This window comes from Struthio camelus, chromosome 1, assembly GCF_040807025.1.
Source record: "Struthio camelus isolate bStrCam1 chromosome 1, bStrCam1.hap1, whole genome shotgun sequence".
Lineage (NCBI taxonomy): Eukaryota > Metazoa > Chordata > Aves > Struthioniformes > Struthionidae > Struthio > Struthio camelus.
Window position 1 is genome coordinate 152,720,147 of NC_090942.1, and position 71,423 is coordinate 152,791,569.

General features: G+C 40.4%; 2 protein-coding genes across 15 annotated transcripts in view; both read left to right on the forward strand.

Moving 5' to 3' along the window:
* The first annotated feature begins 10,853 nt into the window (after positions 1–10,853).
* On the forward strand, positions 10,854–30,858 carry LOC104138634 (interleukin-1 receptor type 1). 9 transcript variants are annotated; one of them, XM_068924835.1, is made up of 13 exons: positions 11,043–11,175; positions 12,654–12,716; positions 15,801–15,870; positions 18,370–18,619; positions 19,096–19,282; positions 20,080–20,242; positions 22,251–22,316; positions 22,939–23,059; positions 25,282–25,430; positions 25,729–25,872; positions 27,233–27,394; positions 27,844–28,264; positions 30,161–30,858. In XM_068924835.1, exons 3-12 carry the CDS (start codon positions 15,807–15,809, stop codon positions 28,224–28,226), a joined length of 1,689 nt encoding a protein of 562 aa, XP_068780936.1. In that variant the 5' UTR covers positions 11,043–11,175; positions 12,654–12,716; positions 15,801–15,806; the 3' UTR covers positions 28,227–28,264; positions 30,161–30,858. The 9 variants fall into 9 exon arrangements, with proteins under 9 accessions (XP_068780892.1, XP_068780903.1, XP_068780943.1 ...); XM_068924819.1 differs by lacking the exon at positions 30,161–30,858 and adding an exon at positions 11,651–11,739 and having other exon boundaries at positions 11,161–11,175; positions 27,844–28,569; XM_068924815.1 differs by lacking the exons at positions 11,043–11,175; positions 30,161–30,858 and adding exons at positions 11,651–11,768; positions 11,873–11,992 and having other exon boundaries at positions 27,844–28,569.
* A 21,325-nt stretch (positions 30,859–52,183) lies between these two features.
* IL1RL1 (interleukin 1 receptor like 1) overlaps positions 52,184–71,423 on the forward strand; it is a 31,849-nt gene continuing 12,609 nt past the window's right edge. For 4 of the 6 annotated variants that reach the window (XM_068924867.1, XM_009666301.2, XM_068924883.1 and 1 more), the window contains exons 1-9: positions 52,184–52,298; positions 56,487–56,582; positions 57,498–57,568; positions 59,354–59,555; positions 59,854–60,022; positions 60,109–60,271; positions 62,841–62,909; positions 64,023–64,155; positions 64,247–64,404. In XM_068924867.1, coding sequence (XP_068780968.1) covers positions 57,505–57,568; positions 59,354–59,555; positions 59,854–60,022; positions 60,109–60,271; positions 62,841–62,909; positions 64,023–64,155; positions 64,247–64,404 — 958 coding nt within the window. In that variant the 5' untranslated portion in view covers positions 52,184–52,298; positions 56,487–56,582; positions 57,498–57,504. The remainder of the gene's footprint in view (positions 52,299–56,486; positions 56,583–57,497; positions 57,569–59,353; positions 59,556–59,853; positions 60,023–60,108; positions 60,272–62,840; positions 62,910–64,022; positions 64,156–64,246; positions 64,405–71,423) is intronic. The other 2 variants (XM_068924871.1, XM_009666302.2) reach the window with 1 other exon arrangement.

Below are 71,423 nucleotides of genomic sequence, written 5' to 3' on the forward strand. Positions count from 1 at the left end.
CAGCAGCTGAGCAACCTTCTCCTGTCGCAGCTTCTCAAGGGCTGGCGGAAATGAGGGGGGACCCAAAGGGAGATGTGAAGGGTTTCTTGGCTGAAGGGGAGATGCAGCCTTTTCTGCTTGACCCCTTGGGGAAGCGTTTGGCTCCCTGATCAGTTCCAGGAAAGCCAGAGCTTTGGCACTGGCGATGTTGGGGCTGGTCTAGCAGTCCGTGATCCACACAGACCAGTTCCCTGGCAGAGGCATCCAGTCCCTTAGAAGAAAGGCTCCAACCTTGCGTCACCCTGCTAAGACCGGCTGGGAAGGCAGTGCTGCAGCAGGGGTTTGCCCATGTGTGACTGCTGCCTTGCTCCCTGATCTGCCACATGCCTTGGAGAAACGTTTGTGAGGTGCTACGCTGCCATGATACTTCTCTTTGTGTTGTTTCACTAAATAGAGCTAATTTTGTATGGCTCTCCTTGTATCTCTTTGTTAACCTTCCATAGAAGTTTGATGGTAGTTTGCAGTATTCAGTCTTTTTGAAATGAATTGTCCCTCTGTGAAATGCAGAAGTACCCTGCAGTAGATTATTCATAATATTTAGTAGTGACTCAGCCACTGAATGTGATTGTTTTGCAATTAAAACTTGCAGGGGGAGTTTTCATGAGAACTTTGCTGCATAGGCAAGTATCGTGCACATAAAGTATTTTCTGCCATAGAAAAGCAAAGTGATGTTGAACTGGCTGTTCAAGTCACTCTTCTCATTCCTGTGCGGTTTCTGGAAAGTGCCCTGACAATGCCCGGTATCTGAATATCAGATCAGCCTTAGATACTCTGAAGCGTAGAAACTGGTTGCTGGGAATCGTAACAGGACTGTGGAGCTTTATGCTGGAAGGGCTATTGCTGGGATCAGCAAGGGAGAGCAGGAACTATCCTCTGCGGGTTTTGTGGCCAGCTCTGTTGGCAGTGGTGCCATTGCCTGTTCAGGAGATGCTCTGGTGCTTGGCTAGGATGTGCTGAAGGATGGGTGCCAAGGCTCCAGTGAATTTTTATGTTTTGCTGTTTCTGCTGCAGAGTTTTGCTCTGCAATGACTGAAGCCATGAGAAAGTGATGACTGCTATGTTTGGACAGGAAGGAGAAGCAGCTACAAAAAGATATTGAATTTTTAAGGGCTTGTGCTGTCAGCTGCGCTGTCTGAAGCTGGTAAAGTAAAGAAAGTCGCAGAAGTAGCCTGCCGTGGTAGCGTTAGTGAGATTTTTTTTCTGGTAAAAGCTCACTGTATAAGCAGTTCTGCAGTTCTGACTCTTGCATATCCTTACTATTTTGTCCTAACAACTTAGATCAACCTTACTCTGCTAGCAAAACAAATTTTTGTATTATCAACTCAAAAATCTCAGCTCGGACGGCAACCTAGAGACACTAATAAAGTGGGAGAAACTAATAATACAATTGGAGGCACTAATAAAGACTTATTCTGACGGTGCTTATTTTGGGAGTTTTTACTGGCCATTGGGAGGTTTCTTGCCTAGAAGAAAGGTAGTATCGTCAGATGCACTTTAACTTGGCTTGGTAGGAAAGTGGAAGCCAAACGCTCATCACTACAGGGAAACACTCCAGTGTGCATCAGCGCGAGAACTTGCTTTCGTTTGTTCTCACAGCTGCATGTTTGGGAACAGAGGCAAGTGTCATACAATAAGGAATTTCTCTCTCCTTTTGTTTTGAATTGTGTTCCTAAATGTAGAAAGAAAAAGAAACTCTTGAAAAAAGAATTCTGTGCAAATAAAACAGATAGCGTTTGCAGGCATACTTTTGTGTTTCTGGTCCCAAACACTAGCGTGAAATACATGCAAAGCAGAGCTTTCCACTTTGACTTTTAACAGAGTTAATTTTGTTGAGGCTGTCACCTCTCAGAGATGAGCATCTCTGAGTAACTTAAGAAGTAACCTAGCTGTGTGATGGGAGATGTTTGTTCCAGGAAACTTATGGTTCCAGCTTTTTAAATGAAAGGAGAACGTCTGGCTTTAATTTCCAAATTTTCATTTAGACATTACAGTGGTCTCAGTTCTGTTGTTGGTGCTTGCTCTGATAAACGGATCCAAATTGCTTGGAAAGCAATTCCCCCCCCCCCCCCCCCCCCCTTCATCATGAGCCATTTGCTTGGACGCTCTTTGAAAGCCAGGAAGAAAGTGATGGCTCTCAGTTATGAGCTTTTAATTGCCTGCAGGATATGCATATCCCATTTGTAAGAATGCAGTTTCCTGGAGGTTCCTTGTGAGCTGGAAGAATTGCAATGAAATAAAAACTACTGGCAAGCTCTCTTACCTCCGTATCTGCCACTTGATAGACTGAAATAGCAACATTGAAATGAGTATGATGGATGACTAGCAGACTTATCCAAAATATCTTCCAGGTGTAAGCAGCGCAGAGGAAGATGAAATGGGCACCCTCCTGCTGATGCAGCGGGTAGCATGTTCTGGCTCTCAGGCTAGCAAGGGAAAGCTGTTATCCTTGTCACCCAGCAGCTGCAGTCCTGCACAGGTGAGCACAGCCTGCATGGCCACCTCTCTCACACAGGTCTGGAGCAAAGGGTCCATTTGCAGAACATAAGCTCCAGATCAGTGTAAAGGCAAGTGCTGTGCCACCTCTGCACCTGCCTTCTCTGCAGAGCGTGTTCACTGTAGGATCCAATTTTTCAGTGGGTACAAGCAGTATTTTTTTCCAGGTTATGCCTGATCCTGTCTGTCTCTTTCACCTGAAGTTTCCTACACGATGAAAAACAGTTATGCAGTGAAATCAGAGAAATGAAGATGAAAGAGAAGCAGAGGGAGGGGAGGATGGCAGGGATAAGAAATACTCTTCTCTAACACCGCTTGTGCTGTGTTGGTACATCGGGCAGCAGAGAGTTTCCTTTTCTGAATGCAGCTACTGCCCTGACCATCTAGTCAGATTTTACTGGAGGTTCCTGAAGAGAGAGAACTTAGGAAACGAGGATAAAAGGAAGTAGATGTGAAATCTATCAGAATTCAGATGTTTTATTTTATTTTAACTCAGATGTTTTATTTTCATTATGTGATGAGTTATAACAATATTTTAAAAATGTATTAATTTTTAAAAAATATTGCTGACTTTTGTTATAATAAGCAATTTTATTATCCAAATCCACAGTTGAGGAGGCCAGCCCATTACCCAGTTGCTCTTTATTCGGTGCACTTGTCAGCAGCTACTGTTTCCTAGTCAAAGGAGAGTTGTTATGGGGAAAAATTCAGGTGAAAATCACTGAGACCTGGAAGTTACGTTAATATGTGGAAGTTCCTGGAACAGGAGTATGCTGAGGAAGGGAGAGGGGATTTGCTTAGGAACAGGGATGTCGCAGTATGCGGCAGTTCATCATGATGGGGAGCTCAAACGTGGGCAGTTTGGACACTTTCATAGCATGACCGGCGATGCATCGCTTTGGGAATGGCCAAGAAGAAATGCACATACAGTCAGGTAAGTCTTCTGGGGATATGCAGAAGGGCAAATACATCATTCGAGCGCTCTCCGTGGCTATGTCTGTGCTACAGAACATGTTAGTTCTTGCGTGCTCTTGAGTCTAAGTGTCTAAGTCTACAGTGGTATTCTCACCCCGTGTTGGGATATAATGTGGACTCACACTAGCCTTTTGGCTTTCCCTGGAAGGAAACACAATATGCAAAGGGACACGCTCTGTCTGGGTCTCCGACAGAGCTGAAGCACGCATCCTGTCAGTGCAGAGAGACATTCTTTATCCAAAAAATAATATGGCTGAAGCTAAACTTGGTAACTAATTAACTTCTCCCTTCCATTTCCAGGTTATAAGTTAAATTCGTCTATGTCAATGATGTGTCTGATATATTTATTGTGATTTTTTTCAGACTTCTTAATATTAGAAAACTTGTTCCGTACTGTCCCCAAGTTCTTAGTTCTCCATTTTAATTCATAACTAAAACCAGATGTCTTTCAATATGTGTCTTGGGCTACAAAGACAAGGGTTTTGTATAAGCCTCTTGCATAGCAGAAGTAATTGAAAAGTTTTACCTCGGTGGAATACTGGGAAACTCACCACGAAGAACATAAGGATTAAGTGCTAAAGAGGCATGTCTGATTAGAGACATACAAAAAGATTTGTGCAGATGAAAACTAAAACTAGGACAGGTTGGGGTCCTACAGAAAGGAAATTAATGGAAGTTCTAAAACATCCTATCCATTACTTTCTCTCAACCCACTCTCTTCTAAACAGAGATTTGCCAACCGCTGCATGAAATTTGTTAGAGAATTTGCTACAGCTCAAATGGGAGGCGCATGATGGTACAGTGATGACTAAGAAGCTATGATTCTAGGAGAGATAAAAGTAAATGCAGTAGTGAATAGTACAGAAGACCTAAACTGGGAGCTTATTTGAATAGTAATACGGTGACCTTGCTGTCACATTTTTAGAAGATAAATGAAACTTTCTGTATTTCATATTTCGCCAGTACCTCATCATTAAATACCAGAGTGAGGTCTAATGCTAGTGCTCAGTTGTCCTAAATGAACTTCCCCCATTTAACAGAATTCTCTCACAGTCTCAGTCTTTCATATGAGCTACTGTTTTGCTTTTTTATATACCGTTTGGTTAAAAGCATCAAGGCCAGTTTTGACCCAGATTCAAAAGATTCTGTTGTGCTGGTTAGGGCACTGGTCTATGACCCAAGAGATCCAGATTTACCCACTCCCTTGTTACACGCAAAAAAGGAACACCTGCAATTTTACAGCTTTTAAAAAGGCATTTAAAATATGTATGTGAACTCACATTGTTATAGCCATCTCAAAGACCTCTTTCCCTTTGCAAATCCTCTTTAAAGGCAAGATTTAATACTCACACATGGTAAATGGGCTCATTTGTGCATTGTGAATTTTCTTGGCTCTTAACTTCAAGAACCAGAGAACGTCTAGCTGTACAGATAGTAACAGAAGCAAAGGCAGCAGTTTTAAACAGCCCAAATGTATTAGATGCCAAGCCTATGAGAATTTACTCATGTGAAGAATTCAGGTTGTGCGTGTTAGATATGAATTAGACCAACGTTCAGTAGGAGCTACTTCCACACGGGTGCTCCTATTTGTGTGCAGAAACCCTAGGCCGCTCATGTGGGATCAGAGAATTGCATTTCAAAATGGAGGCACAAATTGAGTTTAGAGAGTGCTTAAACTACATAACTGCTGTTGGTTCTGGTTTAGGTGCCCAAAGAAGAGCTGTGAATCTCATGTTCAGTCAGAGAGAAATTTGCACAGCTGGGGTCTCATAAAGCAAACAACCCATAATCTGATAATGGGGCTAGAAAAACCTCATATTTCTAAAAGTTGGTTCCTTTGTTCTGTCAAATTGCTGTTCAGCTTGTTGCTGTTTCCTGTAACTTGAACGATTCAGACTATACAGAATTGAATAACTTTTAAGGCCACTGTCTAATGGTGTCTTTCACGGTCAAGTGTCATCATAGACTGCTGTGTATCAAGCTTGAATGGATACTTACCTGCCATACCGTAATAAGTCAACTACATTAGTCAACTTTTTATATGAAAAGAGAGTCAGAGAGGAAGATCAGTAAGTGTATTTGTGTGTGGTTATCAGCTGTTTCTAGCGAAAAAATATTTTGGTTTTTCATGTTTGACTTTGCTTTAGCATGTATAATTGGAGAAATATCACGTCACTAATTTTACTATAGACTCCAGCAGAAAATTAACGTCATACTTTAGAAGGCACAGCTTTGTAAAGGGGCATTTTGTCAAAAAGAGGGGTGTGACCTCTGCGCATTATCTTTCTTCTTTGCCTTTCCCCTTCTGGGTCTACTTTCTCTCCAGAACATACCCTGTTAGGCTTTAGCAGGATGATGATCCTCTTCATTTAAGGCTTAGGTGTGACATCTGCAGGTGGAACTCTCATATGCCATGGAGAAAGAAGACCAGCATAGGTATTACCAGTTCTGATGGGAGTATTTACCAGTATGGTGGTGGTAGCAGCAGCAGGTATACAAATTGTTTTGGAATTGAGTTTAAAAAAAAAAACAATGTTTATTGTAGATGTGGATTCTTTTATTTGTCTTCTGGTTAGCAAACATCTGTTGTGTACTCAGCTTATGTTTTTAATTTTTTTTCTCTCTTTTAAAGAGAGGTCTAGAAACATTTGGTTCTCTTTAAAAGAGAGATGAACCAGCTATTTCCTCTCTTTAGTCTGTGATTCGGGATGGTAAGCCCTTAGTTTTATATAAGGAATTACTGGTGTAATTTCGGAGTGCGTGATGAACCCATTAGTAAACATTACTAATGAGCCACGCCTCAGACTCATGTAATTCTCTACCAGCTGTTGTGTCATTGGTAAGTTACGCAGAAAACTTAATTTTTTTGTGCTGAGAGCGCTAATGAAAATATCAATATGAAAGCAATGGCTCCTGCATGACAGTAACTACTGTCATGCTTTGGCTGTTCCCATTTCAAGAATCTGCTTGTCATCTTACCACTAGCTGGCTCCTTGGTCAGCCTTACCGTTCTGGTTTTGCAGCATAACTCAGCTTTCTCCAGTCTACCATAATAATTGGTTTTCAAGATGAAGGAGATTAGTCCATTATTTTACTCTGATATCCTTATGTGATGTAACTGAACACTGCTATGTTCCTTTTGTATTTTGTTCAATTTTCCATTCCTATTTTAAGCTATTCTCACTGGGAAAAAAAAAAGCCTCACATACTTTATAGCTTGTTTAAGAAATTTGCAATGGTATAGTTTCTTCCTAGATAGCACATTTTCTCTTCTCCAATTGTAATATGCTTTTTTTTTTTTTAATACTGTAAAAAACTTGTAAGTTTGCTTTCATCTTAGTTTTGGTCATTTCTATGATTATATCTTCATTTCTATCAGCCTTACTGCCTTCTTCACCTGTGTTCACTACCACTTTTCTCAAAGCAAGTTGAAGATTTCATATGGTTTTGTGACCACACTAAAATTCTTTTCCTCATCCTGATTGTATTGAAGTCCTATTTCATTGGTCATGTTTATGGCTAAAGAATCTTTTAATGAATGGTTTACTTTACCTGGTGAAACTAAACTCCATTTGACCTTTGCCAGTGCTCACACTTACAAACTTGAAAACAGATCTTTGTTTACCAGTCAATTCCACGTCCCACTTCTCTAATATTTTTTGCCGAGACATCTATTCCCCCCAGACAAGTTTGAAGCCTTCCAAACTTGCATATAAAGTGGTGGAAAGTTAACTGGTTAGAAGGATGAAAACTGGTGAATCATTTTGGGGGGGGGGGGGCAGCAGATTTTGTCACAAAAAGGGGTCTTTTTTTTTTTTTTTTAATAATAATAAAAAGGTATGTACCTACTAGAAGAACAAACCACTTCCTATGCTCTGCTGGGGAATTATTTGTACCTGCAGGATGTTTAATTATCCTACTTACAGCTCTGGAGAAATTCTTGTAAGATGGATATCTACAAGATGTAAATGCTGAGGTAGTTGCTCAGTGTTAAAACTGAAAGTGGGATTGCTCAGTTAAATGGAATCGTACTTTAGATCTGCGCTTGCAAGTTCTTTTAGATAGCCTTAACATTCTTAATATTTTTCATTTTGGATGATAGATATTAAAACAGCCTGTTTCATGGCAGTTTTAAATATGTCTAAATAGTTAACTGCTATTACATTTATTGACTTTCTTTTTCCTGTAGATTTAACAAAGATAGTTTTGTAGGTACAATGATATTCTTTATGTCGTAACCAAAAAGTTATCTTGTACAACAAAACTTTAGATAGATGTGGCAGAAAAATACACATAAAGGGCTTTAAAATTGTTAGTTCTTTTATTTATCCCGCTCAATTTCAGGTAAGAGTCCTTCACATGTGGCACGCGTATTGCAGCCCAAAACCGAAAAATAGGATTATGACTACAAATCCAATAGCTTTGCCCTAGATATGCTTCCCCATGACGTAGACACACTGTGTGAGTGTAGTCTCTTTTTATGCAGAGGGGAAGATTTACCAGGAGCAGATAAAATGGAAGATCACAGCATTTTACAATTTGCTTTAAAAATTATCAATTACATTTGTTTGTCATTGTCACTTGTCCCAAAACAGGGCAAGAGTTCTTCACATTAGTACCCAAGGCTGTCTGTATGAGCAAGTAGCGCCCTCAGTTTTGGGGGGCAAATCAGCTGGTGCAAAGGACCTGATGTCCACACAATACATACATGTTTCAGGAGGTTTTCTTTCAGACCAGGTGTTTTCAGGTACTGTGGCCAGTATGCCCCTATAGTTGGAGCTTATCTTCAAATTTGGCCTCGTCTGAAAGGAATCTATTTCATAAGGTCCAGAGATGCTTGGTGATACAAAGTTCAGGGACTGAGGATAAGAGGCAGGTGAGCTTTAAAGGTGCTCTCCTGATCCAAACTAAAATGCTAATGCAAGCCACATGCATACACCTAACGGGGATGAATAGAGAAGGGAAAGCTGTCAACATTATAAATCGGAGAAAACAGCCAAAAAGCTGAACAGAACCACTGGTGGAAGTGGAAAAAGGAAGAAGTTTGTGGTAATGAAAGGCCACAGTATGAATTCATCCTGGCCAAGTTCCGTCCGTCCTTATCTAAGTGCACGTTCCCACTCTAATTTCCTTCTATGCAGAGCTTAAAAGACTGTAGGTACCCTTCCTTCTTCATTGGTTGTATAAAGCTTAACAAATACATTAAGCAGAAGCATGGGGCCACCCAATGTCAAGAGGACTTCACAGAGAAATCTTATTCAGCAAATACAGCATTTTGGAAAAATGCCATGTATCAACTGCTATTTGCAAGTCCGGTCTCTTCATTACCACAGTAGTTGCCTTCTTTGAACACTTCCTCAGTCACAGAAAGTTAAGCTACATCATGACCATTGGTCTTCTGCAATTCACTTTCAAAGATGGCTCTAATTAGTTGTTAGAGCCCTCCCAGAGCAAATTACAAACAGATCATTCCACCGTAGAGCTTTATGAGATGACATGCTTCCGAATGTTTGTGTATTTATAGATTTTTTTTTAAAGTGAATTCCATTGTACAGATCTATCAGGAGAATGTTTGGAAAGCTCCTTGCTCAGCATCATCTTCATTGCTGGAGCTGCTGGTTCTTAATCAGTTTTGAGGTATTCCTGGTGACTACATCGAATTTTCACCCAAACTGATGTCAATGCCTGCTTTTATTTCTTCAGATGACCCATTTCTCTGGTCTTTCATGTAGTCTTTGTCTTGCGACAGCTACATTCTGTATTCTGGGAGTGACATACCCCATGTTTTGCTGTGTCATGAATCCCAGCCATTGATAATCCTTTAGCTTTATTATAATGTAGTTTATCTGAATTCTGATTCATATCATTCGTTGAACAGCTCTTGTTTTACCCAGGATCTATTCATTTTGGTAGTGCTTTAAGCGCATCTTTTATACCAGAAACTTTTTTTTTTTTTTTTAAACCAGAAATAGCTTTTCACTGTTAGTGGTATTATAATGAAGATATGATAAAAGGAATTCATACCGCAGACCCTCCAGTGTACAAGTACGTTTCAGAAAGAATCTTTCAAAAAAAACCCAACAGTATTTTTAGAAAAATGAGTTAGGACAGATTAAAGAACCCTTGACTTGACTTTGTGATAGTCAGTTCTGAACTCAGAGATTTTCTTTGCCGGTGCCAGTAGTGTCTAAGGCAAAATAACAATATAGAAGCTAGAAATCATTCATAAAAATCACTTGACCTAATACAGTGAATTTGTAAGAAGCCTTTTTCCAAAGTGTAATATAACTACTGACCAAAGACAGACTAGGTGACTGCATAAATCCGATTGTCTTTGCTAGGGCCAGGAATTAATTCATTCTCTGTATTCATCCAAATAGGATTAATTTCCAGAGCTGTTACAACATGCCTGTTGCCCGCACTACCTACCTTGCATTCATGGAGGGGAATATATGCAGGTGTAGCAGGGCAAAATGTCTTTATCTTCTCTTATCTGTGGCTATAGCATGCTGGACAGGATGGTAGACTGTTTGGAAACAACCACTTGGAAATAGTACCAGAAAATGGAATAAAAAAAATCAGGGTGGAAGGAGCAGGGTTCACCAGGACAAATAAGGATTATGCTTTACAGCTTTTTGCAGAGTACTTGTAACTGGCTTAGCTAATGTTTTTATGATATAGTTTTAACTATAATGAGAACTTCCGTTTAACAATTCTAAAAGGGCCATGATTTCTGCTTACTTTGGGAGGAACCTAGAAAAGAGCCTTCCTCAACTTTATTATATATTTTCAGGAAAGTTAGTCAATAAGTGATAACGCAGCATTAAAAATATTCCTCTCTGATTCCATTTCCATCACACTAATTTCAGCTGTGGCAAGTGAAACGGAGAGCTAAGAAACACCAGAACAAAGTGAGCAGAATATCCCCGGAACAACCAAGCAAAGTAACCTCTAAGAAATACCAGGGCTGCTTAGAAGGTGTTAAATTTGCAGGTAAAAACTTCAGAGAGCACATAGTGCTAAACCTCTCTGTTCAAGCTGCAGAGCCAAGGTGGTTCACTGTAACGCGTGGCAGCCCTCAGGGACTTTAGGCCACGCTGCCCAAACAGCCTCTTTAAAAAAAAAAAAAAAAAAACACTCATGAAACAGTCGATGTCACTTAGACATTTTTTCCAGCCACCTGTGTAGTCTTGAAGTGATTGCTCTCTTCCAGCGACACGGTCTCTTCAACTAGGGCTGTTTGCTCCTTTTGTAGGGATGAGAAACTGCCCATGGGCGGGGGGGAACCAACAACAAATAATCAAAAGTGCCGCTCTAACTCACACCGAGTGTGCGTGCGTGGGAGGGAGGGGGGTGGGGAGTGGCTTTGCTCCAAATTCCTTACTTTTCGCAGCCAGGCTTCAAACCGACGCCGCTCGTGCGAACCAGGACACCATCCTGCCTGCGGCGGCCGCGTCGTGCCCTCGCCTCGCCACGCCGCCGCCGCCTCGGTCCCCTTCCCTCAGCGCGGCGGCAGCAGGGGGTCTGCGGGGCGGCGCAGCCTCCCCTCAGCGGCAGGACCGTTGGCGGCGGCGGTTGGCGCGCTGCTCGCTCTTTCTAGGACCCGGCAGCGGGGCCCCTCCCGCTTCCCTCCGCCCCCGCACAGCCGGGAGCGGTGCCGGGCGGCAGGTAGGCAGCGGTGCTTCCCCTCGGAGCGAGCTGGTTGTGAGGGAGAGCGAGCGGGCGGGGGAGCCTCCCTGCGGAGGGTGAACGGCCATGGCGGCGCGGCCGGGGGTGAGGGGGGGACGACGACGAGGGTGCCGCCGCGCGTCCCGGCCGGGCGCGGGCCGGGAGCTGCGCGGGGCGCCCGCCCCCCTTTGCCGGGTACGCGGCGTCGCTTCTTAGCGGCGGGAAACGTTAAACGGCTGCCTGGCCCTGACGGGGGCAGCGCTGGCCGCCGTCCCGGAGCGAGCGGCTGGGATCGAGGGCTGAAATACTCTGAAAGGAAGAAAAATCAAGGCATACGCGGAGCGGGGGCCGTTTTGGCCAGCCATGTAACCAGCCAGTTGGTCTCGGCCGGTTTGGGATAGACGAGCTTTCCCCCCTGCGGAAATCCGTGGAGATGCACTAATAATCCTAATTTTGTTTCGGCGTCCTGTTTTAGGAGGCCACAGGGTGAGGAAAGGGGGTCAGACCAGCGTGTTGTCTCCTGGGTAAACCGGGTGCTGAAAACAGCTTACAGGTTTGAGCGAGGTGTTTTCAAAAGGTCACCATTTTCCTTGGCAAGTAACGCGTGTTTTGATATGACTCAATTTCTGAGAGAATTTATGCAAGTACTTTTTAAATGAATTTAAGTTTTGACGCCTGCGTCTCACGAATCTTCCAGGAACATAACCACTTTTGGCACGTGTCTCAGGGCTGTGATTTTAGTTAACGTGCGCAGGTATGGGACTGGGAGCTCGGGCAGGCTGTTCCTGTGCCGTTGAGAAGTTGTAGTCGTATTCACGTGAGTGTTTCAAGGAATGGGTAAGAGCTTAAAATGAAGGGTTTTGAGAAATGTTTTGCACCCACATGTGATGAGGGATGTCAGTGATTCACAGAAAAAGTATATCAACATGTAAGGTCTGTATATTCGTTACAAACGTTTTTCCTGTATCAGAAGTGAGAGCCTTGGTTAAATTCTCGTGATGCATCATAGTATTACCTTACAATTCATGAAACTAGTTAAGGTAATGTATATTTCTTTTTTTTCCTAAATCTAAATATTTATGGGCTGATTTAAAAGGAATAGTCTCCTACTCTCACTTTCTGTTAGTTCTTTTTGATTTTTGAGAACGGGGCTTGTTCCTGTTTTAATCAGTCCATATGTTTAATCATGAGAAATTCAAGAAAAGCACTGTAAATATGCAGAAATTACTGAACGTCATGATTCTTCAGAGTTCTGATGCGACTTGTGTTTTTTTATTGAGTAGATCTACTTTGAAAGGATTAAAGAGCAGAGGAAGTGTTGGCAGTGTAAATTCAATCGCAGATTTGGATGTAAATTATGTTTTACTGTGTGCTATCTTGGATCCTGTAATTCAGGTGTCTGTATTGGTGAAGACCTTCTATTTCAGATACTTAAATCTTTTTTTTTTTTTTTAATTGATGAGAAAATTTCTTTTCAGGGTGAAACTTTATGGACATGGACTCAGGAACAAAGAATTTTTTTGTCCCTCTGGAAAATTTGGGTAAAGATAACTCCAGATGAATTTTGCTGTCCTAAGTGGTAAAAGTATACAGCTCTATTGCAGGCTGAAGAAGAGGTGGATAAAATGGCTAGGAAAAGGGAGAAATTTAGCTGTTCATCGTGACAGAATGGAGACACATTTACACTTGACTATGCAGTCACAGCTTTGTCTTCATCATGAATTACGTGATCACATCCATCGTGCAGAGCCTAATTTTGCTGCAGGGTATACCTTCCACATAAAAGGAAGTCTTTTCTTCGTAAAAGGTCAGAGGCAGGAGGAGTCTCCTCAGAGCAGTTCATGCATATAGCTTTGCGTAGGGCTATATATTTGCAGCCCTTTCATGTTGGCAACAGGGTAAGCAAAAAAATTTAAATAGTTAGAACATTGAATTTCTAGAGCAGCAAGGTTCTGGAAGGCTGTTTTATTGTAACATGGCAAGATACCGCTGTTCCATTTCTTTTGGATCTACTGGTAGGGGCACAAAAACTGCCTGAGAAAGCACGTATGAGACAGAGTAGTAGAATAAGATAACACTATAATGAAAGAGAACTAGGCAAGAAAAGACTTGCCTGGTAATTGGAACGGAAATTTGCAATGAGGGAGGAGGGAAGAGGAGGGGAAGAAGGAAGCAAGCAGGCATTGCAAGAAGCAGTGCTGATGACTCAATGTATGGCACGCTTCTGAGTCGGTCTGGTGAAGTAAGATACGGCAGCCGGAAGTGCCATCCTTGACTGTGGTATAAATTGATGATCAGCTAAAGATCCTTCACAAAAGGATAGGGTTGTCCTGTTTGTCCTTTAGTTTAAGGAATTGCATTTTTCCTTTCATAGTCCTGTATGAACTGTGGTAGGCTAAAGTTTAAAAAAACAAACAAACAAACAGTAAGGCACATATACAACTACTAATAGATCCTTCTTCAAACACGCTAAGGATAAGAAGCCTATCAAAGAGTCCTGAGGGCCAATAGACCACTGAAGTATAAAAAAAAATCGTTTATCTTCCCATAGCGAGAGCTGAGGGAACATAAGAACATAGCAGGAAAAAAATGCAAACAATTTTTTTTGCATTTGTGTTCGTCTTGGAGGACAGTGAATTTCAGTGCCCAAATGCTTTCTTGTGAACATTTTAATGGGGGGGGATCTATCCCAGATAGAAATGTAATTAACAGATGATTATAGAACAAAATGTTTGTACTCAGTCTGGTGTTCTAAAGGAGCTCAAGACTGAAATGGCTGAACTAGTAATGAGGGTGTAAATGTCTCCCTTGGAGCAGCTTTGGGACCAAAGGATCAGAAGGTGATAAACGGGAAGCCTATTTTTTGTTTTTGTTTTTTCTTTTTTAGCTTGCTTACTTTTTTTTTTTTTTTTCTTCCTTTGCTGCTAACAATCTGGAGAGAACCAGGAAAGTACAGATCAATGATCCTGCTATCTGCAACCAACAGGCTGATAGGTAGAAACTGATTTAAAGAGTAGAACTAGCAGAAGTGTGGATTAATTACATATGGAAGGAGTCAACATGACTTTTATAAATGGGAGGTGTATGTGAACGCACTGGTTCCGGGAGAGATGGTGCCTTAACACCCGAAAGGCATGCAGCAGGGGCTATTAGGAAGACCAGACTGCCATGAGAGGTTTAGTCTCAGATGTATAGATAAGTAGCTAAAAGCTAAATGCTCAGTTTTTGAGATGGAGGAAGGTCACTGGGAAGATTCCCAAAGGAACCTCTTCTATTCAGCATATTTCTTAATGATTTAGAAAGGTGGGGGGTGAGTGTTGCAGTGGCAAAATTTGTCGATAGTACTAAGTTATTCGGAATGGAACAGAGAGGTGGTACTTGCAAAGAGTGACAGAAGGATCTCATGACAGTGAATGACTGGGTAATGACTGCAGAATAAATTTGGTGCAAATAAATATAAAGAAATTTTAAAATGAAAGCATATGGGCAAAATCCTAAGTTCATGTGCACAGTGACTGACTGGGTTTACCCAATTTTTAACACGCAGTCATAAGATCTTGAGGTTTTACTATACAGGCCCATGAAATATCAGCTCAATAATCAGTAGTGCTCCAAGAGAAAATAGAATGTTAGAAATTTTTACAAAATTATTAAAAAATAAACCAGAAAGCATCGTTGTTCCAGTTTATAAAATTGTAGTGCACTAACATTTCGATCAGCGTGTGCAAGCTCTGGTCTCCCCTCCCCATCTCAGAAAGTTGTAGTGTAACTGGAGAGGGTACATAAGAGGGTGGCAAAGTGATCAGAAGTATGAAATCGGGTTCCATGGATAGGACAGTTAAAGAGTCTAAGACTCTTGCAGCTTGGAAAAGCAAAAACTGAGGAAGAGTGTCCTGGAGACCTATAAAAGATTGAGTACTAGACAAGATAAAGAGGAAGTGTTAGTTCATTTTCTTTCCCGGTTGTAGCAGGTAGCAGGCTCAAAACAAGCCAAAGACAATTGCTTTATTTTCTATGGCAATATTTAAACTTTGGGTCTCTTTGCTACAGGATGTTTCCATGGATTCAAAGAATGTTGGACCAATTTGTGGGAAAAAATCCGCTAGAGGCTATCAAATATTAAGAGACTAATTCTAACACAGAAAGACCTTAAAACATAAATTGGTAGAGTCCAGGAGACTATTTTTGGGAGAATGTCACTATTCTTACTCTCTGGCACTTTTTTTCCAAAGTCCTCTGCTATGAGCCACTTTTTGAGACAGGAAATTGATTCAGAGAGGCCTCTGATCTCGCTAGTATAGATGTTCTTATGTGTAGTCCTGTGTTGTGTTCAAAAGTCTTCACTTCCACTCATACTAAAAACCAAATGTTTTGTAGTGAGATTGCAACATAGCTATTGCTTTTTAATCCTGGAGATGATTGTATTTTTCCAGGAGGTAGATAGTTCCTTTTAATAGGCTACAAACACATGTAGTGTGTCGAAAGCTTTCTATAAGAAACATACGGTTGTTACAAAGACACTGGTTTGTTAACAGAAACTGTGTAATGCAAAGCTGACTTTCAGTTGTGAAAGTTTTTACTGGAAACTGATGAGTGAAGATTTTTTTTTTTTCCCTTTTCTGCAGTGAAACATGACAGCAAAAACATTGTTTTCATGCAATATCACAACAGCATTTCTGTCTTTAATCATAGCAGGTAAGTTTATTGGTGGCTGTGAAGGCTCTTGTTCTGAAACTTAATTTTTTGCACAAGTAATACTAATTTTTTTTTTGTGAAAAATCAGTGTAAAAGTCAGATTCGTGTGCACACCAGTGAGGATTTTTTTAACAATCTTAAAAGCGGGAACCTGTGAAACATGTAATATGCAGTATTTGGTATTCTGAGTACCTTATGAACTGATTTATAATTTTAACTTTACAGAATGTGTCCTTATGATTTTTTTCATATTGGAAAATTCACCCATTTGATGATAATAACATTGCAAGCTAATTTATTGAGATTTTTGTAAAATTACTAGGCAACTCAGTTGCACCTGCTTGTTTCTGCCCTTTAGTTTAGCTGTCAACCAACAATCCTGGTGATTCACGTGTTTAAAACATTTAAAATGGTCTGGATGAGATACTGTCATAATCTTGTCATTCTACCTAGAGTCTTGCAACAGTGCCAGAGTGTTAAAAGCAAAACTCCATGAATGCCCGTCCATTCCCTGGGTTTCTAGCAAGACATTCTGTTGGATTTTTTTTTTTTTTTTTTTTGATGCCTGTGAATGGGCAAACTTGAAGGCTTACCAACCTGTTGGGTAGTCTGTTTCCTGGCAAATGGAGTAATCACACAGAAGGATAGTTACGTTTTTTTGGCTGTCCAAATAACAGTAGACCATTCTCTTGTCTGCTTAGTTAGCATGTGTCTTATAATTCTTGCCTGCTCCATGAAGAAAATGGAGGACATGGGCAAGGGAGGAGGAATTTCAAATAAACTGAAGCAAGAAGTTCATAAAACATGGTGCTATTTTAGAGCAGTAGGATGTAGCAGCAGCGAAGAGTTATATCTGTTCCTGTGGCCACAGAAGATAAGTATTGGTCTTCATTTCATAACTGTCAAAGTTATGGGGCAATCAACACTGACATCTGAACAGTTCAGTGTTTTGATAAGTAATTTGGAGGTTTATAGGGAGGTGATGAGATCTGCGGATAATATAAAGTTAGCCTTAGCGGTCAGAACTAATACTGACTGTAAAGGGGATTTCTGGGTATTGAATGATTTGGTGATAGAATGTCAATGATTAAAATAATGTGGAGGGGCATGGAAGGAACATACATATGTATAGCACAAACATGCATACTTTATGTAAGTAGTGTGAGCATTAAGTTAGTCAGAGCCACTTAGGTAAAATGCTCTTTTGGCATCTCTGGATGCTCTCTGGAAGCATTAGCTCTATCCTTGGTGGGCAAAAAGACAAACAGGAATTATTGGGAAAGGAACAGAGTAGAAAATGGAAAGCTTCGTTATGTTGCTACATAAGCTCGTGGTGAATGTGCAACTTGAACTCTGCGATTCTGGTCAATCTCAGAAAAACTATATTAGAAAAGATAAAGAGATGAGTGACTGTTGGCTGATACGCGATAGCTTCCATATGAGAAGTCATTAAATGAATAAGGACTGGGGTGAAGAAAAGAGATAACTGAGGCAACATGTGATGGAGGTCTGAAACTGTGAACGTCATTGAGCAGGCAGATAAGGGAAAGTTTGCCATTTCTTTCTTAACAAGGAATATGCGGTAGCCAGAGAAATGAGAAAAGGCAATGAATAGCTTTTTCATGCAGAATGTGAGAGGGAAGGAAGGTACCAAAATCAAAGCATTATTCTTACTTGCTCTGTCTTTATTTTCTTTTCTTACGCATCTGCCACTGGTTGTTATCAGAGACAGGATTTTGGGCTACACAGACATGTGTATGACTCCGTGTGGCTGTTCTTATAGTTTAATGAAAGGGGGAATTTTAGATAAATAGAATACTGGCTCTGGAATGTGACCATGGTAGCCAGAGTTGGTGCCCTTTTAAGTGCTCGTGGTGTTGCAAACTCTCTTTCTCTATGAGTCTCCTTGGATCCAGTGTGAAGAAAACGAGCTCGCTGGTAAGTGCTTGTTAAATGCTCACAAAATGAGGAGTTAGTTGAAATTTCCTTATCAACCTTAATATTTGTGCAACTACAACTTTAACTTCAGTGTCCTCTTTGAACCTTTTGGCATTGAAAGAATAGCGTGTCTTGAAGACATATTTTGACTACAGTTAAGAAGAAAAATTAAGGAATAAAGGCACTCAAAGTAACATTTGTGTGTGCGTATGTGTATTTGTGTGCATGCAGAGGAAACGGACTGGAGAAATACAAATATTCTAATAATTAGCATCTGAACTGAAACGTACAAATGACAGTCTACTGCAAACCAAGAGATTTTGCTACAGGGTAAAGTTTGCATTCAAAAAGCAGCATTTCATACCAGTGACGTAACTATAAATGTAACTGAGTAGTACTGTCAAGTCTTAAGACAAGGAATTGTCATTATCTTTTTAGTAGCTGATTTAAAAATAAAGGTGGAAACTCCGAGGAACTTTGTAAACATAGTCAAGGAATGAGTTAAATATATTCTTTCACAGTATTTGAGGCTTTCTTTAATGTTTGTCTGTTTTCCTTTAGAGAAATGTGAAGCCTGTGATATAACATTGAGGCAAAGTCTGGTGCCCGTTGGGCAGCCTCTTGCTATTAAATGTTCACTGGAAAACAGCTTGAATTTTAAAAGCGGAGACTACGATTTAACATGGTATAAAGTTGGAAACCAGACGTCTGTGCCTAGAGACAAACTTTCCAGAATTCATCAGCAGAAGAGTTTAATTTGGTTTCTCCCTGCAATGTTAGAAGATTCTGGAGATTATGAATGTGTCATAAGGTGAAAGTTTAAAAAAAAATTACATTACTACAGAATTGAGTTGCAAAGGGAATAACTTTTAGAAAGCAAGTACAATTTTGGGGGTAAGGCGTATACTAATTAAAAGAGAGAGCGCGTTCACAAAAACTGTAGGTTAGGGAACGTAGGAGTGTAGTTTTCCCTAGGAGTTCTCTGAAGTCACGGTAGAGAGAGGATTCTGGGAGAATAAGGAGGGGGTGGGATGCAGAGCAGGAGACCAATGGCTGTCAAGGGAGATGAACCTTTGTAGGCTAAGGGAGCTGTAAAAGAAACTTAATATTGCAGAAGCAATGATCGGAATACTTTTAGCTCCCATGTTTAGAATGCTCAGGGAAAAGCAAATCTATTAGGGAAACGGCAGAGTTCTGATCCTTCTCTTCTCCAAAGAGAGTACTATATATTTTCTAGTTGGAAAATATGGCAAGTAGTTTAATTCAGTTATGTTATATTAATTGCAGGAATTTGACAAGCTGCAGCAAAATGCGTACAAAAGTAACAGTTTTTGAGAGGGTTGATGGTTTATGCTTAAATGAAAAATTTGCTGTAGAGGAGGTGATATTCACGTTATCATCTGCAAGAGTTGTGTGTCCACACTTGGATTATTTCAGGGATGAGAAGAATACCATGCCTGTTCGTTGGTATAAGGTGAGAATGATGCATTTCGTACTGTCATAAATATCTGTTACGTAAAATACAGATCACTGATGTTTATGAATTGTAGAAAAACTGTGAATTTATTTTAAATGTGAGAAGAATGTTTTTAAAACAAATTGGGGGGGGCGGGGCAGACAAATTAAGACTTTTTATCTTCTGAAGGCATATCCTGGTTTTTGAACAACGGAGTAGAAGTTCATCTTAAATATAGGAGATGTTGAACCATGCATCCAGCAGGTGGCACATTTTTACCTTCCACCTTGTGCAGAAATTGATTTAATATGTCATTTCATATCCATTATGTGTACAATATTGTCCCATTAAATAAATGCCATTTAATACTATTCCTGCTTGTTTAAAGGCTCTTTCTGTTGTAAGAATGTAGTGCCTTCAGCAGCATTTCTGCTTCTTGCCCTTGTAGTCTGTATACTACCATGAGTGTTTAAGTACTTTGAAACATGAAGTCCAATTATTGAAGGATTTTTCAGTAATACATACTCTTACGAATCCTGACCCTTGCATTTCACTTTCTCATTTCTGTCTTTAACATTGTAAGTAGTTTTCTGTAGGAAATGATTTGGAGTATCTTTGAATCAAAAATTCAAGCCCAAAATGAAATATGTTTTGCTGTTAGTGCCATTTCTCTTTCATGCTCCCCCTGCCCCCAACCTCCGCAAGACCTCCGTCGTTATATTGTGATCTCTTGAAAATTCAGATTGCCTTCAAGAGAGACAAGCCATGGAAAGAGATGGTCGTGTGAATTAACAGAGTTCTCTACACATATCTAGGATTGTCAGCTACTGGAAGGGAAAAGGTTTTCCTCCTTAAACAGTGATCTTCTCATTTTCAATGTGACTTTACATGATAAAGGAAACTATACGTGCAAAACATCATATAGCTACAATGGAAAACAATATAACATTTCACGAGACATCAGTCTATCTGTAGAAGGTAAGTAAGTACCTTCACTGTTGTTTTGCTCATAACAATGACTTTCCAAAATGTTGTCTGGATTTGTAGTGACAGCTAAAAAAGCAAATTTGTGGATAGGAGCGCTTAGAGCTATTTGTTTGTACCCAACTATAAGGGAAAGAAATGCTGGCTGAGTACTTGCATGTTTTTGTTTGTTGCTGCCACTGTGTTGAAGACTGGTTCTCCTGTTGTGTGCTGGAGCATATCAGAGCTGTGCTGCCTGGTCTAGCTGCAGAGGTCCCTAAACAGGTGCCCTACCAGGCTTGGTAGGCATAGTCCTTTCTGCTGCAGCTGCACCCTCTCTGCCCTGCCTGTCTTGCTTCTCTCTCTTTTGCATCGTCCCCTTGCTACAAGAATACACAAAAAAACCAGCCTGAACTGTAGCACTGTCATGGCTGTGTATGTCCTATCCATTTCCTTAAAACGAAAAACAGAACGGACAAAGGTTTGAAACTCTTCAGCACAAGAGCTGTTGATCTCTGGTATTGAGTATCTGGCTCAGTAGACCTTAATTTCTGTTGGGGGTCCACAAGCACAACTGCAAAACAAAAAAATAAAAGAAGGCCTCACTGTAAAAACGTGAACTCCTTTGCTAGCACAGCATTAGGAGATTGATATTGGAGCACTGAAAAGGCTGTGTTGTATCAAGGTATGAGATGCCTGTACTGTTTCTACATTCCAGCTGATGAAAGACTCTCTCAGGTCTACTTATAGATTGTATTCCATTTAATTGTCTGTGTGTGTGTGTGTGTGTATATCTTGAGTGAGTTTATGTATGTGTGTGTGTATATATATGCATATGTATATTTACATGTGCATTTACATACATATCATGTATAAATACACCTGCACATAAAAATGTGTATTATATATATATGATGTTGATACACAAAGTATGAGTTACAAGGTCAGACTAGATGAATTGATCATTCGGGTCTTAAAATCTGTCTCTAGGACGTCATCCTTAGTGTAAAGTCAGCCCTCACTCCTTAGTAAAACCAAAATCATGTCGCTCTTGTGCCGTAAACGAGTGAAAGCTTTGGCATCGAGTAAGTCTGCACTAAAATGATTGATTTTTTTGGAGGCAAACAATAGTGTAGGCACACTTTTTGGAAGGGAGAAGGAAAGATGCATCTGGGGCAATCCTGTGTGCTTCACTAGGGAATTCAAACAAGATAGTTATAATTTCTATTTGTTAATTTGTGCTCATGGAGGAACTTCCCTGAACTTTGAATACCTATCTGATCAGGAAATGTTCTGTAATGTTCTACAACTGCCCGATTGGTGTGTTGAGTGAGGGATCCTCCAAGTCAGAATTCACTTAGCCATACTGAGACATTTGCAATTTAGATGTCTAGATCTCCACCTGTTGATTAGTCTCCTTTTGCAGCCTACAGAGAAAGAAAAGCATTTCTAGGGTGTGATATATCTAGTCCTGGTGGAAACATCCAAAATAGATGATTGGTGTTGTACTCCTTTATACGTAGTGCTGTGGGCAGGCAGAAGCGTAAGGCCTTTAACTAGAGTATAGAAATTAAATTTCCCCTGGATAGTAATAAAAAATCTGAAATAGATCAATTGCATGATAAAAGTATTTCTCTCCGGTTTGTATCTATAGGGTGCTGGGTGGCAGGCTAGCCAGACTGTGGAGAGGTGGGAAATACTGTAGATGTTTACCCATGCCTGACCCAGTACCTGTGCATACGCTATTACATGATTTTTATCCCATGGGACAGGCAGCTCACCATTGCTGTGTAGAGATTAGTAACACTACATTTTAGAAGAGGTGGAGCGACCAATATTTATCATCAGAAGTAACAAAATTATCTGAAACATGATATTTTGAGGATTGAGTGATGTCTGTTGTAAAATTGCTGACAATCATGTCTGTAGGACAGGTCTTTTTAGGTTACTGTTGAGTTATAGAACTTAGGACAAGCTGCAGCTGCCTCAGGTTTCTGAAAAGGACTTTCTTTCTTTTGGTTAGTGAGCCCACCAGAAATGCCCCCAGAAATATCTTATCCAAGAAACAACTCCATTGAAGTGGAACTTGGTAAGTAATTTTATTTGTAATAAAATATGATTACGTATCCTAGCGGAAAATTTATGCCCAAGCGGAGTGCCCCTTCTGCATTTTTTGACCTAAATTGGTCAGTGACCAGCTCTGTGTCTCCTATATATTGACCTCCTAAAGGAGGAGTGTTTGGGGGAAGAGAGAAAAGAGACAAGGGATGCGGCTTCCAAAATCCTGGGAAACCTGCAGGGAAATTTCGCAGATGCGAAGGAAATTACAGGGAAACCATGTGATTCTCTGTCGAATCTGTTGGTTTCCATTGCCGCTGCTGTACAACCCCTGGAAGAGGTTCTGAGAATACACGTCTTTGAATCTGCGGGGAAAGTGATGCCACAGAAGGGGACATCTTCTTCCTGGATTTAGCTTCTTCTCGTCCTACTAGTCTCTTTTTTGAACCTGCACATCACTGAATGCTTAGACCTCTGTCAGAGGCCCTTTTCTGAAAGGGAGTGGGAGAAAAAGACATCATACGCGAAGCAGCTGATGCTGTCCCATCCACCTCCATCCTTAGCTGCTCAGTGTGAGATCCTTTGAACAGGGTTGTATGAGCTTTAATTAGAGTATAGAAATTAACTTTTCGCTTTGTAATACGATTTTATAGGCTCACAGGTTACAGTGGATTGCAATGCAACAGGTGCTGCTGGGTATGAGGTGCTTTGGACAGGCAACGATGGGTATGCTGATGTATTTAATATGAGCAGAATTTTTACGAAGCCCTATGAGTAAGTATATCTTCAGATTAGAAAATACTGGGTTGGCAACCAAAGTGGAACTTTCTGCTTCTGACGGGAAAGTACTTAGCAACATTTTTTACTTGCTTAAATAGCTTTCTTTTTAAGAACTCTAGTGCTTACCTCCTCCAATTCACTTTCTGCTTTGCAGTAGGAGCTTGACACATAGTGGGCACATGGACTTTGCATGGGGATGTGCGCTTTATGATCATTATAAAAATCCATCTTAATTTTCAAGCTTGGGAAAAGGGTGTTCTGTAGAGACTTAAGAGTCTTGTAGTTGCAATGGTTTCTACTAAGCAAGCTCTGGCCTGGCAAAAGCCACTTTCAGTTGGGTCAAGCATGTCCTGGCGCATGAAGTTCAAACTCTTTTCTGTATTCTCCAGTTTCCTCTCACATCTGCCCCTCTAAAAGGTTGCAAGAGGTGGAACCAGTGCTTTACAGGAGTAATTGAAACTTATGGGTTAAAGAGCCTTGAGTTGGGGAAGGAAAACTGAGATCAGATGAAGAGCTAATGGAAGATTTTGCTGATGACATTTGGTCTGAAACTCAGTGGGATGAGAGAAGACAAGGGAAATGAATTTCCAATGATGAGTTGGGGTTTGGGGGGGAAAATTGAGGCTGGCACTGAGTAAAGCAGGAGAAGGGTAACCGGGAGGCAAGGTGAGACTGAAAGGCACATTAAATGGAGTTAGGGGGCAAGAAAATAGACCTGACCTGCAAAAGGTAACTGAAACTGGGACAGAAGATAATCTGAAAAAGTTCCCTACGTGTGAGTTTGGGAACTAAAAATTGTAGGTGCTGTGAGGAAAAAAATCATATTTATAAACTCTCAGGCACTGTATATGAGGGAGAAACTGATGAAGAAATGAAAATGATATCTTCAAAGCAAGGTTATGGTTGTGAGAAATAAGTAAGCCAAGGTTCTCATCATAAAAAAAGAGGGAAACAAATGCTGAGTATTGTTAGTGCTCGTCGAGAGAAAACCCTATAGGAGAGTAATCGTTATAATGTTATTAAAGGTTGGGCCATAACGCAGAGACACGCAATCTCTGAATTGGTGTCATAAAGGTGGTGTCAATTTTGAGATCTCTTAGCACTTAAATAGTTGTCTTTGAAAGATAATATTTTCTGGTTCCAGTCATTTGTATTAATGATATTGATTCATTCATTCCTTAGTGTTTTAACTACTGTAACCTTTTTCTCAGAAACTGATTTGTGTGGGCCTATATATGACCTTTATGAATATATTTCAAATATTTGTTTTATATTTTAAATTGTGAGTAGAATATGTTTTCGGGAAAGAGAGTGCATGGCTGAGTAGACAAGTTAGGTATTATATTTAAGATATTAATAAGGTAGTGGTATCCCTCACTTTGCCAATGATTAAAACGTTACTTATTCAGTTATTTTAGAGTAACGTTCATCTAGTCACACACCATTCAGTTAGTCGTGCATACCATGTGCAGCGTAACTGGCATTTGTGTGCCCTTGGACAAGGTATGGGGAATAAGTTGTCTCTCTTCAAAGTGCAGCCCAACCCTTACAACCCATTTTGCTCTTCTGAGTATGTTTTGATCCATGAGGTGAAACAGAGGTTTAGACACCATTGCTGATAGCTGGAATCTCTTGGAGAATTATTGTTGTGTGCTGTGGGTCACCTTTGGTGTACTTCCTGTCCCAGAATTGCTTACCACAGGACGGAGCCCTTGTACTGAGGCCTCCTATTATGTCATTTCCCATTGCAGATCTTTTTTTCCACCAAACGCTAGAGCTCTCCACATACTGTTCCAGAGGACGAGCAGCTAAATACAGCTGTTTTTCTTCTAAGCTTTTTTTTTTTTTTTTGTGAAGTTATGTCCTCCTGTAAGTTTAGTTCATATTAGAAATATATCTTAAAAAAAAAAAAACAGCAGGGTTTTGCTTAGGTTTGTACTATCTTTTTTTTGCACTGTAGCCTACAGAAACCTTGAATGCCTTTGGGGAAACACAGCTTCAGTAAGTTTACATCATGATGTTTCCTGATGTCTCTGCTAAATGTCAGTAAGAAGCCCAACTGTTGTTTGGGTTTCCCTTACATAATGTGGCTACTCATCTATTCTGAAATGTAGTAGTCATGTTCATGATAAAAATGACCCTTGTCAAGTGGCTGTGCAGAAACCGTGTCAGAGAAGTCAGTGGTTTTATTGCTGTATTTGTCACTTTTTGGATAGGGAAGAAACTTCCCGTGATGGACGCCCCGTGCATACTGTGAAGCTAATAATATCAGAAGTGTATGATGAAGATTATGAACAACCGTTTGTCTGTCATGCTTCAAATGCCTTTGGGGAGGTGGCATCCTATATCAAATTAAAGCACAGAGGTAAGGAATTCTGTTATTTTTGAGGACTATGTTTAACTTGACTTCCCTAGAAGGGTTTTGATACCAAATACTCCTATGTCATGCTGATGACACAAAGACGATAATTTGCTGTGTGTATGCACGTGCACATGCAAAGCGGAGGAGTCACTGCAGTAATGTATTTATAATTAAACACTATTAAAATAATAGGAGGAAGTGAAAAATATGATACTTAAATTTTTGTTACATTTGTTTGAAAGATCGAATTTGGACAAATTCAGCATTGTCTTTTTAATTTTATTCTTATGTTTTTGTGCAGTTCCTGATTTACGGAGATGGCTGATTGGAGGCCTTATCTCTTTATTGCTTATAACAATCATTACTTTAATAATCTACAAGATTTTCAAGATTGACTTTATACTTTGGTATCGTAATTCAGGTTGTGCTTTCGTAAGTAAGGAAGGTATGTAAGTATGACAAGGTATGCCCATCTTTTTTTTGATTACCATTGCTTGCCAAAAATAATGTGTGTGGTTATTTAATAGAATGTATTTGAAATTTTCTAGAGAAATTTTCAGATAAGCACTAAAAGATCTTTTTTCAGTCATATGTGTGAAATACATGTCATAATTCAAATAGTAAACACTGTACAGTACCATAGCAGTCATGGTGAGGATAAGTCAAAAGGAAATTAGTGTGATGCTCTTTGCTTTTCTGTGAAGTAGTTTCTTTGCATGTAGATTTATGGTCACTCTGATAGTGATCAATAGGTGTCAGCAGAGCTACATCCTGTAGACCAGCTGGTTATAAATCTACGTTAAATATTTTTGTTGAAGATCAGACTCTCATTTTCTCAGAGATGATTTTTTTTTCCCCCTGTAACTTCTCTCTTTTACCCATCACTTTCCTTCTAATTCTTGCAAGCTATGATAGTTACATGCCAAAGAGAAAAACTGTTACCAGTTCTCTATTTTGTGATTTCTATTTTGTGTTTTTATTACTGTAGTGTAGATATATTCATTGGACAGGGGTGAAAACATGGGAATAAGTGTAACATTGTTGCATCATTATTATGAGTGCTGTGGCAGCATCTCAGACCTAGACCAGCTGAAGTTCCCTAGAGCTTGAAAGGAGATGGATTACTTGCATAGAGATAGCTAACATTTATTCATAGGTGTTTGAAATGTTTTCACAGAAAAATAATTTCAAAGTAGATTTTTTTTGTGGTTAAAAGTTCAGTTTCCCAGAAAATATTAATGGAGTACTAATGAAAAAATCAACGATAATATGTTTTGTAACTTGTTGAGCTAAAATTAGCCTGAGTTAAATTTTATTTTGCTTTGGTTTCTTTGCTTCATTCCTGTTTATTATGCAATTTTAACTCTCGAAACCTCAGGCTTCTACTGAGGCCTCTTCCTCTCTCTGCCTACCTAACCCCCACCCAAAACGAAAAAGAGTTTCCATTTTCCACCTGCTCTGGATAGGCAAAAGTGGAGAGAAGTGTTGAGGGAGCTTCAGAAGAGGTTGTGAAGATAGTCCTGCCACAAGGCACATGCTGGCCCTTTTGGGGCTGGGGGATTTTTCCTGCATTTTTCATGGTCCTGCATCCATTTGCTTGCCGGCAAATTTCCCCCCCGTGGTGGGAAAAGAGATCAGATTCTGTGGCTGTACAAATCTTTTGATTTGTACAGTGTTTTAGTGCCTTGCTGTTATTCTGCCAGATAGCTGAATCTGCCCCCTATAGCTATTTCAAACAGTCCAAAATTAAACCTTGTACTAAAGGCATGTTCTATTTTCTAATAGAACATTTTTGTTTGTTTTAGATGGGAAAATCTATGATGCGTATGTCTTGTATCCAAAAGGCAATGGAGGCGGCAGCTGCTATCCGCTGGAAAGCTTTGTTCTTAAAATACTACCTGATGTTTTGGAACGACAGTGTGGATACAATCTCTTTATATTAGGAAGAGATGATTTAGCAGGGGAAGGTATGATTTAACTAGCAGAATTAATATATTGTCTTTTGACATGTTCTTCTGGGGTTAGGAAAAGATTATACTTACAGCTAAAACCCAATTATTTTTGGAAACTAAATTTAAAGCTATAAATGTTTATTTTTCTAATGGACAAGAGAATGTTTCCTTACCAAACATTCTGCACAGATATCAGGAAGGTTGTTACTTTCTTTTTAAAGATAGATAAATGAGGATTCAGTAGTATTAGTTACATTATTGCTCCTGAGGACTGAGGAAATCAGTTTTTATCAGTAATATCATGCAATAGATTTGAATCATGAATGACTATTGGGAGGTCTTAGATTTGCCAATCCTCTGAGCTAGCGACTCCTCCATACATTTGTAGTTTTAGAATTAGGAAATATTTTGCATCGCTTGTAATGTTTCTATGCCAACTTTGATTGTTATTTCGTTACTTCCAGCTGTGGTCAGTGTTGCTGATGAAATCCTTAAGCAAAGCAGAAGACTGATGATTATTCTGGGATCAGAAACATCTAGTTGCTGCCTATTAGAAGACACCTCTGAACAACAGTTAACTATGTATAATGCTCTCATCCGTGATGGAATTAAAGTAATTCTTATAGAAATGGGCAAAATACAGGACTACACAAGCATACCAGAATCAATCAGATACATTAAGCAAAAACATGGGGCTATCCAATGGAAAGGGGACTTCTCAGAGAAATCTCGTTCATCACGTACAAGATTCTGGAAGAATGTACGCTATCAAATGCCACCCAGAAAAAATATATCTTATTCTGAAGTATATTTGTTGCCTAAGACTTTGACCAGTTCTCTAGCGTAAGGAAATTAAGATGTTCTTGGCTTAATGCTACTGAGAAGGTAATTTTGAAATGTGTGTTTTCTGCACAAATTCTGTATATTACAGACTGGACTTTTTCCTAGAGGAGTAAAAACTATCCACCCGTCCCATAAATTACACCTTAAAACTAAAACTCTGTGCAACTTTATTTCTGCTTAGGCTATGGATAGCAACAAAATTTGTTGTGTTAGTCTTACACAGATATGTGAAATACATGTTGTTGATGATGGTAGACTGTTGTTCATATAAAAGTAATATCCACTAAATCTATTTGTTTTTTAATCGAAACTGCGGTTGATAAATGAAATTCTGATTGCAAAATCTGCATTTTCCTAGTCATTCTGTTACACTTCTTGTTGCCCCTCTGCGACAAGTTTGACTTCCTCGTTATCACAAGAATGAGGTAATGCCTTGTGCAAGCTTTGAGGTCCCCCTCTGAGCAACAGGCTTCATCCTTGCTCTTTGAAGTGGTGGAGAAATGCATGATACAGCAGGTATACTTAATACTCCTCAAAGCACTAAATGTGTTTCAGCTGAACAGTTGGATACCAACTCTTTTAAGCAAATGCATTGCAATCTGTGACCTTTCACACAATTGTTAAATAATGCTGTGGTATCTAGTCAAGGGGGTGTTTCTAAACTTTGTCCCTTGAAGTGGTCAGGAAACTGAAAATATTTGAGATTTCTTGCAAACTGGAAACTTTCCAGACTCTGTTGCTACTCAGGAAAACAAGTGTTCTCATTCTGTGTCTCAGCTGTGCTAACTACAAACAGGAAATTCACTGAGGATCTGTCAAAGGATTTTCTTTGGGCTGGGCATCCTGAAAGCCCAAAATCTACAGCAGGAAAAGCAGGAAAGTCTGGCTGCAGTGCCCTGCGAATTGTGGACTCGGGAAGCACTAGATATTCCCTATCTGCCTATCATAAGGCAGCCTGCTCAGGAACCAGGCATGCTTCCGTTAAATGAAATGAGTGGCTTGTTGAATGGAATGTTGAATCACTGAATTCCTTTAGAAACCATGGACATACATCACTGGGTTAAAACAAACATCCCCCCTACCCCAGCCTGCAACTGGGAAAATCCATATATTTGCACAGCTATGCTGTGTGGAACACATGGTGAAGAAAGCTTGCAGGCTTCGGTATGAGTAAGAGCTTCCCAAGGTGTGAAGACCCCTGGGCTATCATAATGGTGGGAGAATTCCCAGGGCAGAGGGGTCGGCGAGGGGCTCCTGGAGATGTTGGAAGACCCAACTTCTCCACGTGCATTGGTGATATGCTCAGACAATCCACAGTGTGAAGAGGTTTGATACATCTGGCTTTCTCAATAGGCCAGTTCTGAAACCTGACCAGGAGCTGAGGACAAGACATAATATCTTATCTACCTGTGGGAGGGGAAAAAATAGAGGTGTGTGGATATTACGCATCAACCTGATTGGAAGTAGCTTGGTATTTCTGAAACATGGTCCATTGTTTTGTGTGCCTTATGCTAAAAAAAAAAAAAAAAAAAGGACATGCTGCTTCCTTGTTAAGATAGTCTGAAATGGCGGGAGTTCTCGCTCTCTATTCTTGAAGAGCATTATGTGACCATAAACATGAATTCTATTTGCTTTTTGTGTTCTTTTCTAATGTGAGTAGGTTCTTACATTGTCTTTATTGCCAGGTTAGCATCTGTCACTTAAGTCTGTTCAGCTGGTTCTCAGAAGTGTGTATGCCGTGGAATATATTCTTAGGCTGTATTTATATTGATAAGAGAGAAAGTAAGGTCCAGGCAGTGTAACACATTTGAAGTGAAAGATTTGCAATAAAATTTCATAGGAGATTTTTGTTTACAGGAGTGTAAAGATCTATGTCCTTATGGGTAGTGTCCCACTTGCCTGGTTGTGTGGCTCACAGCTGTTTGATTTTTTCCACAGCCTCCACCGACTAGAGGCTTCTTTGAAGATGTTGCCATGAAAACTGTGATCAAGATAGATTCATCGGATGAGGTACTATAGTTCTAGTAGATTTTGGACCAGTTTTCTTTGGAAATGCGTAATGTTTAGGCTGGAACTTTTAAAAAAAAAAAACAATTTAGAAATCTGGATAGTTCAGATATTCCCAATGCAAAAAATTGATAATAATGACTAAACTCAATGCTCAGAAAAACACTGAAAAACTGCAGTTTACTTTAAAGTCAGTATAAACATGGAGTTCTTTTGTTTCTTCTGTGAAAGTACTGTGATGATTTCGGGTGACTTTTTTGGAGTTCTTTTCACAGGTTTGGTACAACAGCACTGGAGACAAGCATTCTCCCATTAAACCGGACTCCCAGACTTTAAATGAAGAAAGATAATTATGAATTAGTATTGATCTAGCTGGTACTTTCTTTTAAGACAGCCAAATTTTGTATGATTATTTAGTTTAGTTTTCTTGGGTGAAAATGGGTGTGGGAAAGAGGTATCAGTTACCATGTTGAATTTTTAGCTAATTATTTGAATGTAGCTTGAAGGTGCTTACCGTTTTGTTATGGAAGTTTATTTTGAAGTTGAATTTTGTCTCTGTTTTCTTCTCTTTTGCAAGTCATATAGGAAAATCATTCTGTTTTTTTGCAATCCAATAAAAGAATCCCCATAATCAGAGGTGTGCTGATTGCTCTCTATAAAAATGAATTAATTGGCCAGAAATTTGCTTCTGGAAACTTGGTAGCTTCAGAAGGAAAAGGAAATATAATACATGAAGAAGTATTTTTTAACCACAATGTGGCAGATTTGTTTCAGTTTATAGTCTTATGCTGAGGGAGAAAACAGTTTGAATGTTATATGGAAGTGGCATTGAAAGCATTCTCTGCAACATCTTTTGCTTTTGAACTGTCTAGTGATTCTAGTTCTTTCTGGGAGACTTTCCTCCTTTCTCAATTTCCCTTTCAGAGCCCACTTTCTTTCTTCATGTCAGCTAATTCCAAGGATATGACCTACTTCCTATTTTAATGTGCATATTTGTGACTATATTAAACCATGGATTACGTGATAGGGAAGAGAACGCTTTCTGAGCCCAAACCCAGGCCGACTTAGCACAACCTGGTGGAATCTACATGGTGGCCCTAGACAGAACATTCCTGAGTGGCTTTTTTCCCTCTAAATTATCTGTGTATTGCATTCTGCAAGGAGGAAATGCGATTTCACATTTCCCTCTTTTCTTACTCTCTTCAGGTTCTACCCATTCTGTCTTGTAGATATGTCCTGTATTTTGTTCAGAGGCCATGGTGGTTTAAGTACTGTATCTCCTTCTGTAGCTGCAGTTAGCTTGAAGATAAAGCAGTCTGGGAATATACTTAACTTTTATATACGTCTAGGCTAAGAAAAGACATTTATCCCTAGAAATACTTAAGATATATTACATCGTTTAACTTCAGAAGAGATGTAAATAAAATCCGTGGCTGGTAGCTTTATTCCAGAGTACTGCTGTGTCTCTCATTTAGCCATACATGCTAAAATACATGAACACAGGACCAATAAAATTTTCTCCTTCTCCTACGCTCTTTATTCCCCTTCCACCAATGTAGGCAGCAGGAGAATAAAGGCAAGGCATGCCACTTGATGTGCATGCTTGTTCTCTTTCAAGATGTGCTAATAATAATCAGGGCTTGATGCATTTGTTGAGACAAACTGAATGTTAATCACTAGAAGTAAGCTAGAAAGTAGTACAGTCCTCCTGCGTCCTTGATCTGCTCTAGGATTGCTTCCCTTATTGAAATGGTTTTGAAAAAGGAGTCTGATCAGATGTGTTTACTAGGGAACAGGTAAAAGTGCACAGTTAAAAAGTGCAGCTAACGTGTAACCTCTTCTGAGAGAGCATCAAGGTTACTGTGGAATTAAATTAGAATTAGAGCTCTATTTGGCTAATACTCTGATTATCAGGAGTCAGCATTTCAGCCTGAAGAAAGTTAGAAAGCTCATAAAATGATTTAGGTGGTGTTGGGTTCAATGTCTGAATTTTCTCCTCCAGAAAGGATGATTTTAAATTGCTGCTCCAGATCAGGTGACTTAGATATGTAAATTATTTTTCTTTTTCTTTTTCTTTTTTTTTTTTTTGGTCCCTAGCCACTCCTTTGATCTTACCATTACATTTCTGGAACACAACAGTAGCTGTCGTAGCAGGGGAATTTTGAAAACTGTCTCACTGGATTTTCTGAACTAAGGGATGTATGTTAGGGGAGTGCTTCCTCTTCCTTCATTATCTGTGGTAACACACCCTTGTGCTGCCTCATTTCTTCTCCAGTCAGTAGTGGTGGTTTTTGATCTTTTATACTTTCTTGCTCAGTTTATAACGTGAATGTATGCCAGTTCTCTAAGAGATGGGAAGGGCTGCTCTGAGGTCCTTAAAAGGCATTTTTCTTCCATTCAAGCACATTATTCCTAATACCCCTACCTCTTGAGCATGTTTTCCCTCTTTCACATGTGCATAGTTAATTCTTCCTCCTGCACCGTAAAGTGAATGTCTTGGACAAGTAGTTGTATTTAGAAAGAAATTTGGCCTGTTTGCTCTTACCCTGCTTCTGACCCAGAGGGAAAGATAAGCACACTGTATTAATTAGGTCTGTACCTAATTAATGTGTGTGCCACAACCACCTTATATCAAATGGAGCATAGGAGAAGTGACAGGAAAAATGCATCTTTGTTGGAGTAAAGAATTTACAGATAGATAAAGGAGGTTAGAAATTCCCCCTTTTCTGAAAGGATGAATAAACAGGATGATTGGGAGCAATAAGAAATAGGATTCCTTTGCCCCTTTAAAACAGGAAAAAAATTTGGCAGCTAACTCCCCTACATATTGCATACAGGAAAAAAATAGTGAAAAAAGCTAAAGAGCCGTCTTGACAGGGATACGCGCAGTGGGAAAGAACTGGTGTGCCGTATGTCCCCATACCATCTGTGTACTCTCTCTTTTGGGTCGTGACATCTGGTTCCGATAGATACCTGGCTCTGATGCCTGTGTTTTCAGAGTAGATAGGACTTACTTCTCCTTAGGGATTAAGGAGGACAGAACACATGTTGACTTTTGCAGGAAAAGCCAAATTTTTTCAAAAAAATGCATCTCCTTAGCCTAAATCTGAATGAATTGATATGTATGTATGTATTTAAATGAGCCGAGGATGTGCCGGCACCGACTGCTGTCACTTTTTAAAAACTGATAACTTTGGCATGTTTTACGTTTTTGGCATGTTGGGTCATATAGTTGGATGCCTAAATTAGGAGATGAGCTAGTTTATTTCTGAGGAGGGGATATGTCCAAAATGATGAAAACTGAGGATGGGAAAAGGTGGGTGCCATGGTGAGGGCGGATGAGAAAATAATAAAATTATACTATATAAAATAGCTGTGGAATTAAGTGACAAAGTTCTTCCTAATTCTGAAAATAACGCCACTGAGGGGCATTAACGTTGTGTTGTGCAATACCTCCACCTAGTGATGCTTAAGAATGAAGCAGAGCAGAAACTCTAAAATTTTGGAAAAGACACTCTGTTTACTGAAGTTTATAACAACATTCTACGACTGATAATGACAAGCCACAAAATTAAAAAAAACAAAGGAGAGTCAAAAAAAAAAAAAAAGATACTCTGGCAGATGCTGTTCTGAATTATACTGTAATAATTATTTGTAATACTTCTCCCATCCTTTGTAGGAGCTAGCAAGGCATTTAGTGGAAAATAAGATTTTTGGCCTTTGGGTCTGTACCTCTGTTAATTCTGTGCCTTAGAATTATGTGGGAATTGGGGAAGGACTGTCCTCTCTAGAGCTGTGTCTCTCTACAAGCCTCCAGCATGTGTTGGTTAGTTCTAATTGCTTTATGTTGAGCAGTGCTTCCCATTGATTTTTCCAAGGCAAAGACTATGAATGGAAACTATTTCATAGAGGATCTCCATTGCAGCAGACGAGCAAAGCGTGCTGGCTGGATCTCAAGAGGGTGTTTGCTAGCTGTGTGCTCCTCAAGCAATGGGGAGTCCCCACAGATTATATGGCATGCTGAACTGTGCCTAATTTGATTTGTGCCCAATTTAACTTCCTAAACCACTGAGCTAGAAACAAATGGATCCAATGGACACGTGAGTAAATCTCTGAGTCTGGGGTGCTGACTCGGGGTGCTGACCCAGTCTGCAGATGGGCACTGGGCAAAATTCAGTAGTCTCTGGAGGTGTTGAAGAAGGATCCTCTCGAGGGCACAGCGAGAGAGGAGCGCTGAAGTGAAACTCTAAGACTGAAATTGAGTGTCACAACGTTCCTGGGAGTAGAAAGCACTGGCCAGTTCTCCCTGGCTTTGAAAATCTGGGGATCTATATTAATGGGCAGTATCTCTGTCACCTGAAATGATCCCTTGCCAATCCTTTCCTAGGAGGATTTGCCTGGGCACCAAGGGGCCTAGCATACCCTCTTCCTTACTGTAATATAGATGTTACTTTTTTTTTTTTTTTAATCTACAAGCGTGTGATTTGTAAGTTAAAGACAGTTTGTGAAATAGAAATGATTGGGTGGTTACAAATTCTACAAATTCTATACAAATTTCAGAGCCATTGCCAGAATCTCAGTGGAGCAAAATTTTGTGCTTGGATTAATGCCTTTCATATGGAAATTAATAAAGAAATGCAGTCAAATCAAAAAATCCTGCTCTGGCTCAGGCAAAAAGTAAATTCTGAGTACCAGAAGACAAGACTTTACAGAAGTTTAGCACAGGGTGGCTGTGGCAGAGTAGTTCCTAACACTATCAGCAATTCAAAGAGCTCTCAGTAGTAGTTGGAGTTTGTAGGCAGCGCTCAAATGGCAGTTCTTAAAGCGTTGCAGAAATGTATGTATTAGGATATAGAAAGGTCATTTCATGACTGAAGGGTCTAAGAATAGCCCCAGGTATGCTTTATGCTGCCCTCCGTTGTACAGTGCTGCCGAAACTGTTTTTTTTTTTTTCTTCCTGCAATGGTAGGGAAGCTAATGAGATATCACTGGTATTCTGGGGGAGGTTGGTAGTTACGGGGGAGAGAGTCAAGGGCTTTGGCTTCAGCGGGGCTTCAGGATTTTGGGAGTTAAGTCACACACTTCTTTCCTTCTCCAGTACCACCCCCCCCCACCCGGTCCTCTCTCTCTCTCTCTCTCTCTCTCTCTCTCTGTCTCTCTCTGTCTCTGTCTCTCTTCCCTGAAACCCACCAAAAGAGGCCTCTTCTTGGTCATCTTTTGTGCTCAGTGGCCTACACCTGCTTCTCACAACAACTTGCTGTTCACAACAACTTGTTGTGTGGAACAGCTGGAATCAAGCTATAGCCCTTGAGGAGGGAGTCACTGCATACCTTTCTCTTGGGGGTGGGAAGGATATAAGATGGTGGATATTTCCACTTACGCAGTAAGGTTGCTAGTGGATGGGATAGGATGGTCTTTCCTAGAGAAAGTGTAATGGAGGCAATAGTGTAATAGAGGGTAAATCAAAGTACACATTTTGCAAAAGAAAACATTTTTGAAAATAACCATATAATTTCCTCTTTGGCAGCTAAATACCTTCTCAACTGAGTAAGCAAATGTCATGGTTAAGCCCTATGGCCCCTAGAACATTCTAGCAAGTGCTGCCTGTCAGTCAGGCTGCCCTCCCCATGACCCCAGGTACAACAGCTTTACACTGATTGGCTGAATAAGAGCACGTGGTATGAGGCTGCTGCCAGGACTTAACACCTTACGTCTTCAATCTGGTGCACGTGCCAGTAGATGCAAATGAAGGATCGAGAAATAACCAATTGACATAGGCTACATCATTGTAAAGTATGCCTATGGCAACTATCCGGCTGTTTATAAAAGAACCACTGTTGAGCGCGTGCATGTGACGACGACAACGTGTGTGCGACGGTGGAGGAGCGAAGGAAGAAGAGGACATCGGAGCTGAAATTGCTCCCCGCGCCCAAGAGGGCTTGGTAGTCCTTATCAGGGCTCGAAGAAGCAGCCTTGCTCAAGGTCTCGCTGAGAAGCCGTGGGGCAGTGGAAGAAAGAGGACCTCGAGCGACGCATATGCTCCTACCCCCCCTCCCCCCGCCCCGTTTGGGACGCTGGACTGAGAGTTGCCATGCAAGAAGATGTCCATACGTAAGACCATACAATTCTAGAGTAGGGAAAAAGGTGCACCATCATGTGCGGTCTGCATACCGGCATCTGACATGCCTTCGGCGTGTGGCCAGCTACTGCTTACGGTCTCAGCACCAAGGGTTGGCACACCCGTCAGGTGCGGCCACCTGAATTCACGGTAGCAATACCAGGGAGAAGCGCGTCCACCTAGAGCGGCCTTTCAGGCATCTTTCCTTTTAATTCTATATACATATATATATTTTGTATTTCTGTTCATTTCCAGAAGGTTTACTACTGTATGTACGTACATATGATCCATCTATTTCATTCCTTGTAAATATTGGTGTATATATACATACAATAGTTACACTGTTCATGAGTTATATGTGTTATTGCGATTGTTATTTGACATTAAACGCTATAGCTAATTTTACTAGTAGCGTTTTAAAATCCATTCATCACTGCTCAAACACCTATACTGCCATCCGTAATCCACTTAAGTTGCGGCTGCCTGTTCACTTCGGTGTCCCTATTAATACACCTTTCAGTTGGTGCATCCACCCCTCAGGCGCGTACCGTAGCACCAGTCGTGCAGGCCCATCAAACTGTGACAGCAAAGAAGTGAAAAATCAATCTAATTTTTAAAAAGTGTTTAGCCAAATAGACCTGGGGCTGACATTTCATGGCCTGGCCTAGACTGGGGTGGAAGGGGAGAGGAGGAATAAACCCAGCAGCACCCTACATACTCACTGATTAAGACACGTGTATTGTGTTTCAAGCTGCCTGTGGGACATGCAAAGCAACAAACTGCAGTTTCATTTTTATATGTGCCTCTCTCTAGCCACAGACATGTGCTTACTCAGAGACATTGCACTGCTTTTGGCTTTTCACTCTGAAGATAACTCCAATCAAGTTGGTGATCTTTTGATTTCCTGAATGAGGCTGCCTCCTGGATCACAATGCTCCTCACATAAGACCTTGTTCTGTGGAACTTCCCTTGACTCAGATGTAGAGCAGATTTTCTCCTCCCCTAACCACTCCTGTTTTAGTGTCAGCAAAGTATTTTCAATAAGCAAGTATTTTGAGGGGGAGGGGAGCAGAGATTGTACAAACTGTGTAGGAATTTAGCTGTGGAAGCAGCTATTTTTGACTGGCGCTGAAAATCTTCACCTGTATTTCCTAACAGGGTGTGAGACGTATCTACCTGCAGGTGGTCCTAACTGCCTGAGGGAGGAAAAAAGAGGCTTCTGACAGACTCTGAAGAGTTTGGTTACAGATGCCGCAGTTCTGCATGCTCCTCAGGCCAGTATTCATGTAGAGGCTGAAGGGAGAAGCGCTTGCTGCAGCAGCTCCAGCTGACCTACTCCTCTGGCCAACAGCTGTCTAGCAGCCAAAGGTCCCACTTTACTTACGACGGTTACTGGCGAAAAAGGAAAATAAATGCTGGGCAAGAGTATAAGAAATACTCTGCAGAGTCAGGCTAGCAGCCTAATGAGCCAGCAGTGGCAAAAGGAGCTGCTGAAAATCTGATGGATATTTCAACAGCAGCCAAGACGGCTGCCCCAGGGCCGCTGGGCTAGTCCTCTGACTGCCAAGGCAGCCGGGGTAGGTTGCTGATATCTTCTCCCCTCACTGTCCAGGATTAGTGGGCTCTAGCTTTCAGCAGAATGCTCTTGTCATCACAGGGAGCTGTGACATTTTCTGAGGGCTCATGTGGGCAACCAGGTTGAAGCCCCGCTTGCTCTGGTGCTGCGCTGCCCATCCTGTAGGCTACTCATGCAGTGTCTCAGGTCTGATCGCTGGGCCTGCCATCCTTAGGGCTTGCTCATGCATGGCCTCAAAGCCAAAGCGTGGAGCCGACAGCATGCAGGCCTCTTTAGTGAGCCCTTTATATAGACTGGAGATGCTCCCACCTGGAGTCTCTTTTCTCTTGCTTGACCTGGCCCTCCCTACCAAGCTGCAGCACTGGTTGTAGAGACACCTTGTGCTGGTGGACTAAGGGGTTTTGTGCCTTCTAACTACTAGCTAGCAGGAACTGGTGTTTCATTCTTGCTGGCTTCAGAAGGTAGTGGTGGTTGAACAAAAATGAGCAAAATTGTTATAGTAATGCAAGCAAAGTTTTGCCCCATCCTGCCTCTTCGCTTGGGGTGCTGACCTGTGGTGGCAGAGAGGTTTCTTTCCTCCAGGGAGACCCCCATCCCCGTGGAGCTCTTGGGGGTGCTGTGGGCTCTCAGAGTGCTTTAGGCTCCCATCTGCCTGTTTGCCTACAGATGTCAGCAGGGAGCTGTACATACTCTTCAGTTCTTGGGCTAGGGTTATTTCAGGCTGCATGGATTTTGTCTTCAGCCCTCAAGATGTGGAATCTCAACCCCTTTGAAATGAATGGATGCATTGGACTGATTTCCCTGAGATCAGGATAGCATTCAGGTGTCCCAAGTCCTAAAGTTTCATTGGTATGTTGTTGCCTTCTGTAGCAACAAGCAAAAGCCCATGTGAAACCCGCAAGGTTTGTGTAGTTTCTTTGGCCTGTACAGCTTTGGTGTTTCATGGCTTTTTGGTGCTGCCTGTAGCAATAGGTGTCAAATGAAGTTGTGTATTTACAGTGAGATGCCTTAACTGTGCTTACTCTCCAAATGTTTAGACTCAGGCAGTCTGCTGACTTTCTTTTTCAAGAGTAAAAGAGATTTTGTCTCCTGCAAAGTCTGTTGCTGTTGGTAGGAAAGAAAGTCTCTGGGTTGAAGTCTCAGAACCTAAACACTGTTTTGCAAACCTTGAAAACCACACAGGGCAAAAGCTTATTTCCGTTCAGCTATAATAATACTGAGTTGATCTGTTATTTTTGCATAACACAGTTAACCACATCCTCTTCAAGAAAGAAATGGAGCTGTCCTTCCTTATTAAAAGTGACTTTGAACCCGGAGAGGTGTTAAAGCAACGCGACCTTTTCTCTTGAAGGAAACACATAGCCTTCTTCATTGGTTCTTGGTTAACAGTCATGCAACATGAAGTTACCAGGGATATGTCTGAATGCATCATGTCTGGCAGACATCCAGCGCAGCTGGATATCAGGAGCAGTGTGACACTTTTCCCCTGTTCTTTCTTCTGGCACGGTCTGACGCATGTTTATTCTCTGGCATCAGTAGTTTCGACCATCCTGCCCCCTCTAGCTACCCACACCTGCTCCAAGGCTGCCCTTCTCTATTGTACCAGCACAGGTGCTTTATGCTAAACTGGCCCAAGAACCAAACCAGCTGAAAAATAACAGTGCTTTTCTTTGTTCTTCTTAGCCTTTTTTTTTTTTTTTAAAGGAGAGCCATTTTCTGAACTGTCTGCCATCCAGGAACACAAAATGCTTTTTCTGACACAAGAGAGGCAGGAACGGCAGGTGTGGCTGGTTAAGATGATGTGAGAAGTACTGCTCCTAAAGCATGGCCTTGGCAGGGTTAAGCAGCTGGGTGATGATTTGTGTTCAAGTGGCTGTACCATTTCCAGCACTCCAGTGGGGTCCTTTGAAGTCAGCTCTGCACATCATAGTTCTGCGTCAAGAATACATTGTCTCGGATAATGTCTATCTTACATGGCCATGTGTTTGGTTTGGGGGTTTTTTGGTTGTTTTTTTCTCAGTTGTTTTATTTTTTTGTTTTTGTTTTTCTATGTTTTGCAGATAACAGTGGACTTTTGGTGCTGATGGTGAAGGAGTAGAACAAAAGAGATTATGTCCCATGGTGGGCAGCTGAGGTCATGCACTGAGACACCAGCAGCTCTGATGAGGGGTATTTTCTGCAACCAGTGCAACTTTTCTCATTTAATTATCCATTCTCTTATCAGACTTCAGTACAATTTCAGTGCTGGCCATCCAGTCCATTAACAGAAAAAGGTGGTGGATAGCAGACCTGTGGAATTCTTTACCAAAGGATATTACAGAAGTATGGTGTTTATGTGGGTTCCAGGGGAGTCCAGATTGGAAGAGAGATCCAATAGGAAGTGAATAAGCAGACAAACCATAGTAGGCTCGGGAAATCTCCTGTGCTGAGTGTTGGAGGCTAGCAGTGTTCTGAGGAGGAGTTATTGTGTATGTTGGTCGTGATCTTACTCTTCACTTCTCCTTATAGTCTATACTGGAGAAAAAGTACTGGGCCAGATGGTCTGAACCAGTACAGCTCTTACGACTTGAACTAAAAAAACATGACAATGATGGAGCTACATTGACCAAGCAGCTTGCTTGTGCCTTCCATCAAAGTTTGCTAACATTACTGCTGACAAACTTCCTTTTACTGCTGTCCTTATGGTTGCTTTAAATCCATGAATGACAGATCTTGGATGGAATTGTCTTTTCTGCATTGTAGACTTTTCAGAATTAATCATCGTCTCTTTCTTTTGCCAGTCACTGCCAGTAACTTCCAGCCAACAAAGTTTGCAGTCGTTACCCATTACATAGTCAAGAGGCTCCACAGTTGCTTTAAATCCTTCAAATTTGTCATTTTGCCATGATTTCAGTCACCCCAATCACCTATTTGTTGGTTCAGGATCTGAGATTTCCACTGATTGTAGCAATAAGTGTATCTTTTGTCTTTTCAACCTTTAATGGACCATCTGAAGGGACACTGCTTACGAAAACCATCTGGAACTATTTTGCTAGAGCAGCTTCTAGTTCTTTTTTGATCACTAGTTTATTATCTTGGTCTTTGGAAAAATCAATATTTATTTTCTCTTGAAGCAGATGATGTGCTTGCCACTTTTCCTTGGAGATTACGTTTTGACTAAAACTTCTGGTTGCTCTCATTAACTTAATAGAATTTCAGTCATAAGATGTTAGCTCCTTCTTTCCGGGCGCTATTTGATTCAAATGATCAAAAGGGAAGAATAGCATGTGGTAATATTCAAGTACAAACGAGCACATTAACCTGCAGTGAGTTCAGTTGTCTCTAACATATATAATCAAGGAAACAAATTGTACCTGGAAGCTCAGAGAATTTTCTGCTGGCATGTGGTAGAGAGGAGGGGGAGATGCCTGGCATAAATGTAGTTATTGCTAGGCATAAATGTAGTTATAACATTGTATTTGGAATGAAGATTCTCCTGAAATTAAAATGAACCTGTGAATATTTACAACAAATACTAGTTAGAACCTGCTTTCTAAATTCCATCTTTTCAGCTATGATGGTAGGTGGAATTGACCATAATAATGATGTATAGTTGCTATATAATGTTAGAGTTTCCATTCCAGGGTTTCCATTGTCCAGCTTGAGAGAGCCTCCCTTCTCTCCCTTCCCCCCCCCCCCCCAAAAAAAAAAAAAAACAGAAAAAAAAAGAACTAGAATTTCCATTTGAGCTGGAACATAGCAAATATTTGCTGACATATGGATTTTTTAGTATTTCCTGTAGATAACTAGTAGAAAGAGGTGAAGTTAATGGAAGAAATTATGGTTACACATGGGCAGCTAGCTGATTGATTGACTGATTGAAAGGAAACATAACTGAAAGTTATGCCTACTAAAGTGTACCACCCTGTTTTTATTTCTGCCCATAATTTAATTCCCCTTCATGTTCAAGAGCTGGTCAGAAGAGGTTAAGAGCATTTGTTAAACTTAGCAGTGCATTTGGAAGTTTCTTCTTCTGAAATCTGCAGATGAGATGTGCCCCCACTTCCTTCATGACTGTTTCATAAAAAACTCTAGGTATGATTAGTATATGGAACATGTTAGATGGGCTGATGTGTTAATCTTCTGTTGTGCTGAATATGCTGCAAAACATGCCACAGTCTTGTCTGTTTACTACTTATTTTGCTGTGTGTATGTAGTTTTCATCCGCAACTAAAGTGTCCACAGGGAATTATTTTTGCTTTTAGATTTTCTCATCAGACACCTTCTTGCTGCTTAATGAGCATTTTCTGAAGCTTCATAATATTCTTCCCAGAAAGATAATACAAATTGAACAGAATATTTTTAATGAGAAGATTTACTTAAGGATTTTGACATCTCCCAGCTCTTTTTAAAGAGCGTATAATGGAGCAATTGCTTTTCAGACGTGTTTCCTTCGTTGTTTTATCAACTATAGAACTGCTGTTCTACATATGACTACTTTTAAACTGTGTCTTTTCATCCTTTGGCCTATGAATTCATAGGAAAAAGACCACTTTGCTAGGGATGTGAAGAGAGATTAGACCAATTTTCTAGTTGTATTTTGTATGATAGACTATCATTTCTGCTGATCTCTTAGAACTCAAACTTTGCAGCTATCCAAAGGTCAGATCTAACAGCCAAAGTTTTGCTGGGGCAGAGAACAAATCTGATAGAAACTTTTTGCTGACTTTGCTGTGTAGATAAGATTTGAGATGATAGAGGGAGGAAAGGCTGTGGAGAGAGCTCTCCACACAATCTCTCTCATTCAGAAGACTTCTGATTGTCTGAGCAAATTAGGATAAATTAATTTGTATGAATGTAGAACTAGTTCTGTGATATCCATTTCTCTGATAACTTACCGATTGGAAGCAGTTATAGTCCTACCTGGTCATTATTTTTAAAATACAGACTGAAGTAGACACTAAGAGCCAGATCCAAATGTGGGCATCTGCAAGTTACCTGCAGCACTTTAAGGCCTGCGGACCCTATTGTGGGGTATTGTATTTTGCTGGCATGAATTAGGAGCCTCCAAAAGCTGAGCGGAGGCACCAGTAGGAGACACTACAGGGTTAGAAATGAGTGTACCCATGGACAGTAGCTTTACCTGAACTTAAGACACACACTAAAGGGAAAGCGATGGAGCAGAGTTCCAGCCTTAAAGTAGGAGTCTAATATTCATATCTCACAAGGTGGCACATGGTGAGGACCTCTATGACCTTCAGAGGAAGCTCTAAATTGGCCACTGTTGACCCTTGCTATTGGCTGTATAGGGAACTGAAAGAAATGCTAACTCCCACGCCCAACTCAGGATGTAAGCTAATGGATGCTAATGGAGCAGAAATAGCTCTGGTACAAAAAATATGAATGCCCAGTTGTCATGTCCTTCTCCTCCCAGTTCTTCGTTTTCTTACTAGCTTTGAGGTTAGAACAGTCAGCAGCAAATTGATGCCCTCTCTTGCCCTGAAGGGGAACATACTGTCTCAACTCCTTTCAGGATGCTTTACACCTTGCTTATGGTGGGTAGTTTTGTACCTGGTAGTGCAGGTCTGCTAGTTGAAAGTAAATATGAGGAAGCCTGACCCACTGAAGAGGAATCAGAGCCTCAGAATACACACTTCCTTATAAACATTCACTCCTGTATTGGCTAGAAACAAACTCACCCTTGACTGTCTTCCCCATGGTTTATAATCCTCAAAGCGCAACATCCCAGTTTCGGTGGGCAGGGTGGAGAGTCCTTCTGATGACAGAGGAGGCTCTGGAGACCTTGGAAGTTGAGTATCAGGGCTGAAACCTCTGGTTCAGCAACTATCTTCAATGAACAGCAGTTCAGTTTAGCCTGAGTTATCAACTCTGTCCTCATGTTGGAGGTGTCAAAAAAGACTGGGAAACGAATCTTCTTTTCTCTGCAGGTTTTCTGCTCTGAAGTGAGAACAAAGGAAAAGAAAGAAATGAGCGTTTTCAAGAAGCACAGCATGAGACCTTATAGGAACAGATCTCAAGGCTTTGCAGGAATCACAGAATGGTTGAGGTTGGAAGGGACCTCTGGAGATCATCTAGTCCAACTCCCCTGCTCAAGCAGGGTCACCTAGAGCATGTTGCCAGGATTGTGTCCAGACAGCTTTTGAATATCTCCAAGGAAGGAGACTCCACAACCTCTCTAGGCAACCTGTGCCAGTGCTCAGTCACCAGGTCTCAGTGAGGAAAAAATGTTCTTTTGGCTCTTAGGAGAATGACTATGAATCACAGTATGCTTGAGCTGAAACAAAAATACTGACAAAAAACATCTGAATTTAAATTCAAATAAGAGATACCTCCACTTTCCTCTTTCTATTTCCCTATTAATGTTGGAAAATAAGAACTATCATACCATTTCAGTAGAAAAAATCCATCTAGGCCTTTGGCCTGTTGCTAACTGTAGCAGACACTGGAAGTGGAGCTCCCCAGTAGTGGAAGCTCATCACTCTGTCTGTTTAGGTAAGATTATTTCTCTGAGGACTATGTTTTGCACAGATGACTAAAAATACTAAGCCAAGTAATGGTAGAGGATTCCTCATTTCATGCTGTTTTAGAAGGTTTATTGATTGTGCAGAAGCAATCATGCTGCTACAGACCTGACTGACAGACTGGATTTTTGTCTTTCAATTAGTTTCACAGGATTTGTGTAACTTCCAGTATTTGGGTCTTGTCAGATTGGCAGGTCTGGGAGCCAGGGTTAATTAGCATGGCTCTCAGGCTCCCAAGTGGGATGAGGCTGTGACATCATGAGGAGAGGATAGGGAGATATCACAGAATCACAGAATCACAGAATCGTTTAGGTTGGAAGGGACCTCTGGAGATCATCTAGTCCAACCTCCCTGTTCAAGCAGGGTCACCTAGAGCATATTGCCCATGATCACATCCAGACGGCTTTTGAATATCTCCAGGGAAGGAGACTCCACCACCTCTCTGGGCAACCTGTTCCAATGCTCTGTCAACCTCACAGTGAAGAAGTTTTTTCTCAGGTTCAGATGGAACTTCCTGTGGTTCAGTTTCTGCCCATTGCCTCTTGTCCTGTTGCTGGGCACCACGGAGAAGAGGCTGGCCTCATCCTCTTGACACTCCCCCTTCAGATACTTGTACACGTTGATGAGATCCCCTCTCAATCTTCTCTTCTCCAGGCTGAACAGGCCCAGCTCTTGCAATCTTTCTTCATAGGAGAGATGCTCCAGCCCTCTAATCATCTTGGTAGCCCTCCGCTGGACTCTCTCCAGTAGTGCCATGTCTCTCTTGTACTGGGGAGCCCAGAACTGGACACAGTACTCCAGGTGAGGCCTCCCCAGGGCTGAGCAGAGGGGCAGGATCACCTCCCTCGTCCTGCTGGCAACACTCTGCCTCATGCACCCCAGGAGACCATTGGCCTTCTTGGCCACAAGGGCACACTGCTGGCTCATGTTTAACTTGTTGTCCACCAGCACTCCCAGGTCCTTCTCGGCAGAGCTACTTTCCAACAGGTCAACCCCCAGCCTGTACTGGTGCATGGGATTATTCCTGCCTAGGTGCAGGACCTTGCACTTGCCTTTGTTGAACTTCATGAGGTTCCTCTCCGCCCACCTCTCCAGCCTGTCCAGGTCCCTCTGAATGGCAGCACAGTCTTCTGGTGTGTCAGCCACTCCCCCCAGTTTCGTATCATCAGCAAACTTGCTGCTGATATGCCTGCTCATGTCGCACAACACAGAACATGCACAGCGTACTGCTAACGTAGGAAGCTTAGGTAAATTTGCCTTTGTAGGCTACTAGCTTTAGAGCAAAAAAGTCTAGGAATAGTTGTGCGGTTGGCTGGCATGTGGGTCATAGACTCTGAAAGCAATCAGACCCCTGGGATTGGGCATCCAATCCTAGACCAGGGTGCCTGAAACTTGGAGCTCTTGCAGGCACTGAGGTCCTCAGAAGCCTGCCAGGAGATCATGCAGGCTCTGCTGTTGGCTATGGAAATGGGCTGAACCAGAGATATTTCTGACTGACTGTTTTGGGATAAACAGACATTGACTGACTTCCATTTCTGGCTGAGTCCATGCTGAGGACTCAGGCTTCTAGTGTAGGCATTGATTAACTGCAGGTTAACCACCACAGAGAGGGTCTGAGGAACCGTGTGCCCAGCCTCTGCTGTCCCTGAGAGCTGCCTCCCAGATCAGGTCCGTGGACCCAAAATCTTCTTGGGGTAAAAAAAGAGGAAAAAGTATTTTTGAAAAAACTTTTGAAAAAATACATGGTTTTGAAAAGTGTTTGTCCGGTGTAAGAAGACTCCATCATTCGGTACTGAATTGCCAGACTTTGTGCATTGTAGTGGGTTTCTTGTATTGTACAGCCTACAGAGTGAAAGCAGACTGGATATAGCTTCTCTTGTATCTTAGAAGCTACTGCCACTGCTTATAGGTACCTGACAGGTCAAACTGTCATACACAGAGACCTCCCAAATCTGTAAAGTAGCCTTGGTGAAGACCTACTGTGGATAGTTAGAGGCCACAGTTGCATATAGGTTGTTTTCTGTGGTAGAATGCTACAGAAATGAGGAGTTTGGTGAAGAAAATGGTAAACAATTGATATACTGAGACTGTGCTAGGCAGGAGGAGTTGGCATAATGACCATGAAAGAGAGCAAATAGCTCATTTTAGGTTGACAGATGGGTGAAGAAGTTTGGTTCCTGGAGTGGCATGTCTCCTGAGAGGACCTGGGAAAGCTGGAAGGAAAGCTGTAAGAACGTACTTACAGAGAGGTATTGCTTAGTAAGGGGAAAGAGAAAAAGAAGCGTTGAGTTCACATTTTCATGGTGAAAGAAGTAAGCCTGAAGTTCTCAGATGATGAGTGCTGAAAGGGAGTCTGCATGCCACTTGGTCTTTTTACAGCCTGCAGAGATAGGCAACAGCCTACATTCCCAATATTTCTTGTAGTGACTAAATTGGGAGCGTACATTACAATAAACAGACAAATTCCTGACATACTCTATTCTAGTTTCCACATAATTAACTGCTGGGAGCCCAGGGCCAGAAAATGTTTTCGTTTTGATAGCCCTCCCTGTCCTGACAGGTCTCTAGGGGCTGTTAGATTTCTGAACCATAGCAGGGGACCGCTTGGGATCTGGGCGTTTGGCTGCTTCGATTACAGAAAATGAACAAATGTTCTATTTTTTCTTCTAGAAAAAATAAGTTGGCTGATGTTTACAGGAAAAGTTCTAGTTTTCATGACAAAGCCTTGCTTTTCTTTTCAAAATATCTAAAACTTTCAGAGCATGCAGATTCCAAGCTGCAAACAGTTCTGATGGTAAATATGGTGAGCTAATTCTCATGAAAAATATTATTCTAAAAACCCATTTAGTAACTTATAGAGAAAATATGACATTTTATTGAATAGTAATATTACCAAAAATATAAATAATTTTTACAACTAAAGTTCTGTTCCTGCGTTCTGCCAGTATGTCATGACACTCTTATCAGTATGATATTCACTTCCAGTAATTCTTGCACATTAAGGAACAAACAAGACTATTTAGTAAGATGTTATTATAAACAACATACTTCATCAGCAAGTTAGCTTCAATGACTTTCCAGAAAATGACAATTTGTTTTAGTCCTGCAGTTAGTAAGAACGATATCTTTAATATTTAAGTTATGACTTCCAGAATATCATGTATTTGTAGAAGTTTCTTTCTAAGAAATAGTGTAGGAAAACTCCTTGTTCTTACGGAAAAGGTCAGATGTGAACAGCAACCTTGTACTAAATACTTTTCCTTTCCCAAAGTAACGGGAAATAGAGTAAATACTGCAAAGAAGAGTTAGCTTCCTATGCAGTCTGAGACGAAGGTTTGCTGTAAGACTCTAGGATTTCAGAAAAATAGTAGATGCTGTTGCACAAAGCAATGACCTCTTGGGCCTTTGGTTTAAAATTCATGAGAGTTCAATTAGGCATATTCTTTCTGTGCTCTGAATCTGTTCTCTGAAGTTATTTGGACGCAGAAGGGCAGGTAGTTTGGGCTGATGAGTTAGCTTCTCTTTTTGTTGAGCTTTGGATAGGTTTCCTTGCCTGCTCAGACTCACTTTCACCTCTGTACTGTAAGGCAATCTGTCATCCAAGACAGCTTGACGGGGCTGCCTGTGGAAGCATAGGATCCTGCAGGCCCAGAGGAGTATCTTTATTTCCATAAGAGCAACAGATGTACTGTACCGATCCTCTCTCCAGTTTGCTTTGTGGTCTCTCCATGGGGATCCTGCAGGCAGCCCAGTGACATTCAGAACAGCTGCTGTTGTTTTCATTTTGGCTAGGCTGTATCCAGTCCTTGTGGGACAGCAGCTCAACTGCTTTCCTTTTGGGACAAGGCATGGAGCAGAGAAATCATGGACTTCTTTAGAAAGGGAATCTGATTTTAAGATACGAAGACTTTGGTGATGGTGTTAGGATCTTTATTTGAACCATATTGTACTAGGCCTGACAAGCATAACTGCCATTGTTAAGATTGTTTATTAACTGCTGGTGATTGATTGATTAATTTCCCCAACTATGAATGTGCAACTCAAAGGCAAATACATGCCAGTCACATTAAAAAGAGCAGATATAATTATTTCCACACTGGCTAATTGCTTCCTCCAAGATAATCTCATCTCCATTTTATATCCTCTGAACTTTGATTCATCAGCTGGCAATTATATCGAAGTCACAGCTGAACACCTGATGAGGAACTTAATAGCTGTGACTTAGTGGGATGAAAGAGAGAGACAGGTATGATGAAAATACTGATGGCTTTGTAGCACTTAATATCTCATTAATAATTTCTGTCCATGTGCGTGTCCTCGCCTACTGTTGTGCAGGACCCTGGCACGCTGTAGTGCTGTGATCTGTCTCTCATCCAGACCAACCTTTGATTGGGCATGGCAGGATTCTCCTCTGGGTCCTGTAACCAGTTTTCCTTTTGAAAGATGCTGGGATGCGGGAACGGGGGTGGTGTGCACTGATATCTTACCTCAGTGCTTGGATAAATGCCTCTGGTAGACACAAACCCTCCTCCCCCAGCAGTGTCTTCTTGGGATAACAAGCAACTATCTTAAACTCCCCAATGAAAGGAACCAGCAGAGCTGTTTGGCGACAAGCCCATTCATATTTATCACAGTGCCTGTGATAATAGGACTGCATGATTAATGTACAGATTGGCAGTAACTCTCACCTTGGAGAAGGAGGGGTCCATCTCCACCGGAATATTACAACCTTTGAAAAATTTCTCTGAGTTTTATTTCCCTTTTGCACAAAGCATGGAGTGAATATGCTAGCCCCAAGGCAGGCACCGCAACACACAGGAACAGGAAGGACAATGCACCTCCACAGCAGTTCTCAGCAGGGTGGGACCCCACCAGCAAAAAAAGCATTAGACTCACCACTGGTGTGGACACACCTAACATCAGCTTCCCTTGCCATCTGATCATTTGCTAACTCCACCCATGCTACCTAGGTTGGCCTTGTGAAGTGTTTATACTGTAACCTTCCCTTCCAGGTTCGCTTCTGTCCGGGCGTCTTCTACTGTGCGTGTCTTCTACTGTCTGCAAGCAGGACATACACAAGCCTGAAAGTACCCAGAAATTATTTGCTGGCTAACAGAGGTATTAGATAACCACAACTAACATGCTGCTAGGCTAAGCATTCACAAGGTTACCACCCTGAGGAGGCATCTGACAGGTCTCTATTGGCCAGACAGTTGTCAGTCTGGTGGGGATAGGTTGGTTTTCACTGCTTCTTGGAGAGAGCCGAACCTTGGTATTGCTGAGGTGAGGTCTTCCGATTTTTGTCTTTTATCCCAGTATTTTATCTCCATGGCAGCATTTTTTCTCTTGAATGCTTGGGCTCCTGACTATTACTTTCTCAATAACTTCAATCTGCCTGTGTTTTCACTTTTCTTGTCTAGCATGCTTTTAGCTTACATACTTCTCACAGCTCAGGAACAATTTTGTCAGCACAACTGGACCAAGTTCATAGAACTGTGCTGCCCCAAAACTAGCCATTGGATCAAAGACTGCTGAATCTCTGGGCCATTGAATCCCAGTGCTGGCAGGGTTCTGGAGCCACCTACAGCATCTTGATACCTTGGCTAAATATTTTTTAAGACCTTCCAACCATGGCAGCTCCACTAGATTCCTAGCAAGTTATTCCAGTGCTCCACTATCTTTTCTGTTAAAAGTTTTTTCCTGCTGTCTAGCCTAAATCTTTCCTACTTCTGATTAAGGCCATTACTTCTTGACCTGTTTGCTTGCAGAAGAGATGATTCTTTTGCTTGTTGTAGTGCTCTATATACAGACTACCAATAGGCAAGAAAGTATGATGCATCTGACTTCTCAGAGAAGTTTCTTGCCATTTCTCTGTAAACACATTTTTCCGTATACTTTTCAAATAGGAAATATGTAGAAGCTAGACAATAATTAACAAAACATTCAACCCAGATTGTAGTTTTTCGTGAAGGCTACAGGATGGCTTTTGCTCAGGATAAGCTGACAATTATATATCCTAGCCAGGAGCTTAGTTTGCTGCTGGTGTCATAAGCTGGGAACAACATGGGCATGGGGAACAGACTCAGGAGGGCTCTCCTGAGGTCTGGAGTACCACAGAGAGCATTTCTGGCCTAACTTTTTGAAAGAATTTTGTGGTGAAAGATTTCATTCTATATCCAGCCATTGGAAGATAGCTTGATGTGGATGTATTCAGCTTTTCCCTAGAGTAACCTGGCATGTTGTGACTGAAGGAAGCTGAATCTACCACTGAATGAAGATGGTTTAGTCCAGACTTTCTGCTTGAGTCTCTAGGAAATTGTGTGAGGAGATAAGGCCTTTATGCTGATGAAAACCGCATGAACCTGGGCAGGGAGTGATTTGTGGGTTTTCAAGCTGGTAATCTGAGATGACCCTGGATGGCTGACCAAACTATGGTGGGATTTCATTGTTGCAGGTTTTTTCTTTTTTTTTTTTTTTTTTTAGCTCTTTCGCATTTTCTGTGTCGTTTGGCAATTGCGACTTCTAGGCACTTCAAAGGAAGTGCCATACCAAGAGTTGGGAAATGCATGGATGTGACATTGGTAAGATTTTTGTGTATAGTTTTAACTGTATGCAGAATTGCTACATTTGTGCATATTGATATGAAGTTGATGAATGCTGACAATGTTAACGGCTGCAGTTCACAGCAGATCCCCAGGCACACTGGAAGTGATAAATAGCTTTATTAATTCTGCTGGGAAAAAAAATAAAGTTTTTGAATGATGATGGAGTGAATTCTTATTGCTTAGATAAAGAAAAAGTGGAACATGGATTTTCAGAAACTCATTGGGGTTATTCTGCAAAGATGCTCAAAGATGATTTGTTCCCTGCATTTTACCTGATTTGGTACTGACATTGCCCTTTAGATTTGCTACTGTACAAGAAAGGGACAGTTTGGGACCTTTGGTCTGATGTGCCCGTGTTTAGTAGTAGCGCTTACAAGGCTGCTCAGCTGTCATGCACGGTGCTCCCTAAAACTGTCTTTCTGATGTTCAGTGGTACGGCAGCCAATCCTTGTCTCGCAAGTACTTGCTCATGTGAGCACAGTACACTTGGCCTTTTCCGTAGCTGTGGCAATTTTTCCCACTCCCACTTGTTCTTCCACATTTGCTCCTGGGTTTCTTGTGAAACTGCTCTGCCCTTCAGCCTCCTTTCCCTCCCTTTATTTAGCTTCGCGTTCAGAAAACTGGTTTCTCAGCTGCCTTCTTTTATCAATTTAACTTCAGCAAAGCAGTTGCCCTCACTGAAAACTGTTCCTGTTGTTGCAGTGATATTTATAGATATTTTCCAGGAGTTGCTGCCTGACTAGACCTTTTCATGCAGCTGTCGTGTATTTCCACTTCTCATTGCGAGCTCAAGTTCCTGTCAAAGATGTCACTTGTTTTCAAACAAAATCGATTATAAAACACCCTCTGCTGTCTGAGTGTTCCTTCTTTGTTCTCTCAGGGCACGTGAGAAAGCCAATAATAGCCAGGAAACTTATTGCAATATAATCGTGTTAAAATTGCATGATTTGTGATTAATGGCAAATGTGTTCTGCTGGTAGAAAAGATATGATTCATTTGAACTACGAGATGTCATCTCTGATAGGTACCCAAGATTGCTAAAGTAATTTGCATGCTTACTAGCAGATAAGTTCTGTTCAGTGGGAGGTGTCTTAAAATGAAGTTGCATATCTTGCTCCTACAGATAAATAGTCAGTGAAAAAGAGGTCCCCATAATCTCTGGTACATGCTGCAGTACAGAAATCAGTGCAAAGGACCCAGCTAGTCACACAGACGAAACCAATTGTCTGCTTTCTGCATTTTCCAGATGGTAGGTTGAATTTTTACATTATCATTTAACCTATAATAACTTATGCTACTGGAAAGAGTATTTTATAAGAAACTTTATTTCAATTCACTTAGGTGCTTCTCTATCTCAAGACAAATTATTAGATTAATAAAGAGGATACATTTATGTGGTAGACAATTAATTTGGGACCAATATAAAGACTTCCCTTATAATGAAGTATACTTAGAAATGGATTTATCCTCTGCTTTCTGACATATTTTTACTAATGATTGAAAGACATGGAAAATATTTACCGTGTAAAAGATTCTTCAGAATTTAATACATTAATGCACTTTCCTGTTTCTAAAATCTTGTAAGAATAATGCATATAGCAATTCTCACCTTGCCATATTTTAGTACTGGAATTCCTAAATTGCACACTTACTTACAACTGTGCCTGGTGTACGTTAACTATTGTGATTGCTAGGTCTAGAATAAGTTCAATGCTGCTCTTGCTGTTTTAATAGCATTTCCAGTCAGAGCAGGTATTTTGGTTTGCTAAAAGAGTGAAAATAACACTCAGAAGGTGAATGAGTGACTTGTATCTTAGTAAACATATCTCACACTCTTGGTATTTTATGGCATTTTTTACACTGTAGAGTCTGTTAAGCTTTTAAAACTAGAAATGGCTAACATTTTCATCTTTTTTTAGAATGCAGGGTATGGTACTTTCGTTACGGTTATTCACGTATGTAAACAGTACTATAAGCAATTTGTTGTCAAATACAATTTCGGAAAAAGTCACAAATATGTTATTACCATAGTTGCCTTTGGGCAAGCAAGGAGTCAAGTGCTATAGATTATTACTCCTGTAGCATAACTGTGGAGTTCCCAGTTCTTTTGTCTTCGTTTGAAATTGGATCATTAGGAGCTGTAAATTGGCATGTTAAGAAAATTGTGCCAAATGCGCTTTATTTGGATCAAGTGTTTTTTTTCAGCATTCGATTGAAGTCTTCGTCCCTGAGGGAAGCTTGGAATTAAGCTCATAAAATGCAGTCATCCGAAAAACACTGGTGAATTATATGAGGAAATAAATTTATGGAAAATGTGTCTTTTTCCTTTTTTTCCCCTCTGAATATTAGGAATCTAAGTTTAGACTATACCGAAGACACAAACATTTGTTATGCAGCTTTATGTTCAGACAAATGTAATAAAATGTAAGTTCTAAACAAATTTGCAGAAGCAGAGAGAAAGAAACATCCTCTCATAGCTATTTTCATAAATCATGGCCTTTGTATCGCAGTATTTCAAGCTACAGGAACTTCTTCCTTCTGACTGGGACATAAGGAGTCTTACTGCCTTTGCCTTGTGTTTCATAATATCCTTTTCATTTGATCCAAGTATCACAGATGCTTGGATGCTTTCATTTTGATTTGCGTAGAGCAATGCCACAAAAAACCCTAAAGCACTAGTCCCTATCTTGCTATTTGTTGTCTAGAAGTGCCACCTCTGCTTCCCTTTTTTTGAGGTAATTTGGTGGTTTGCCACTGACTTAGGTGAAAAATGAAACAGATTCAAATTATTATTCTTTTAATTCCTCAAGCTCAGTATTTTCAGGAAATGCTCCTCTTTCTTTAATTATAGCCCCGTATATTGCACTTAGTGCATACATAAAACCTGAACTCTAGTTAAACTGCTGCCCGTACAAAGTGACTTTTAAAAATGTGGAGTAAATTACTAAAGCGATCATCAAAGTTAGCTGGGGAGAATCTATCCTTGCAGCACAACTAATTTGTTCCCCTTTGCACCCTTGGTGTATGTTGGTAGCCCAGTATGCGTAAGATCTCTCAAAGACATACTTTTTCAAGGAACAGCAAGCTAAATATAACAACTAGCAAATGCAATAGGCAAATACAAAGTTCTTATCTCTGGATCATTCTGTCCCCTACTAGAAGAGTCGATGAGAGTGAATATTTGGCTCTCAACCATTCCTGAACAAAGTTGCCTTCAAAAAGCAGTGAAAGCACAGCTCCTTGCAACTTTTTATTAATGATCAAACTTAAATTTCTAGGGCTGGGAGTAACAATTGTAATGAATGAATCACCAGTATCTCTTACAGTCGTGTCAGTTGTGGCCAAACACAAAATAGATGCTTACAAATAAAATATCAAATGAGAAAGAGCATGACTTTAGGCAGTCTCCAGATCTAGTCTTTGAAACTGATTTTCTTTAAAAATCAATCTATCTTTTTTCTTTATCATCTTGCTTAAGTATCTTCTTGCTTAACAGAACAGCTCTAAAAAGTAGTGGAACAGTTAAATAGATACAGCTGCTGGCATACCTCCTTTGGGACAAATATGTTCACAGAACAGAACCAAAAACTTGGAGGAAAAAATTCACAGTAGAAGAGAAGAGATATTCTGAATCTTATTCATGCCTATTTATTTACTAATATTCAAATAATTCAATGCTATTAGATTCTAGTTACTCTTCAGCTCAGAGTTCTTCATTTAGCTGACTTTTAGGGTCTATTTGCAGACTATTCATTGTGGAGATTGAGCTGATATAGATGCATCTAATCTCAATTGTATGAACTAGCTCTGCTGCGGCTTATGTCTTGCATAGCGTGTTTGCATATGCATATACATATATATTTTTTGCATAATATATACATTCAATACCTGATGGAAAAGCACTCCAGAAAGTTACATAAATACCATTTGAATGGTTTCACCTACCCTTGCTCCCAATTATGTGTACTCTTGCTGTAGTCCCAGCCCTATCATCAATCCCACTCCAGAATAAGCACGGCATGACAAACGTATGATGGTACCAAATAGTTAAGGCAGCTTGCAAAACTGGTCATCTGGCCAGACAGTTCTAGGAAGAAAAAGTTGTGTCTGCATAAGCCAATGCTAAGCAGCAAAGCTGCAGCAATCAGCTGTAACTAGAGACAATGAATTGTTGGGAATGACCCTCAAATATCTAGCAGATGTGGAAAGCTCATGAGCTGGAAGTGCAAAAAGTCATTTCTATGAGAAAAAGCAAGTGGGACATATGCTGACAAAAGCTGATTTGAACTAATGAGGATACATATGATAATAGGTAGCAAAAGAGTAACTTGATTAGAAATTAATACAGGGTATGAAGGGTTGTTTTAGAGCAAATGTGTATCATAATAAGGTGCAGTGAAACCAAGTCAAGGAAAATCTGATCTCAGGAAGAATAGAGCTAGATGCCAGTGTTTCAGTTTTATCCAGAGAAAGAAATGGAATATGTAGGTATCTCATATATTGTGGATATAAGGCGCACAATTCAGCATGGCAGAAAAACTTTTATCATGGTTGGTTACTCATAAGATCACTACAAATGTATTTATCAAATGTTGCTCATATCAGCTGAACAGTGAACTGTTTCTCAGGAGAATATGGAGCCATGTGTCCCTATATCATTTTCCAACTGCTATCAAAGCAGATCTCGGCTGATGAATGAAGTCAATAGAGTTGTCGGCAGATATAAATCTGCTCAAGTCCTGAATTAGATTCAGGCCTCTAATAAACTGGTCGTGTGAAACTCAGCTTCCCATTCCTACCTGCCAATCTAGTTTGCTCTCTGATAGTGTTAGAAATGATAGCTAATGTTAGATGATGTTAGAGAGCGTTAGAAGCTTCTGCTTGACAGGATGAGCAAATACAGATGCTTTACTGTGCTGATGCTGTGAATTTTGTTAGTGTGTTGTTTTGCACTGTATCCTTGTTCCCTGATGGCCTACAGTGTCCCAGATCACTCCTGAACTGCCTTCTGGACCAAACAATTCATTCCTTCCAAATTGATTCTAGCAGCTCTTAGCTGGTCACTTATTTCCTGCTATAGGCATGGCACCAGCCTTGCCATGCCATTAATGCTGAGATGCCATTTTTGGTCTAAACTTCCTATTTTCTGCGATTTGTGGCTGTCCTTGCAAAGTATCATATACACTTAAAGTTTATTCTAAATTTCAGACTTGGCATAAACATAGATTTTGATAAGGCCCATCAATGTTTATTTAGTCTGGAAATGTTTGGCACTGAAATAAAAATTCCTTGCAGTAAGCGTGACGACAGCACTTACTCTGCCTGTAATTTCTTTGTTTATTTTTCACTATTGTTCCTGTGTTTGCTGCCTGAAAGATAAAGTATTATAATTCATTTCCAACTTGTTCTCTCTTGAAAACTTATCTACCATCTATAGCACCCTGGGACCACTTCTTCCGTATATATGATGATAGAACCCATCGCTCTGTAATCTGCAGTTAAGGAGCGTGTTCAGGCGAAAGCTTTGTTAATGGTAAGTACAATGCTTAAAATTGCTGAATATAGTTGGATTATGTGTCTGCTGTCTCCTGAGATATTCATAGGTTGGGCCAAAGCTAATGTCCACAAACATATAGCCGGTCTCTTTAATAAAGGGGTTTCCTGGGGAATGCCTAAGCCACATGGCCAAGTTTGAATTACAGCTGGTACATGTCAATTAGACACAAATAAAACACATCAATGAGGCACAATGTCAGCCCTACTGCTGTTAAAAGAGTGCAATACATATTCCTTTACCTACTTTTCCAGTCCATTTCTTCGCTTCTCCTTCAGGTTAGTATTGCTGGTGGCACTCATCTGTTTCTGTTCTTACTGCTAACCACTTACCTATGAGAAGCTATCACTGAAGATACCTTCACTTCAATAGGAAGGAAAGAAACTGTTGTTGTGCACCTAAGCAGATGATTGGATGTAGGCTTGATTCAAAGCTGGTGTATATACTTTCAAATACATGATCAATTCTTTTTTAAATCAAGGTATATGTTTTTTACACTTCACTATGAAGAGAAAGCCAAAGTGCATTCAGCTTCTATCTGAGGCCCAGCCTGGCAGAGTAATCTTTACCCGCCATTAAATTAACTCATAACAGTAATTCCAAAGGAACATCAGATATTGCATTGATGCAATAGATAACAGAACAAAGAGCATAGTCTCAAAGCTGCATGTAAACATGTTCACACTCATACACACTCATACACACACGCACACGCACACACACACACACACGCACACGCACACACACATTCTGTACAGAGCTCCTCATATGACTCAGTTTATCATTGCATGACATTGTTATCTGTTAGTAGATGCACATCAGTAACAGACCAGTAGCATAAATGATGAAGTCAAAGTGTATTCTGAGATATCAATCCTTTTCTTTTTGATTTAGAAATAGAATGGGGTATGTATGCTTGATCTTCCTATCTGCTTTCTTCTTGGTTTCCATGACATCAGAATCATGTAAGTCACGTTATAAAAATATATTTTGTGATTATGTTCATTTTGCAGAAATGTGTAGACTGTTAACAAATTAGCATTTTATTAAACGTAAAATTAGTGAGTTTATCTCAAGCCACAAATTACAGCTTAAAATTAGCTTTACGTACCATTTTCTCCATATACTAAAATGCACGAAGGACTGTCCATTTCTGTGACATTAAGTATAGGTTCCTCTTCTGCTCCTTGGCATCTCTAAAAGCTGAAAGAAAGACTCTCTTTGAAAGGATCTGAGAACGGCTGGTATTCTAGGCAACAGTTGGGCAAAGTTTCCAAAAGCATGTTTAGGTCTCCCTGAACAGGGCACATGAATATGTTCTTTGCTGAACTAGAGACCTTCCTTGGGACTAGGCCCATTGCTCATTAAAAATGCTTTCTAATATCCTGTTTTGTGGGATGTTCACCCGCAAGTGCAATGTAATAATAGTGCTCCACTGGACATGAGGAACATTCAAAACAATAGGCTCCTCCTGACAGGTCAGCTAGACTGTCCCTGCAATCATTACTGGCCAGTGGCATAGCATTAGGTAGCACTCAGGTTGTTCTAGTCTCCAGCCTGGCTGCTTATTTGTCCAAAAAATATTGTAAGATATATATCTCTAAATATTACCCCATATTCTCAGTTTTTCAGTATTAAGAAGCCAAATTTTGTTGAAAGTTTTGCCAAGATAATTTTCACTGATATCATTGAATTTAGATGAGGCCTCTCATTTTCTCTATGTTCTCTCTTCTCCTCTACCATTTTCCTGAAGAATGCTGTATTTCCAATGTTTTCCTTTCTTGGTGGGGCAGTGCCCCCCTTTCGTGATACCCACAGAATCACAGAACAGTTGAGGTTGGAAGGGACCTCTGGAGATCATCTAGTCCAACCCCCTTGCTCATGCAGGGTCATCTAGAGCACATTGCCGAGGATCGCATCCAGGCGGGTTTTGAATATCTCCAGGGAAGGAGACTCCACAACCTCTCAAGTTCAAGTGCTCAGTCACCCCTCATGTTCGGATGGAAGGGCCTGTGTCTCAGTTTGTACCCCTGACACGTCCCACTGAATTTGCAGGGCCATGAGAGACAATGGTGTGAAAATGTCGTGCTTGGGAATATTCATACATGATATGCCTAATTTAGATGCCTGAGTTAGGAAGCAAGGCTGTATGTAATGCCAATAGGGAAAGACAGCTTCTTTAGAAAGAGATCCAGAGCAGAATCCAACTGTTCACCTGATAGACCTGACTTGTGCATCTACGCATCTATAGCCAGGAAGTGGGAATACTTCTCCAGAGTGTCATTTTTGATAGAGATACTTTCCCCATTATTCTTTATTTGGCTACCTTTTCTCTTTTCTTGCTCCTTGACTTATTTTAACTCCTCTACCAATTTGCCCAGTCTCCAACCTTGCTGATTTTCTCATCCTTCTTTTCTCCAAAATGCAATTTAAATTTCATTTAAGAGTATCTATTTTCAGCAGCCAGTTCATTAGTCAGATACTTGGGCACTTAAACCATCTGTCAGTATTGCCTGCTTAAAGTTTCTGTGGGTCAGCTGCAGTATGGTGCGGCCCTGTGCTAGAAAGCGTCAAAACTATGCAGGGAGGTCACAGGATGTGGTGCATGAATGCATAGCTTCTTCTGGGATTGGATTGTGCTTTTCTACTGGGCAGATACAAAATGTAAAGGATGAAATACCGATCTCTGCTGTCTTCAATGGGCTAAGTTTTAATTAATCTGAGATCGTTTGTCTTTTGTTCATTTGCAGTTGATGCAATGGAAGGTGATGCTTTAGTTATAAAATGCCCCCCACGGAGTTCGTATGTGAGAATCACCTGGTATCACACAGACAGTAATAAAATAATTCCTGCAGAAGAAGACGGATCACGAATATTTTCCTCAAAAAGATTTCTTTGGTTTCTGCCAACTTCTAGAGAAGATTCTGGAAACTATACTTGTGTTATACATTAGTAAGTGGAACACTGAAAAATGAAAAGTGTAAGACTGGAAAAAAATCCTTTTTTTAATAATAGATTCTATTTGTTCTTCTGTCTATGAAAGCAATGCTCATTTTCATGGTGTACATCAATTTATGTAACTTTCATTCTGCAATTGCTGTTTTTATAAAAGGTAACTAAAAATCAATCTGTAACTGAACTACAGTAATCACCCATGTGTTTATAAAACAGGACTCACATTTCCTACAAATATTCAATATATTCCATATAAATATGCTGTCATTTACACACCTTTATTCTATTTTTAAAGTTCAAATAATGGCACAAAAGAGTTCAATATAAGTGTGCAGGTGCATCCATACAAGCAAGGAATATGTTTCCCAAGTCAGATACGTTATCCAAATAACACTGGGAGAGGAAAAATTGTTTGTCCCACGTTTGACAATTACAAGAATGCTACTATCATCCAGTGGTATAAGGTAAATAAAACCTTGGTAGCGCAGTTGGAAAGCAGATCACTATGAGAAGCTATATGCCGCCAAATAACGAAAGCTATCTTTTCAAGGACTGCAAACCTATACAAGGAGAGAGATACTTCAAGGGAGATAAATATATTTATATTAACAATCCAGGAAAAGAGGATGATGGATTTTATACTTGTCAATTTATCTACACACACAATGGAAAAGTGTTTAATGTATCAGCAACAAGAATTTTCGTAAGTAACGGTAAGATGGTCATTTTGTAGCTTACTAAGATTCCTGTCTCCTTAAAGCAAAGGAAACTTTTTTTTTAATCTTACAGAGATCTTCTGTTGGTTTGTTGTGTCTTGATGAAACTTTAAATCAGCTTTTTATATGTGAATGTTATGGGTGAGGATCCAAATGCAGTAGGATAGGGCTACATTGTTACGTAGCTTCATTCATTTTTTTGATGACAGTCTCTGATGGCACTGGTTACATAGTGTGGTTGCATTGGCTGTCTGATAGTGCTCATTTCTGGAGTGAAGGGTCTCTTTGGTGGGATGCCACAAAGCTCTGCTTTCTATTTGTTGGGGGAGGAAAGATATGTAGCTAATGAGGATCACTTGGTGATCTGATTCATTGGATCACTGATGTGTTAATGGCCTACAACTTGATACCTTCTAGTGCATCTGGATTATCTATCATTTATTTGACAGAAGGGCTAACAAATGCTTTTGCATTTGTCCTGAATGAGACATCTTCTGTGTGGGACCAAACTGGGGTATACACATAGGCAGAAATTGAATGGAGTTCAGTGATTACTCTGCCTTTGTTATTTTGAATATGGCCGACATGGCTGAGATGTGTGGACTTTGGGGTCTCCTCTAGGACGAAGTCTCCTCAGGTAGGCCTAGTATTTGGACAGCAGTCAGGGGAAGAGCGTGCCAGCAGTCAGTCATTCCAGATCGTATCAACTTGCAAGGCTTCAAAATGTGTCTGCTGTTCTGCAATCAGATCAATGCAAAAGGAGCTAGAAGTTTTTTGTTTTTTCTTTTGTTGTAGAAATAGATAATGTTCATTTGCAGATTGATATCAGAGCTTTTTTTCTGTTGGAAGGCATACAACTTTGTGGGCAGAATACTGATTTAGGAGATAGGAGCCTTGCTTCCACTTTTGCTGCTGTGCCCTGGTCTTAGTACAGCTTTTAAATCTGCTTATTCTGAGCTAGACTGGAGAAATTTGTACTGAAGACTACTACACTAGGTTAGGAGCTGTAGTGCCTCCTCTCCCCTCTGCCCTGTAATAAGCTGTTGGTCTACATGATACCTCTCTGCCTAACACTTCAGCTTTGTCTGAATGTGCTTTCATCAGAACTTTTCTAACCAGTCAAGGATAGTGTCCTGTCTGAGTTATATTGAAAACTGATGCTTTTTATCTGTCACAAAGCTGCCCAAAATCACTGAAGCCTTTGTCACACCCAGGCCGATTCCATCATTTCAAAGCTAATTTAACCTTTTTGAAATCAGTGTGGAAAGAAGAGTTTGCAACATAACTTGTGAAATATGAGTTGAGTCTCTCAAGTTCGCCTCAGAGTTTTTATGAAATTCGAAATACTTAACACCAGCTTCCTCGAGTTATTATTAGCCCTTACAATTAGTGTGCTGGCTGAGTGAAGCTATTATGTGGTGTTGATAATAAAGTAAATGAAGTAAGCCCCTGTTGCCTTGCAGATCCACACAGACCCAGAGGACCTTCAATCTCTTAAGAAATTAGCATTGCTATATAGTTATGACATTACTGTCTTTCTCCGGACATCTCTTTTTCCCACATCCAGCTAATGACAATTAAAAACAGTTAGGATGAGGAAGAGAATTGCTCTTTTGACATCCTGGCAACCAGGGAGTTAAATAGGTTCCTGCAGATTTTTTGGAGAACTATGGTGGTATGGGATTCACAGAGGTGCCTTGAGAAATAAAAGCTTAATGAGGGAAAAGAGAGCAAGAAAAGTGGTTGGACTGGGAAATACAGGGTAGTATAAAGGGCAAGAAGAGAAGAAAAATGCAACAGGGAAAAAAATCCCGAAGAGCTGAATGCCTAAGTCAAGTGGCTGGATGTAGTTTGACTTGTTCATATCAATTACTGTTGGAGAGGGAAAGTAAAGTAGTGTTCCCATAAACCATAGAGATTTATGGTGAGGGATGTTCAATGTCATTGCAGACTGATGTAATGGGAAGCAGTTTTGTATCTAATGTGCGCAAACAGTGCACAGAGGCCCAGGATCTGGACATGCTCAGATGTCAGGCTACAGAGGGAAGGAAACAGAGGTGAACACAGGCGGCTGTAGGCTAGTGGGTTGCGATTTCATGTACCGCATACATTTTATACCATTGATATGAGCAATTTTTCAAATGTCTAAAGGAATTACTTCATCTCTTTTTAAAAACAAAAGTATGCTCTATTCAAGAGCAACATAAGCAACTGAGAAAACCAAGAAACCTATAGCTGTATTTGCTTTTTTCCATTCAGCAGGTGCAACAACACTTGGGAAAATAAAACCTTTCCTTTCCTTTCTTTTTATGAACAAATGTAAAAACTAAGTAAGTGGGGAGAAAATATTTAAACTATTAACATGTAAATTCAAACAGAAAAGTTTTTGTTACAGGGGTGAAATCAGATAATCCCAGCAGACATCTGAAACACTGTTGTAGTGTTAGTTTGCAATTTTACTTTGAGATGCTGAAGTTGTAGCAGTACAGATTATATTCATTGTCTTATAAAACACATTTTTACACCCTTCTAATATGTGCATTCTTTCTCTCTTTGATTTCTAAAGTAAAATATTCACCACTGCCTCCTCAAATTTTATTTCCAAAACATAAGGATGTAATAGAAGTGGATCTTGGTAAGTACAGACTTTAAATCACTTCTTCTTAAAACAAAATTTCTTGATGGCCTAGTGAAATTGGGGATTTTCAAGAAGATTTAATAATGAAATTGATCAGTACATTTTTGCACTATAATTTTTACCTGTTTTAATTCACCCCTGGCGCAGTGATGTGGATTTAGCTATATTTGATGGGCTATTTAGCATTAAGTGGCAATTTAAGGGGATTTAGACAACCTATTTTACTTTCACTGTGATAGGCTAGGATTATATGCACAGTCAATTATCACATCTCAGCTGAAGAGGCAACAGCTTCCGTGCTCTTCGAAGAGGGCTTTAACTGAATCCTCTGAAACTATCTGATGGTACCCTTTACAGAGAAGTTTGAACTATTTTAGGAACTTCCTACTTGTCATTCTGATTTGGACACAGTGGCTCCACAGTATTCTCTACTGATGACTAGAAGAGAGCAACGGGTGGTTGCAGGTTCTGAGGCCAAGGAGCATCAGCTGGCTCATGTTTATATTGGCTTGGGTTATTTCCTGTAGAGCAGATCTATCTGGTTGGAAGACAGTGGGAGCGGTGCAAGACAGGGCCAGGGAGTGAACTAACAAATAGCAGTGTGGACAGCCAGTGATGCAAAGCTTGCGCTCTGGCTCCCTTTTCTTTAGGAGTATAAATGTTCTCAGTGATTCAGATTCATCCCACGTAACTTGAGGCATTAGTCTGCACACAAGCTTATCTGAAATAACATGTACTGAAATTAAATGATGTCATTCCGTGTAAGTTTGTGTGCAAACCACCATTTACTTTTCTTGTTCCTCAGTAATTGCTTAAGTAGGTTAAACACCATCCAGTGAAGTCTGCATTGCCTTCCTAACCTAATACTAACATAAATCCTTTTGTAATCCTTTTTGCTGCACTGGATTATTTGTTTAAACCTTCCTTTACTATTTCTTCTTGAGTATCTTCTATGCACTCTTTTCCAACTGTAGTTCAGAAAAAAAGTCAAAATCATTAAGGCAAAACTGGAAGGTAGTGTGAAGATTTGTAGAAAAAGATGTTATGAGGGAAATAAAGTTATACTTATCGTCTTCATGGAATATTTACAAGTCCCTATATCTTGATTAGGTGCTGCTTTGTCTCTGAAATGTCAGGCCCGCCTGGGGATTAAGAAACAGCCTATAGCTGTTGTCACATGGGATGTGAATAGCATTCCAGTAAAATACTTCGATTTTTCAAGATTTCATGAAGAAACTGTTTTGTAAGTGCATAAAACATGGAATAATCTTTCTTTTGTGCAAATTGTGCCTAGCTATTAACAGCCAACAGTAACAGCTCTTTCTCTCTATTAGTTTTGAAGGACATGATCAAGAATATTATAGAGAGACCACTTTACATATTACCGAAATAAAAAAGGAGGATCTTCAGGCAAATTTCACATGTGTAGCAGTGAATGAAATGGAAAACACAAAGGCCACGGTGACATTACAACTGAAAGCACAATGTAAGGGTAGGATTTTTTCATTTTATATTCTTACAGTCTTTACATTCTGTTTGAAAAGTCAAAAATATATTGCTGATATCACTATTATTTCCATTAACAAAAGAAAAAAAGAGTCTGCTACGTATTGAAGTCAGGGGTAAAATTTCCATGGCTTCATTAGGCTACAAAATGTCTTGAGGGTTGCCTCTGCCAGGGAGGGGGCATTACTCAAATGGTACCAGTGAGAGATTAAACAGGAAGAGGAGGAGAGTGTTCCAGCCCTGCATTAAGAGTATCCTGTTTCTAGGATGATCCTGCTTAGTGGCAAATTTCCCTTGCCTTGAAGGCATGCCTTGCACCTGAATTCAAAGCACACTAGTTTAATGCAGTCCACTATAGAAAAAGAACTCAGGTTGTAAAGAAGCCTCTGTGGATGGCCTGGCAAAGAACTGACCTCACCTTTTGTCAGCATTGTTAAAATGTGTTGTGAGAAGCAGAGATACACCTTCTTTTGAGAATCAAACTGTTGTTTGTCATGCAGAACAATGACAGAAAATAAGCAAATTTTAAAAGTGGAGTTTCAGCTGCCAGTTTGCCAGTTTGTTTCCCTTCCCTCCTGTTCCCTCCCCTCCTCTTTCCTGTACCACATCCATCACTGTAGTGCCCTTGTTTTTTAGTTGAACATTAAGTAGATTAACTTCTGACACATCTGGCTTCATCCTCTCTCCCTCTGTTGATCGTGTGCCACACAGAGTTGTGAGGGCCACACTGAAGGCTTTCTGTTGGTTTCATTTTTAAAGTCATGGTTCCAGTCATTTCTATCAGAAAAGAAAAGGCAAGGGCAGTAAATAATGAGGTCTAAGATGATCTTTAGTTCCTATGGGAATTTGTTACATGGTGGCAGTCAGACCTTTGAGAAGACACTGTCTCCAGCACCACTGAGTTTGACTCTTACGCTATAAATGTTTCTGTGCCTGTGGAGGCAGAACAAGAAGCTGTGGTCAGTGGCTTCCTTTCTTACTCTTTCAGATATTCTGAGTCACCAAGGACCTTGAGAAGAAATCAAGAGGCCTTTAACTAGATTTAGTTCTCTATGAGAGAATGGTTCAAACAGTAGGAACAGGTTTACTGTGATCACAGCAGTCCACACAGCAACATGTCATGCAGTATTCTTGACTACTTATGACTTCCTACAGGATTATGGCTTCAAACCTAGACATATTTCCTTGCTGTAGCCTAGAGAGGAAGCAATGTAGGTGAATTATAACAGAGGATAGGTCATCATTCAGCAGATAGCATAGAATCCCACCAGAAGAAAGTAATAGGAGATGTTTTATTTGAATATTACTAAGTGAGCGAGAGCGTAGCAGAGCTCGGGAGGGCAGCAGCACACATCAGCTCTGAGCTGAAGTACTTGAGTGTGGAAGTGTACTTGCAATGAAAGGGAAGGAAACTGGAGTGTAGTACTGAATTAACACTTCCTGCTCTAGTTCAGCCAATACAAGTCCTTTACTGACCCCTCATACAAACTAGATGGAGGAATGATGGATGAATGAAGGAAAAAATAATTTGATATTCTGTATTGATTAAGTGATTCATTAAGTCTGATTCCTTCTGTACACATATCTTACTTTGTTTTTGTCCATAGGTCTTCAGTAAATGTTCATGAAAGCTCTTGACTGTGACCTACTTTGCTGCTGCCTGTTTTATGTGGATGTCTATCCCCTTCTCCTTGTTGCTGCTATTGTCAAGATGCCCGCTTCTGCTGCTCACCACTGCTGGTGTAAGCGATGCTACATCCAGAAATGGTTATGCTCTGCTTTAGTTTTCTTCACTCGTTCCTCCCACAGCTCAGCAATATTTATGCTAAAACAGTGATGGCTTGCCTCTAAGTATAATAAAAATGCTGCAGGGATTTCTTTGTGTCTCATGTCCTGTAAATATGCAATAAAAATGTGTACTGTTCTTTTTTTTTATAATGAAAAAGCAGATTTTAAAAAATCCATGGTTATTCCTTTGTCTTTTCTGCAGCCTGTCTTTTGTCACCCACTTACTATAATGTTAATGGACTTTTACACACAGTCTTGCTGTATATTCTGGATTTTTCTCGAGGCATTCAGTAAGGCTTACATTATGATTATTTGTAGCACAAATTTCTGATAGGCAGTAAGAGATCAATAGGTGTTCTGCCACCTTCTACTGAAGTAAGGCAGTTTGGGGGGCATTTCATGACCTAGTTAAATTATGTGCAGTAGCACAGATGGCAGGTTAAGGGAGGAAGTGAAGATGTTGTAGGTGTTCGCATCAGAGCTCCTCCGTGTTAGAACCTCTTCAGTCTTACAGTAATAAATAATAAATAAATAATCTCTCTCTCCAAAAACTTGCTGAATGAGTGATTTGGCCCATCGCATAGAAAGTTGCCATGGGAACCAGGAATTAATTCTAATCTTGTGAATCCTAATTAAATACTTCAGCCACTAGTTCAGTTAGCAGTATCATTATAATTAAATAATAATTTGCATTGATAACATAGTAATCCGCATAAGAATTAAAAACTGCTAAAGAGAACAGTGAAGAAAAAATGAGAGGTTTGTTTCACAGGCAAGGGTGGTGACAGCTGTTTGTTTTATCTCCATGGCAAACAAATATACTCCCTTAATACTGCCAGGAAAGGTTGTGATTGGCAAGGCTTGCTTAACTTTTCACAGGAAAAAAGTGTATTTTTCCATTTAGGATATATGCTATGTAAATATGCACATATTCACTTGTGTAGGTGAGGAAGAGTTCAGGAAGGTGAACGTATTATCTGTCTCAAGGATTTTTTTTTCCACTTGTCTTTTTGGATATGAGGCAAATGCTACAACTCAATGCCTGCTTAGAGAAACTAATTAGCTCTTTAGAAGTGATCAACACGAGCCAAGTACATCGGTTACCAGAAGTAATGCGATGCGGTCAGCTCCATTTGGTGTGATTTGGCATTATCCAGACGAGGAATAATACTTTATCTTTCAGACACAGGGAAATCAGACAAATTCTTTCTCTGTTTTAATAGCAGAATTTTAATGAGGATTTGGGTATGAACTTTGACGATTTCTATAACTATGTTCTTGCTTTCATCTATCCATCCCACGAGGAAGTGCCAATGTCCGCCTCTTTCAACTGCTGCTGCTACATTCACAGGCTGCTGCTTCTCAGGCTGAGGAAGTTCTTTCTCTGTCTTTTCTCATCCATCTCCTGTACAGTCTTTGATCATCCCCAGGCAATATGGAACCATTCTTCAACACAATTTCCCATCTTTTCTCTCTCTGTTTTTCCTGAGGCTCTCTAGTATCTTCTGATTCCTTCACCAACACCTGTTCTTAAAAACATTCCTAATGTCTCTCAATCCCTCTTTACAGAAAATATGGGCTGCCTCGTTTCCTGCCAGATCTTTCAATCCTAAGTCTCCCTTTCTAATTCCAGAAATAGTGATCATCTCATATTCCACATTCCCTCTCTACCACAAGACATGCTCTGAGATCATATGCATAACTTCTTGTTCTGGTTTCTCTTCACTGCAAATCTGAGGAATTTATGACAACTTTTAATTCCCTTTTCGTCCTTCTTCCATGGCTAAGATGTAGCTAGTCCTGCCAGATACCTGGCAAGAGGCAGACATTCTGCCTGCCAGACTATTCCCAGTTGCCCTCCACAGCTGCTTGGTATCTCTCAAGCTGGAAGATACCATCTCTCCAAGATGACAAAAACTGATCAGCTATACTGTTCAAGCAAATTCATCTCACTTTGAGGGCAATGGATTGACACTCACAGGAGTAGCTCTGCTGGCAGAGCTGGGACGGTGTTAGTTCCTGATAGAGAGGCAATGACAAGTAATTGTCAAAACATTGAAAGTGCTAACTCCTTTCACCAGCAGAGCTGAGTCAGGGATGGATAGGAACATAGCTTCAACATCCCTTTAATCTGTCCTCTAGGGAATGCAGGGATTGTCTGAGTATCTCCAGAATGCTTCCCTTTTAATTAAAATATAAGCTGCCACTGTTTTTTTCTAGCTGCATCTTCATTCAGAGGTGATTAAATCACTGGCATTACATGCTGCAAGTATCATCTTGTTTCTTCCTGGGTTAGTATTGCTCACTTCTCATTCACCAACAGGTGTAAAATGGCTAGAGGAATGCAAATCTTCCTGTTGTGAACTCCCTGCTAGGTACAATGCCAGAAATTACAGTCATTCTGCACAGAGTTCAGCCCAGAGCATCAGGTCTGTTCTTCCTCAGAGATGTTTAAAACTGGACCTGACCTTTGGGCTCATCTCCGGTAGACAGATGCAGACAGATGCAGACAGGAATTCCGAGACCCAGCTCTCTGCCTTTGCTATCTGGATGTGTATTCAACTGCAAAGCCAATGAAGTTATAAAAAAAGTTCTTCAGCATCTGTCAGGAGATGCCTTCAAATGTTATTTTCTGACTTATTTTCTCTGGTCTCTCAATTATTATTTTTGTGTGTGTGTGTGTGTGAGCATACAATTAAGTATTCATATTGCTTTTGAATACAAATAAGTCATTTTAAAAGACAATCTATTTATGAACTCTCTGGTGCTAAATGATGCAGTGAAGTCAAATGGAACGTCAGGATCTGAATAGCTTGTTCAAGGCCTGCAAAAGAGGCTTCTGGCTGCTGCCCTCCTTTTACTGAAGTATAGATGATTTATTCCAGAGAAATGAGAGGCTGACTCAGTCGTACTGAGAACTGAACCTGCTCTTCCAGGAAGAATCCTATGGGGGTTCTTGTCTGAGGCTTTACAAATTTTGTAAGCACAGGAAATTTATGACTTTTTTCAGCCTTGGTCTGATCAGTGGAAAATTAAATGCAAATAGCTCCTTTAAGGTTCATAATTACAGAAGTTGCTGTTGGAACCTGTTTATTTTTCTAGTCATTTTCTAGATATTTAGACAGTGGGTTGGAACTGTTTGTGCTAGCACACTGTCAACAAATGAAATAATAGTAGGAAATAGTGGCAATCTCTGTTCCTCGGATTATCCTCACCAGGTATTTTTCTGATATTGTGTGTCTGTATATTAATGGGGAAAATGGATCAAATCATTAATTTGAAGAAGTCTGCAAGGGCAACATTCCTTCCTAGGTACAACATGACATAGTTGCTGCTACTAGATAGCTAAACTTCCCTATAAAAGCAACTGGTTATTTTCTTACCCACATTAATAATCTTATTGCAGGAATGTTTACTGCTATTGCTGCACCCGCATGTTTTGTGTGTATTTTGCAGGGAGAGGTAGGCAAAGCCCTGGAGGTCTGATCCCTACTTTGAATGTATGAAGCTTGGCTGAGTGGAGTGGCTACCACTACATGTAATCACCCTCCAAGGGCTGGGATGTTGTGAAGGAAAACTCAAAGGAATACTTCTTTCCTCAGCTAAAACAGTTCTGAGATTACATCAGGCCTCCAATTTCAGTGCAACACTGGAGAGATGCATGCTTCCAGTGATATTCCAAACCAGGGGATTGCATCTAGAAATTATTAAGTTCGCTACATTGTAGTAAAATAAAAATATAGGTAGGCCCTTTTGTACAAACGTAATGCACAATCTAGACATTCCCACATGCATTTCTTTGGGGATAAAAGTCCATCACCCATTCCAACTCTTTTGGAGGTATATTTTTTAATCTAAATGATTTCAGGGAGCTGAATCACAAAGAAGTCCCAAAGCAATTATATTAGTACAAATAGAGAGTGATGAATTGTCATGCTGGTCTGGAATAAGTAGGTGAAGAAGAGGGATTGCAAATGGAAATCTCTTACCCTGGTTTAGCCATCAAAGAGCAAATGTACATGGAACTGCTGAGTCTACATGTTAAAACTAAGGGGAATGAAATTGTGTATGTTTTACTTGCTTTGGAACAGATTTCTATTACAAGGCAACTGCCATTACTCTTCCCTCCAAAGGGATAATGCATCCTCCTTGTATAACCATTCTTTGATGTTTTAATTTCGAACTTGGCTATCTGGAATTTATACTGCTTTCAGTACTGAATCCTGGATTAATTCAATACGTCCAGGACATAGGCCAAAAATACCTTCTTCAGTTTTTTGGCTGTAACAATCTGTGGATTTACGCTTTTGAACCCTCTACCATTTTAGCTTGGAGGGAGGTAGAAATTATCTTGCTTCTAGCTCCCATCATCTCTTACTGCAGCAGGACCAGATGTCATGTAGATTGACTTCTATTACATGAATTACAGAATGACAGGAAGTTTAGGCTGTTATAGGAACACAGATATTCCCTAGAAGAGTGTCAATCACAATCTTATCCAAAATTAGCTGTGAGTTTACAATAGCACAGAGCTAATGGCTGCAGTCCTTGATAGTCTCTGAGGCTGAGGATCAGATGCAAGAGCTCTTCCCATGAGGGAAGCTGGAACTGAAGTGGGTGACTTCTTTCTTTTTTCTTACTCCTCATCACGGATATTTTATGCTCCTCAAAGGAAAAGGAGGGGGAGAATCTCAGCCGTCTCCTACATATTTTATCTTATTTTTATGAACAGGACTTGTTCTGGTTTACTGCTTAAGCGTTTTGCATACTTTGTTCTTATCTTGCAGATTTTATTATTTGCACATGTTTCTCTGTGCCCTGTTTGTATATCTACACCATAACTTTCTACTTGTCCATTTGTGGCTACTTACTATTTTTATACTTATGCTCAGCTGTGTTACAAAATATATATATGTTATTAACAATGTCACAATGTTACAAAATACTTATACATTGTTGCCAGCTGTGGTAGTTTAGTATATTTCTGCCTTTATTCAAAGCAAGCAGCTATTAATTACACACTGTTTAGTATGCTTCTGCAAAACAGAGGTGCAACAGGCCTCTCTTTTGACTGCACCAAATTGGAAGGAAAAAGTTTTGCAGCCCCTGTGGTGAGTCCTTAAAGCCATAGCAGAAGTAAGGATACAAGAGACTGAGGCTTCAGCCTGCAGGTTAACTTCTCTACAGCTAATACTTTCTTTATTTCTCTTCTTTGCA

Bases quoted from the DNA above. Each gene is read 5' to 3' on its own strand.
- LOC104138634 (XM_068924791.1), top strand. From the start codon at position 15,807: ATGACAGCAAAAACATTGTTTTCATGCAATATCACAACAGCATTTCTG. The intron at 15,871-18,369 runs GTAAGTTTATTG...GTTTTCCTTTAG, and splicing joins TCTGTCTTTAATCATAGCAG to AGAAATGTGAAGCCTGTGAT. The intron at 22,317-22,938 runs GTAAGTAATTTT...ACGATTTTATAG, and splicing joins CTCCATTGAAGTGGAACTTG to GCTCACAGGTTACAGTGGAT.